The 68,577-nt window shown below is 47.6% G+C and overlaps 13 non-coding genes across 13 annotated transcripts; all 13 read right to left on the reverse strand.

The window, feature by feature from the left end:
• Positions 1–6,212: 6,212 nt before the first annotated feature.
• On the reverse strand, positions 6,213–6,284 carry Trnar-ucu (transfer RNA arginine (anticodon UCU)). Its single transcript has one exon. It is a non-coding gene; the product is annotated as a tRNA-Arg (tRNA).
• Positions 6,285–8,119: 1,835 nt separating this feature from the next.
• Positions 8,120–8,191, reverse strand: Trnar-ucg (transfer RNA arginine (anticodon UCG)). Its single transcript has one exon. It is a non-coding gene; the product is annotated as a tRNA-Arg (tRNA).
• A 3,730-nt stretch (positions 8,192–11,921) lies between these two features.
• On the reverse strand, positions 11,922–11,993 carry Trnar-ucg (transfer RNA arginine (anticodon UCG)). Its single transcript has one exon. It is a non-coding gene; the product is annotated as a tRNA-Arg (tRNA).
• A 7,071-nt stretch (positions 11,994–19,064) lies between these two features.
• On the reverse strand, positions 19,065–19,136 carry Trnar-ucu (transfer RNA arginine (anticodon UCU)). The gene has a single exon. It is a non-coding gene; the product is annotated as a tRNA-Arg (tRNA).
• A 10,390-nt stretch (positions 19,137–29,526) lies between these two features.
• On the reverse strand, positions 29,527–29,598 carry Trnar-ucu (transfer RNA arginine (anticodon UCU)). Its single transcript has one exon. It is a non-coding gene; the product is annotated as a tRNA-Arg (tRNA).
• A 6,576-nt stretch (positions 29,599–36,174) lies between these two features.
• Trnar-ucu (transfer RNA arginine (anticodon UCU)) lies at positions 36,175–36,246 on the reverse strand. Its single transcript has one exon. It is a non-coding gene; the product is annotated as a tRNA-Arg (tRNA).
• Positions 36,247–37,124: 878 nt separating this feature from the next.
• Positions 37,125–37,196, reverse strand: Trnar-ucu (transfer RNA arginine (anticodon UCU)). Its single transcript has one exon. It is a non-coding gene; the product is annotated as a tRNA-Arg (tRNA).
• A 5,151-nt stretch (positions 37,197–42,347) lies between these two features.
• Trnar-ucu (transfer RNA arginine (anticodon UCU)) lies at positions 42,348–42,419 on the reverse strand. The gene has a single exon. It is a non-coding gene; the product is annotated as a tRNA-Arg (tRNA).
• A 1,351-nt stretch (positions 42,420–43,770) lies between these two features.
• Positions 43,771–43,842, reverse strand: Trnar-ucu (transfer RNA arginine (anticodon UCU)). The gene has a single exon. It is a non-coding gene; the product is annotated as a tRNA-Arg (tRNA).
• A 7,069-nt stretch (positions 43,843–50,911) lies between these two features.
• Positions 50,912–50,983, reverse strand: Trnar-ucu (transfer RNA arginine (anticodon UCU)). The gene has a single exon. It is a non-coding gene; the product is annotated as a tRNA-Arg (tRNA).
• Positions 50,984–53,768: 2,785 nt separating this feature from the next.
• Positions 53,769–53,840, reverse strand: Trnar-ucu (transfer RNA arginine (anticodon UCU)). The gene has a single exon. It is a non-coding gene; the product is annotated as a tRNA-Arg (tRNA).
• A 6,592-nt stretch (positions 53,841–60,432) lies between these two features.
• Positions 60,433–60,504, reverse strand: Trnar-ucu (transfer RNA arginine (anticodon UCU)). Its single transcript has one exon. It is a non-coding gene; the product is annotated as a tRNA-Arg (tRNA).
• A 2,785-nt stretch (positions 60,505–63,289) lies between these two features.
• Trnar-ucu (transfer RNA arginine (anticodon UCU)) lies at positions 63,290–63,361 on the reverse strand. Its single transcript has one exon. It is a non-coding gene; the product is annotated as a tRNA-Arg (tRNA).
• Positions 63,362–68,577: the final 5,216 nt, after the last annotated feature.

A 68,577-nucleotide genomic window follows, 5' to 3' on the forward strand; every position in this document is an offset into this window, starting at 1 on the left:
CATTTAGATCATATCGGACAGGGTGCGATGGAAACGTTCGGTGATGCTATTTGTTTGTGGAAGGTAGCTGGAACAGGTTTTGTGGACAGTATTGGCAGCTCGAAGAACTTCAGCGAGTATGTGCGAAAGAAATGTTCTGCCACGGTCGCTCAACAGAACGCGAGGCGCTCCATGCCGGAGGATGATATTGAGCAACACGAAGTCAGCAACTTCTTCGGCACAACCATATCGGAGCGCACCGGTCGCCGCATATCTAGTCAAATGATTTACGGTGGTTATAATCCAACGGCAGCCATCTGGTGTTGACGGTAAAGTCCCGTACAAATCAATCCCGACTGCTTCAAATGGAGCAGAAGGGCATGGAGGTGGTTCAAGCATACCGGCCGGGTGGTGACATAGATTGTTTTCTGTGCTGACAAGAAGGGCAGGAGGCCACATACTTGGCGACGCTAGAGGACAGACCTGGCCAGAAAAAGCGACTGTGGACACGATCGCAAGTTTTTTCGAAGCCAAGATGACCAGTGGTGGCATCATCATGAAGTGCTTGAAGTATGGGAAGACGAAGTCGACGAGGAACGGCAGGCACCAAGTTATAGCCGGTAGGATGATGATTTCCACGGTATAGCACGCCGTCAATAAGTTTAAAGAGGCGAAGTCCGCGTAGCAACCGGCTGTTGGGCGGCTCAGCAGATCCATTCAGTCGGTCAAGCAAAGTCCGGCAGTAGGTATCTTCCCGCTGCAACGTTGGCAGTTCCGAGGATTGGCGCACTGAAGCGTAGCTGAGAGGGGCTAATGGCAAGCTTGTGTGCCGGGATTCCAAGGTGGCTGGGGGCGTTGACGAAGATAAGGGACAACGCGAAAGGGCATCCGCATCCAAATTCTTTTTGCCGGACCTGTACGTAATCGTAAAATCGTACTGCTGCAAACGCAAGACCAACCATTCTATGCGCCCAGGCAAATTTTTTAGCGTTTATAGCCAACAGAGGGCGTGATGATCGGTGACAATGGCGAAATGTCAACCGTACAGGTATGGGTGGAACTTCTGAATAGACCAGACAACAGCCAGACATTCCTGTTCTGTGATCGTGTAATTTTGCTCAGCGGGTGTCAGCGAACGACTAGCGTACGCGATTACTTTTTTACGAAGCTGAGCATCAGATTGTAGAAGAACCGAACCAATGCGGCTCCCGCTTGCATCGGTATGCAGTATGGTAGGTGCCGTTTCGTCGAAGTGCTGCAGGACCGGGTCAGATGTAAGAGCGTTTTTGAGTGCTTGAAATGCTTGTTGGCACTTATCCGTCCAGTTGAAAGGGACGCTAGCTCGTAAAAGCTGGTGCAGAGGAGGAGCTATGGTGGCAAAGTTGCGGATAAAACAGGGGAAATAGGATGCTAGGCCAAGGAAGCTTCTCAGATCTTTTTGAGTGAGTGTCTGAGGAAAGTTGACAACACCGGCTGTTTTGTCGGGGTCCGGACGAATCCCATCTTTGGCAACGACATGTGCCAGCACTTTGATACTTTTACTGGCGAAACGACATTTCTTGGTATTTAATTGAAGTCCTGCATCAAAAAGGCAGGTCAATATTTGATCTAGGCGCTCCAGATCTTGAGAAAACGGGGACGAAAAAATCACATCGTTTAAATAACACAAACACGTTTTCCATTTGAAGCCGCGGAGCACAGTGTTCATCATGCGTTCAAAAGTAGCTGGGGCGTTGCAAAGACCGAAGGGCATTACACTGAATTCATAAAGACCATCTGGAGTGGTAAATGCCGTTTTCTGTTTATCCGCTTCGGCCATCGGGATTTGCCAATACCCGGAACGAAGGGCCAGGCTCGAGAAATATTCTGCGCCTTGCAAGCAATGTAAAGCATCGTCTATTCGTGACATAGGATATACATCTTTACGAGTTATCCTATTTAGAGCCCGGTAATCAACAGAGAACCTCACGGAACTATCCTTTTTCCGAACCAGAACAATGGGCGAAGACCACGATCTCATTCGACCGTCGATCTCATCGACGGTCGAATAAATTTTTTCTTGAGCATATCAGCCTCATTTTCTTCTATTAGTTTCCGCTCGGACGAGGAGACGCGGTACGGTTGGCGGCGGATAACAGTGGGCCCTTCCGTTTCGATTCTATGCTCTGCCGCTGTGGTCTGTGTGAGGCCGGGCGCATGCACGTCAAACGAGTTGTAGTCCTTTGCGAGAAAGTCGAGTAATAGCTTCTTTTGATTAGACGTAAGCTGGGAACTGACGGTGGTAGCAAGAGCTGACAGATCGGGAGGCGAAGCAAACAAGGACTCTTTTGAGGCATTAGTGCCCCCAGAAACGACAAAATCAGTGTTACTGTCGACCGCTGAAGCGATAGTGGTTCTTCGGTGCAGTAGAATGGGCTCATTAGTAGTATTGACTGCGGCGAGTGCTGCTGATTCATTTGCCAATCGAATTAAACAAGTTGCCATGGCGATCCCATGCGGAAGAATTCGAGCAGCCGGGACGGCCACCACATCGCCTTCTGTTTTTCTTCTGAAACGACGGAGAGAATTTCTTCGCTACCAGCTGCCAAGACACGGTAAGCATTCAACTTGAGGAAGGGCTGTGGTGATTCCTGACATAAATATTCCGTATCGGCAATTCTGATTGCCGGGTGACGCAGGATATAACGGCTGAAGCAGAGGATAGGAAGTCCCACCCTAGGTTTAGTTCATGAGCACACGGCGAACGCACTGCACATTGAATATGATGCCGGATTCCTCCAATCAAAACACGCACAGTACAATAGGCAGCTGGTTTTATGTCGTGCTCACTGGCGACACGTAAACAAGGACCAACATACGGAGCCTTGACTTTCCCCAGATGCGAACACAGGTCAGCATGAATGACAGAAATACTTGCTCCAGTATCTACGAGCGCTTCCACTTGAACCCTATCGACAGAAACAGAAAACATGTTAGACGGAAATTCAGGAGGAATTGTCGTCGATCCAAACAATGCAGTTTTGCCTCCAAAAACTGCAGTGTCTAGTGTTACGATTGCTGGGTGGGAGCATGCACGACGGGCCGTAGTGGTGACAGAGAGCGACGGTAGGGCGAGGGAGAACGACGTCGGGCGAGACGGGTACCGCGGGGAAGGTCTGGGGCGTCAGGAGGGGACGATCAGCGGCCCGGAGGGGGTTACAGCATCGCTGACGAATGGCGTAGCTGAAGCTGTTATCCCGTTCGTAGGGAGCGTAGCCGCGTCGCTCGTCCAGTTGGCGTCGTCGGCAAAAGCGGGAAATGTGCCCTCGAATGCCACAGTAGTAGCATACGGGCCGGTCGCTAGTAGGGAGCGGTGCTCGCCATGTTGAGCGGAAAGGCGGTGCGGCCGAGGGTGTCGAAAGCGTGGCCATGCGGTGGCGGTGGAGCCCTCGGCTCCACGGGCACAGGTAAGAGGTAACAGGTAAGCTCCACGGGCACGGTGCGTGAAGAGGGGCGGAACGACATGTCTGGGGAAGGAATGTCATAGACACAAGCTCGTCTCTGACCATGTCACGGAGCCCAGATGAGCGGCCGTAGTTGTTCTGAAGGTAGAGCGTATCGCGCTGTTGTAGAAGCGCAGGTATGGAAGGTGCCCTGTTGAATGCGCATAGACGGCAGATGGTTGAGCCGCTGACATCGTTCGCAAATCAGCAATGCTATTGGGATTGTGTATAGTCATTGCAATAAAGGCAAAGGAAGCAATTCCCTTTATGATGTGCCGCACCTTCTCCGTTTCAGGCATATCCTTGTCGGCCCGGCATCAGAGCACGATGACATCTTATATATATGATGCGTAGGTCTCCTGTGGGAATTGCACTTGGGCATTCAGTTTCTTTTTGGCTGCAGCCGAGCTAGCAGAGGACGTCCCGAAGATCTTCCTTGAAGCTCGCCCAATCATTCATTGAACCTTCTTGGGTGAAAAACCACGTATCCGCAACTTGTTCCAGGGAGAAGGAAACGTTCCGCAGTTCGAACGCGTCGTCCCATCCGTTGAACGCGCTGACTCGCTAGTACTGGCCGAGCCATTCCTCCGCGTCTTCGCCCCGGAGGCCAGCGAAAAAGGGAGGCTCACGTTGGCGGCCGGTGATCGTAATGGTTAGCTGGACCGAAACCGCAGTGTTGCTGCCCGAATGGCTGCTCTCGCGCTGCATGGGGTTCGTTGGGACCAGTAAGCGCCGACCCGATCGAAGCTCCAGTGGTGTCACCGGGAGAGGTAGACAGCACGATCGAATGCACCCTTCACCACTTGATAGACGGCGTTTCGCAAGAAGGCCTTTATTCGGTCGCCGAGCCCAGACGTTCGTCCGCAGTCCAAGCGAGGGGATGATGATGATCATTTACAGATGATAATGGCGATGCGTCCACAGACATGACTAAACGGGAAACACACCCCTTAGTGTCCACAATGCAAGTGATGACGGTTATGCTGCGTTTGGGCAAAATTTCCGGCAGTAACGTCCCTATGCATATATATTAATGCGTGTGAGGAGGCGCTGCTCACTGGACACGGGTCAGCAGGTAGAAGCGAGGAAGACGAGGTGTGTGCGGAGGTGGAAGAGGGGCGCGAGAGGACAAGACGAGGAGGAAGAAGAGGTGGCGAGCGCTGGAGGCAGGAAGGTGGTGGTTCCAGAAGCTCTCCGCTGGGCGTCGACGCTCAGGAGATCTTCACACTGAGGAACACCTGGTCTCTTCCATTCGAGACTATCCACAGAACACCCGGGCCGAATACAACGTGTTGTTCATCAGCCCGGACCCGACACCGGCACCGGCACAGCACCGGCATCGACAAGGGCACCGAGCCCAGCACACCGAGTCAACTCACCGACTGGGACCTACACGTGAGCGAACAATTGGGAGTGGGACTTCTTGCAGGGGACTTTGTTATCATAGGACTTAGTCATTCGATTAGCTGGATGTTCAGTTGTGCACATTATTTTGTAATTTGTCCGGTGAATATAATTTTGTCCTTGTCCGTATCCAAATCGTCTCTACTCTTGTCTGCCCGGTAAACATTAACTTCCTCATTTACAAAAACTACCTGCATCACAATATATATATTTATATAAATTTATATATATATATATATATAGCGAATCAGAAAATGGGAATGAGGGTCTCCGTGAAATAAGTCAAAAAATTAGGGTTGGCAGTCAAGAAAACCTCAAAAAGCAAAGGGGAGGTTGTGGTGGGTCATAAAGAGAGATGAAGAATTTTTTTATTGGAAAAGAAAGACCTGAAAAAATGCCCGCCGGGTGGGATTCGATCCGAACCGAATCGCACCAGAGCGGTATTCTGGAGGTCGTGGCTTCGGATCCACCGCAACGGGCATTGTTTCACCACTTTCTTTTCGACTCAAAAAATCCTTCATCTCTTTCTATGACCCACTACAACCTCCCCTTTGCTTTCCGAGGTTTTCTTGACTGCCAACCCTTATTTTCTCTCTCTCTCTCTCTCTCTCTCTCTCTCTCTATATATATATATATATATATATATATATATATATATATATATATATATATATATATATATATATATATATATATATATATATATATATAGGTTTCAGAAATGAGGGGCTCGTTAGGAAATACAGAAATAAATGCCGGCAGTCTACAACGCCAAAGAAGGCATAGAAGAATGATTAGACAATTTTTTATCGTTAGTGACGTTACATTTTTTTGTTATTATCTACACGAGAAAGAAAGAAAGAAAAACACGCGCCCAGAGTGGGCACCGAACCCACGCCTTTCGATTAGATCTCGAATGCCTTACCAATTCGGCTATCTGGGCGACTGTGTTCTCCGTCACTTTCTGGGGTATTTATATTTACTACAACTGTATCTGACGCTTGAGGGTGGTAGCCAGCGCCACTTAGACTACACGGGGAGAAGGGGACCTTCTTTTTCAACCCCCGGGGTGTGACGCGAACGTCTACAGCCTGTCATAAGCGGCTAACTGGCGGGAAACCTTCTTATGCTACCTTGGCATCAAGGCTGCCAGAACCGAGGCCCTCGCTAAGCTTTCGCACGATAATCGGGTTCAGAAATGAGGGGCTCGTTAGGAAATACAGAAATAAATGCCGGCAGTCTACAACGCCAAAGAAGGCATAGGGGAATGATTAGACTATTTTTTATTGTTAGTGACGTTACATTTTTTTGTTATAATTTACATGAGAAAGAAAGAAAGAAAACACGCGCCCAGAGTGGGGACCGAACCCACGCCTTTCGATTAGATATCGAATGCCTTACCAATTCGGCTATCTGGGCGACTGTGTTCTCCGTCACTTTCTGGCGTATTTATATTTACTACAACTGTATCTGACGCTTGAGGGTGGTAGCCATCGCCACTTAGACTACACGGGGAGAAGGGGACCTTCTTTTTCAACCCCCGGGGCGTGACGCGAACGTCTACAGCCTGTCATAAGCGGCTAACTGGCGGGAAACCCTCTTATTGCTACCTTGGCATCAAGGCTGCCAGAACCGAGGCCCTCGCTAAGCTTTCGCACGATAATAGGGTTCAGAAATGAGGGGCTCGTTAGGAAATACAGAAATAAATGCCGGCGGTCCACAACGCCAAAAAGGCATAGGGGAATGATAAGACTATTTTTTATCGTTAGTGACGTTACATTTTTTTTGTTATTTTTTACATGAGAAAGAAAGAAAGAAAAACACGCACCGAGAGTGGGGACCGAACCCACGCCTTTCGATTCGATCTCGAATGCCTTACCAATTCGGCTATCTGGGCGACTGTGTTCTCCGTCACTTTCTGGGGTATTTATATTTACTACAACTATCTCTGACGCTTGAGTGTGGTAGCCAGCGCCACTTAGACTACACGGGGAGAAGGGGACCTTCTTTTTCAACCCCCGGGGCGTGACGCGAACGTCTACAGCCTGTCATAAGCGGCTAACTGGCGGGAAACCCTCTTATTGCTACCTTGGCATCAAGGCTGCCAGAACCGAGGCCCTCGCTAAGCTTTCGCACGATAATAGGGTTCAGAAATGAGGGGCTCGTTAGGAAATACAGAAATAAATGCCGGCAGTCTACAACGCCAAAAAGGCATAGGGGAATGATAAGACTATTTTTTATCGTTAGTGACGTTACATTTTTTTTTGTTATTATTTACATGAGAAAGAAAGAAAAACACGCGCCCAGAGTGGGGACCGAACCCACGCCTTTCGATTAGATCTCGAATGCCTTACCAATTCGGCTATCTGGGCGACTGTGTTCTCCGTCACTTTCTGGGGTATTTATATTTACTCCAACTGTATCTGACGCTTCAGGGTGGTAGCCAGCGCCACTTAGACTACACGGGGAGAAGGGGACCTTCTTTTTCAACCCCCGGGGCGTGACACGAACGTCTACAGCCTGTCATAAGCGGCTAACTGGCGGGAAACCCTCTTATTGCTACCTTGGCATCAAGGCTGCCAGAACCGAGGCCCTCGCTAAGCTTTCGCACGATAATAGGGTTCAGAAAAGAGGGGCTCGTTAGGAAATACAGAAATAAATGCCGGCAGTCTGCAACGCCAAAAAGGCATAGGGGAATGATTAGACTATTTTTTATCGTTAGTGACGTTACATTTTTTTTGTTATTATTTACATGAGAAAGAAAGAAAGAAAAACACGCGCCCAGAGTGGGGACCGAACCCAGGCCTTTCGATTAGATCTCGAATGCCTTACCAATTCGGCTATCTGGGCGACTGTGTTCTCCGTCACTTTCTGGGGTATTTATATTTACTACAACTGTATCTGACGCTTGAGGGTGGTAGCCAGCGCCACTTAGACTACACGGGGAGAAGGGGACCTTCTTTTTCAACCCAAGGGGCGTGACGCCAACGTCTACAGCCTCTCATAAGCGGCTAACTGGCGGGAAACCCTCTTATGCTACCTTGGCATCAAGGCTGCCAGAACCGAGGCCCTCGCTAAGCTTTCGCACGATAATAGGGTGCAGAAATGAGGGGCTCGTTAGGAAATACAGAAATAAATGCCGGCGGTCCACAACGCCAAAAAGGCATAGGGGAATGATAAGACTATTTTTATCGTTAGTGACGTTACATTTTTTTTGTTATTTTTTACATGAGAAAGAAAGAAAGAAAAACACGCACCCAGAGTGGGGACCGAACCCACGCCTTTCGATTCGATCTCGAATGCCTTACCAATTCGGCTATCTGGGCGACTGTGTTCTCCGTCACTTTCTGGGGTATTTATATTTACTACAACTATCTCTGACGCTTGAGTGTGGTAGCCAGCGCCACTTAGACTACACGGGGAGAAGGGGACCTTCTTTTTCAACCCCCGGGGCGTGACGCGAACGTCTACAGCCTGTCATAAGCGGCTAACTGGCGGGAAACCCTCTTATTGCTACCTTGGCATCAAGGCTGCCAGAACCGAGGCCCTCGCTAAGCTTTCGCACGATAATAGGGTTCAGAAATGAGGGGCTCGTTAGGAAATACAGAAATAAATGCCGGCAGTCTACAACGCCAAAAAGGCATAGGGGAATGATTAGACTATTTTTTATCGTTAGTGACGTTACATTTTTTTTGTTATTATTTACATGAGAAAGAAAAAAAAACACGCGCCCAGAGTGGGGACCGAACCCACGCCTTTCGATTAGATCTCGAATGCCTTACCAATTCGGCTATCTGGGCGACTGTGTTCTCCGTCACTTTCTGGGGTATTTATATTTACTCCAACTGAATCTGACGCTTCAGGGTGGTAGCCAGCGCCACTTAGACTACACGGGGAGAAGGGGACCTTCTTTTTCAACCCCCGGGGCGTGACACGAACGTCTACAGCCTGTCATAAGCGGCTAACTGGCGGGAAACCCTCCTATTGCTACCTTGGCATCAAGGCTGCCAGAACCGAGGCCCTCGCTAAGCTTTCGCACGATAATAGGGTTCAGAAAAGAGGGGCTCGTTAGGAAATACAGAAATAAATGCCGGCAGTCTGCAACGCCAAAAAGGCATAGGGGAATGATTAGACTATTTTTTATCGTTAGTGACGTTACATTTTTTTTGTTATTATTTACATGAGAAAGAAAGAAAGAAAAACACGCGCCCAGAGTGGGGACCGAACCCAGGCCTTTCGATTAGATCTCGAATGCCTTACCAATTCGGCTATCTGGGCGACTGTGTTCTCCGTCACTTTCTGGGGTATTTATATTTACTACAACTGTATCTGACGCTTGAGGGTGGTAGCCAGCGCCACTTAGACTACACGGGGAGAAGGGGACCTTCTTTTTCAACCCAAGGGGCGTGACGCGAACGTCTACAGCCTCTCATAAGCGGCTAACTGGCGGGAAACCCTCTTATGCTACCTTGGCATCAAGGCTGCCAGAACCGAGGCCCTCGCTAAGCTTTCGCACGATAATAGGGTGCAGAAATGAGAGGCTCGTTAGGAAATACAGAAATAAATGCCAGCCGTCTACAACGCCAAAGAAGGCATAGGGGATGGACTATTTTTTATCGTTAGTGACGTTACATTTTTTTGTTATTATTTACATGAGAAAGAAAGAAAAACACGCGCCCAGAGTGGGGACCGAACCCACGCCTTTCTATTAGATCTCGAATGCCTTACCAATTTGGCTATCTGGGCGACTGTGTTCTCCGTCACTTTCTGGGGTATTTATATATACTACAACTGTATCGGACGCTTGAGGGTGGTAGCCAGCGCCACACTTAGACTACACGGGGAGAAGGGGACCTTCTTTTTCAACCCCCGTGGCGTGACGCGAACGTCTACAGCCTGTCATAAGCGGCTAACTGGCGGGAAACCCTCTCATGCTACCTTGGCATCAAGGCTGCAAGAACCGAGGCCCTCGGTAAGCTTTCGCACGATAATAGGGTTCAGAAATGAGGGGCTCGTTAGGAAATACAGAAATAAATGCCGGCAGTCTACAACGCCAAAGAAGGCATAGGGGAATGATTAGACTATTTTTTATCGTTAGTGACGTTACATTTTTTTTTGTATTATTTACATCAGAAAGAAAGAAAAACACGCGCCCAGAGTGGGGACCGAACCCACGCCTTTCGATTAGATCTCGAATGCCTTACCAATTCGGCTATCTGGACGACTGTGTTCTCTGTGACTTTCTCGGGTATTTATATTTACTACAACTGTATCTGACGCTTGAGGGTGGTAGCCAGCGCCACTTAGACTACACGGGGAGAAGGGGACCTTCTTTTTCAACCCAAGGGGCGTGACGCGAACGTCTACAGCCTGTCATAAGCGGCTATTTGGTGGAAAACCCTCTTATGCTACCTTGGCATCAAGGCTGCCAGAACCGAGGCCCTCGGTAAGCTTTCGCACGATAATAGGGTTCAGAAATGAAGGCCTCGTTAGGAAATACAGAAATAAATGCCGGCCGTCTACAACGCCAAAGATGGCATAGGGGATAGACTATTTTTTATCGTTAGTGACGTTACATTTTTTTTGTTAATATTTACATGTGAAAGAAAGAAAGAAAAACACGCGCCCAGAGTGGGGACCGAACCCACGCCTTTCTATTAGATCTCGAATGCCTTACCAATTCGGCTATCTGGGCGACTGTGTTCTCCGTCACTTTCTGGGGTATTTATATTTAATACAACTGTATCTGACGCTTGAGGGTGGTAGCCAGCGCCACTTAGACTACACGGGGAGAAGGGGACCTTCTTTTTCAACCCCCGGGGCGTGACGCGAACGTCTACAGCCTGTCATAAGCGGTTAACTGGCGGGCAACCCTCTTATGCTACCTTGGCATCAAGGCTGCCAGAACCGAGGCCCTCGCTAAGCTTTCGCACGATAATAGGGTTCAGAAATGAGGGGCTCGTTAGGAAATACAGAAATAAATGCCGGCAGTCTACAATGCCAAAGAAGGCATAGGGGAATGATTAGACTATTTTTTATCGTTAGTGACGTTACAATTTTTTTATTATTATTTACATGAGAAAGAAAGAAAGAAAAACACGCGCCCAGAGTGGGGACCGAACCCACGCCTTTCGATTAGATCTCGAATGCCTTACCAATTCGGCTATCTGGGCGACTGTGTTCTCCGTCACTTTCTGGGGTATTTATATTTACTACAACTGTATCTGACGCTTGAGGGTGGTAGCCAGCGCCACTTAGACTACACGGGGAGAAGGGGACCTTCTTTTTCAACCCCCGGGGCGTGACGTTAACGTCTACAGCCTGTCATAAGCGGCTAACTGGCAGGAAACCCTCTTATGCTACCTTGGCATCAAGGCTGCCAGAATCGAGGCCCTCGCTAAGCTTTCGCACGAATATAGGGTTCAGAAATGAGGGGCTCGTTCGGAAATACAGAAATAAATGCCGGCAGTCTACAACGCCAAAGAAGGCATAGGGGAATGATTAGACTATTTTTTATCGTTAGTGACGTTACAATTTTTTTATTATTATTTACATGAGAAAGAAAGAAAGAAAAACACGCGCCCAGAGTGGGGACCGAACCCACGCCTTTCGATTAGATCTCGAATGCCTTACCAATTCGGCTATCTGGGCGACTGTGTTCTCCGTCACTTTCTGGGGTATTTATATATACTACAACTGTATCTGACGCTTGAGGGTGGTAGCCAGCGCCACTTAGACTACACGGGGAGAAGGGGACCTTCTTTTTCAACCCAAGGGGCGTGACGCGAACGTGTACAGCCTCTCATAAGCGGCTAACTGGCGGGAAACCCTCTTATGCTACCTTGGCATCAAGGCTGCCAGAACCGAGGCCCTCGCTAAGCTTTCGCACGATAATAGGGTGCAGAAATGAGGGGCTCGTTAGGAAATACAGAAATAAATGCCGGCGGTCCACAACGCCAAAAAGGCTTAGGGGAATGATAAGACTATTTTTTATCGTTAGTGACGTTACATTTTTTTTGTTATTTTTTACATGAGAAAGAAAGAAAGAAAAACACGCACCCAGAGTGGGGACCGAACCCACGCCTTTCGATTCGATCTCGAATGCCTTACCAATTCGGCTATCTGGGCGACTGTGTTCTCCGTCACTTTCTGGGGTATTTATATTTACTACAACTATCTCTGACGCTTGAGTGTGGTAGCCAGCGCCACTTAGACTACACGGGGAGAAGGGGACCTTCTTTTTCAACCCCCGGGGCGTGACGCGAACGTCTACAGCCTGTCATAAGCGGCTAACTGGCGGGAAACCCTCTTATTGCTACCTTGGCATCAAGGCTGCCAGAACCGAGGCCCTCGCTAAGCTTTCGCACGATAATAGGGTTCAGAAATGAGGGGCTCGTTAGGAAATACAGAAATAAATGCCGGCAGTCTATAACGCCAAAAAGGCATAGGGGAATGATTAGACTATTTTTTATCGTTAGTGACGTTACATTTTTTTTTGTTATTATTTACATGAGAAAGAAAGAAAAACACGCGCCCAGAGTGGGGACCGAACCCACGCCTTTCGATTAGATCTCGAATGCCTTACCAATTCGGCTATCTGGGCGACTGTGTTCTCCGTCACTTTCTGTGGTATTTATATTTACTCCAACTGAATCTGACGCTTCAGGGTGGTAGCCAGCGCCACTTAGACTACACGGGGAGAAGGGGACCTTCTTTTTCAACCCCCGGGGCGTGACACGAACGTCTACAGCCTGTCATAAGCGGCTAACTGGCGGGAAACCCTCTTATTGCTACCTTGGCATCAAGGCTGCCAGAACCGAGGCCCTCGCTAAGCTTTCGCACGATAATAGGGTTCAGAAAAGAGGGGCTCGTTAGGAAATACAGAAATAAATGCCGGCAGTCTGCAACGCCAAAAAGGCATAGGGGAATGATTAGACTATTTTTTATCGTTAGTGACGTTACATTTTTTTTTGTTATTATTTACATGAGAAAGAAAGAAAGAAAAACACGCGCCCAGAGTGGGGACCGAACCCAGGCCTTTCGATTAGATCTCGAATGCCTTGCCAATTCGGCTATCTGGGCGACTGTGTTCTCCGTCACTTTCTGGGGTATTTATATATACTACAACTGTATCTGACGCTTGAGGGTGGTAGCCAGCGCCACTTAGACTACACGGGGAGAAGGGGACCTTCTTTTTCAACCCAAGGGGCGTGACGCGAACGTCTACAGCCTCTCATAAGCGGCTAACTGGCGGGAAACCCTCTTATGCTACCTTGGCATCAAGGCTGCCAGAACCGAGGCCCTCGCTGAGCTTTCGCACGATAATAGGGTGCAGAAATGAGGGGCTCGTTAGGAAATACAGAAATAAATGCCAGCCGTCTACAACGCCAAAGAAGGCATAGGGGATGGACTATTTTTTATCGTTAGTGACGTTACATTTTTTTGTTATTATTTACATGAGAAAGAAAGAAAGAAAAACACGCGCCCAGAGTGGGGACCGAACCCACGCCTTTCTATTACATCTCGAATGCCTTACCAATTCGGCTATCTGGGCGACTGTGTTCTCCGTCACTTTCTGGGGTATTTAAATATACTACAACTGTATCGGACGCTTGAGGGTGGTAGCCAGCGCCACACTTAGACTACACGGGGAGAAGGGGACCTTCTTTTTCAACCCCCGTGGCGTGACGCGAACGTCTACAGCCTGTCATAACCGGCTAACTGGCGGGAAACCCTCTCATGCTACCTTGGCATCAAGGCTGCCAGAACCGAGGCCCTCGGTAAGCTTTCGCACGATAATAGGGTTCAGAAATGAGGGGCTCGTTAGGAAATACAGAAATAAATGCCGGCAGTCTACAACGCCAAAGAAGGCATAGGGGAATGATTAGACTATTTTTTATCGTTAGTGACGTTACATTTTTTTTGTATTATTTACATCAGAAAGAAAGAAAAACACGCGCCCAGAGTGGGGACCGAACCCACGCCTTTCGATTAGATCTCGAATGCCTTACCAATTCGGCTATCTGGACGACTGTGTTCTCTGTGACTTTCTCGGGTATTTATATTTACTACAACTGTATCTGACGCTTGAGGGTGGTAGCCAGCGCCACTTAGACTACACGGGGAGAAGGGGACCTTCTTTTTCAACCCAAGGGGCGTGACGCGAACGTCTACAGCCTGTCATAAGCGGCTATTTGGTGGAAAACCCTCTTATGCTACCTTGGCATCAAGGCTGCCAGAACCGAGGCCCTCGGTAAGCTTTCGCACGATAATAGGGTTCAGAAATGAGGGCCTCGTTAGGAAATACAGAAATAAATGCCGGCCGTCTACAACGCCAAAGATGGCATAGGGGATAGACTATTTTTTTATCGTTAGTGACGTTACATTTTTTTTGTTAATATTTACATGTGAAAGAAAGAAAGAAAAACACGCGCCCAGAGTGGGGACCGAACCCACGCCTTTCGATTAGATCTCGAATGCCTTACCAATTCGGCTATCTGGGCGACTGTGTTCTCCGTCACTTTCTGGGGTATTTATATTTAATACAACTGTATCTGACGCTTGAGGGTGGTAGCCAGCGCCACTTAGACTACACGGGGAGAAGGGGACCTTCTTTTTCAACCCCCGGGGCGTGACGCGAACGTCTACAGCCTGTCATAAGCGGCTAACTGGCGGAAAACCCTCTTATGCTACCTTGGCATCAAGGCTGCCAGAACCGAGGCCCTCGCTAAGCTTTCGCACGATAATAGGGTTCAGAAATGAGGGGCTCGTTAGGAAATACAGAAATAAATGCCGGCAGTCTACAATGCCAAAGAAGGCATAGGGGAATGATTAGACTATTTTTTATCGTTAGTGACGTTACAATTTTTTTATTATTATTTACATGAGAAAGAAAGAAAGAAAAACACGCGCCCAGAGTGGGGACCGAACCCACGCCTTTCGATTAGATCTCGAATGCCTTACCAATTCGGCTATCTGGGCGACTGTGTTCTCCGTCACTTTCTGGGGTATTTATATTTACTACAACTGTATCTGACGCTTGAGGGTGGTAGCCAGCGCCACTTAGACTACACGGGGAGAAGGGGACCTTCTTTTTCAACCCCCGGGGCGTGACGTTAACGTCTACAGCCTGTCATAAGCGGCTAACTGGCAGGAAACCCTCTTATGCTACCTTGGCATCAAGGCTGCCAGAATCGAGGCCCTCGCTAAGCTTTCGCACGAATATAGGGTTCAGAAATGAGGGGATGGTTAGGAAATACAGAAATAAATGCCGGCAGTCTACAACGCCAAAGAAGGCATAGGGGAATGATTAGACAATTTTTTATCGTTAGTGACGTTACATTTTTTTGTTATTATTTACATGAGAAAGAAAGAAAGAAAAACACGCGCCCAGAGTGGGGATCGAACCCACGCCTTTCGATTAGATCTCGAATGCCTTACAATTCGGCTATCTGGGCGACTGTGTTCTCCGTCACTTTCTGGGGTATTTATATTTACTACAACTGTATCTGACGCTTGAGGGTGGTAGCCAGCGCCACTTAGACTACACGGGCAGAAGGGGACCTTCTTTTTCAACCCCCGGGGCGTGACGCGAACGTCTACAGCCTGTCATAAGCGGCTATTTGGTGGAAAACCCTCTTATGCTACATTGGCATCAAGGCTGCCAGAACCGAGGCCCTCGCTAAGCTTTCGCACGATAATAGGGTTCAGAAATGAGGGGCTCGTTCGGAAATACAGAAATAAATGCCAGCAGTCTACAACGCCAAAGAAGGCATAGGGGAAAGATAAGACTATTTTTAATTGATAGTGACGTTACATTTTTTTTTGGTATTATTTACATGAGAAAGAAAGAAAAACACGCGCCCAGAGTGGGGACCGAACCCACGCCTTTCGATTAGATCTCGAATGCCTTACCAATTCGGCTTTCTGGGCGACTGTGTTCTCCGTCACTTTCTGGGGTATTTATATTCACTCCAACTGTATCTGACGCTTGAGGGTGGTAGCCAGCGCCACTTAGACTACACGGGGAGAAGGGGACCTTCTTTTTCAACCCCCGGGGCGTGACGCGAACGTCTACAGCCTGTCATAAGCGGCTAACTGGCGGGAAACCCTCCTATGCAACCTTGGCATCAAGGCTGCCAGAACCGAGGCCCTCGTTAAGCTTTCGCACCTTAATAGGGTTCAGAAATGAGGGGCTCGTAAGGAAATACAGAAATAAATGCCAGCAGTCTACAACGCCAAAGAAAGCATAGGGGAATGATTAGACTATTTTGTATCGTTAGTGACGTTACATTTTTTTGGTATTATTTACATGAGAAAGAAAGAAAGAAAAACACGTGCCCAGAGTGGGGACCGAACCCACGCCTTTCGATTAGATCTCGAATGCCTTACCAATTCGGCTATAAGGGCGACTGTGTTCTCCGTCACTTTCTGGGGTATTTATATATTAACTATAACTGTATCTGACACTTGAGGGTGGTAGCCAGCGCCACTTAGACTACACGGGGATAAGGGGACCTTCTTTTTCAACCCCCGGGGCGTGACGCGAACGTCTACAGCCTGTCATAAGCGGCTAACTGGCGGAAAACCCTCTTATGCTACCTTGGCATCAAGGCTGCCAGAACCGAGGCCCTCGGTAAGTTTTCGCACGATAATAGGGTTCAGAAATGAGGGGCTCGTTCGGAAATACAGAAATAAATGCCGGCAGTCTACAACGCCAAACAAGGCATAGGGGAATGATTAGACTATTTTTTATCGTTAGTGACGTTACATTTTTTTGTTATTATTTACATGAGAAAGAAAGAAAGAAAAACACGAGCCCAGAGTGGGGACTGAACCCACGCCCTTCGATTAAATCTCGAATGCCTTACCAATTCGGCTATCTGGGAGACTGTGTTCTCCGTCACTTTCTGGGGTATTTATATTTATTACAACTGTATCTGACGCTTGAGGGTGGTAGCCAGCGCCACTTAGACTACACGGGGAGAAGGGGACCTTCTTTTTCAACCCCCGGGGCGTGACGCGAACGTCTACAGCCTGTCATAAGCGACTAACTGGCGGGAAACCCTCTTATGCTACCTTGAGATCAAGGCTGCCAGAACCGAGGCCCTCGCTAAGCTTTCGCACGATAATAGGGTTCAGAAATGAGGGGCTCGTTAGGAAATACAGAAATAAATGCCGGCAGTCTACAACGCCAAAGAAGGCATAGGGGAATAATTAGACTATTTTTTATCGTTAGTGACGTTACATTTTTTTGTTATTTTTACATGAGGAAGAAAGATAGAAAAACACGCGCCCAGAGTGGGGACCGAACCCACGCCTTTCGATTAGATCTCGAATGCCTTACCAATTCGTCTATCTGGGCGACTGTGTTCTCCGTCACTTTCTGGCGTATTTATATTTAATTCAACTGTATCTGACGCTTGAGGGTGGTAGCCATCGCCACTTAGACTACACGGGGAGAAGGGGACCTTCTTTTTCAACCCCCGGGGCGTGACGCGAACGTCTACAGCCTGTCATAAGCGGCTAACTGGCGGGAAACCCTCTTATTGCTACCTTGGCATCAAGGCTGCCAGAACCGAGGCCCTCGCTAAGCTTTCGCACGATAATAGGGTTCAGAAATGAGGGGCTCGTTAGGAAATACCGAAATAAATGCCGGCGGTCCACAACGCCAAAAAGGCATAGGGGAATGATTAGACTATTTTTTATCGTTAGTGACGTTACATTTTTTTGTTATTATTTACATGAAAAAGAAAGAAAGAAAAACACGCGCCCAGAGTGGGGACCGAACCCACGCCTTTCGATTAGATCTCGAATGCCTTACCAATTCGGCTATCTGGGCGACTGTGTTCTCCGTCACTTTCTGGCGTATTTATATTTAATACAACTGTATCTGACGCTTGAGGGTGGTAGCCATCGCCACTTAGACTACACGGGGAGAAGGGGACCTTCTTTTTCAACCCCCGGGGCGTGACGCGAACGTCTACAGCCTGTCATAAGCGGCTAACTGGCGGGAAACCCTCTTATTGCTACCTTGGCATCAAGGCTGCCAGAACCGAGGCCCTCGCTAAGCTTTCGCACGATAATAGGGTGCAGAAATGAGGGGCTCGTTAGGAAATACAGAAATAAATGCCGGCCGTCTACAACGCCAAAGAAGGCATAGGGGATGGACTATTTTTTATCGTTAGTGACGTTACATTTTTTTGTTATTATTTACATGAGAAAGAAAGAAAGAAAAACACGTGCCCAGAGTGGGGACCGAACCCACGCCTTTCTATTAGATCTCGAATGCCTTACCAATTCGGCTATCTGGGCGACTGTGTTCTCCGTCACTTTCTGGGGTATTTATATTTACTACAACTGTATCTGATGCTTGAGGGTGGTAGCCAGCGCCACTCAGACTACACGGGGAGAAGGGGACCTTTTTTTTCAACCCCCGGGGCGTGACGCGAACGTCTACAGCCTGTCATAAGCGGCTAACTGGCGGGAAACCCTCTTATGCTACCTTGGCATCAAGGCTGCCAGAACCGAGGCCCTCGCTAAGCTTTCGCACGATAATAGGGTTCAGAAATGAGGGGCTCGTTAGGAAATACAGAAATAAATGCCGGCAGTCTACAATGCCAAAGAAGGCATAGGGGAATGATTAGACTATTTTTTATCGTTAGTGACGTTACAATTTTTTTATTTTATATTTACATGAGAAAGAAAGAAAGAAAAACACGCGCCCAGAGTGGGGACCGAACCCACGCCTTTCGATTAGATCTCGAATGCCTTACCAATTCGGCTATCTGGGCGACTGTGTTCTCCGTGACTTTCTGGGGTATTTATATTTACTACAACTGTATCTGACGCTTGAGGGTGGTAGCCAGCGCCACTTAGACTACACGGGGAGAAGGGGACCTTCTTTTTCAACCCCCGGGGCGTGACGCGAACGTCTACAGCCTGTCATAAGCGGCTAACTGGCGGAAAACCCTCTTATGCTACCTTGGCATCAAGGCTGCCAGAACCGAGGCCCTCGCTAAGCTTTCGCACGATAATAGGGTTCAGAAATGAGGGGCTCGTTAGGAAATACAGAAATAAATGCCGGCAGTCTACAACGCCAAAGAAGGCATAGGGGAATGATTAGACTATTTTGTATCGTTAATGACGTTACATTTTTTTTGGTATTATTTACATGAGAAAGAAAGAAAGAAAAACACGTGCCCAGAGTGGGGACCGAACCCACGCCTTTCGATTAGATCTCGAATGCCTTACCAATTCGGCTATCTGGGCGACTGTGTTCTCCGTCACTTTCTCGGGTATTTATATTTACAACTGTATCTGACGCTTGAGGGTGGTAGCCTGCGCCACTTAGACTACACTGGCAGAAGGGGACCTTCTTTTTCAACCCCCGGGGCGTGACGCGAACGTCTACAGCCTGTCATAAGCGGGTAACTGGCGGGAAACCCTCTTATGCTACCTTGGCATCAAGGCTGCCAGAACCGAGGCCCTCGCTAAGCTTTCGCACGATAATAGGGTTCAGAAATGAGGGGCTCGTTAGGAAATACAGAAATAAATGCCGGCAGTCTACAACGCCAAAGAAGGCATAGGGGAATGATTAGAATATTTTTAATTGTTAGTGACGTTACATTTTTTTTGGTATTATTTACATGAGAAAGAAAGAAAAACACGCGCCCAGAGTGGGGACCGAACCCAGGCCTTTCGATTAGATCTCGAATGCCTTACCAATTCGGCTTTCTGGGCGACTGTGATCTCCGTCACTTTCTGGGGTATTTATATTTACTACAACTGTATCTGACGCTTGAGGGTGGTAGCCAGCGCCACTTAGACTACACGTGGAGAAGGGGACCTTCTTTTTCAACCCCCGGGGCGTGACGTTAACGTCTACAGCCTGTCATAAGCGGCTAACTGGCAGGAAACCCTCTTATGCTACCTTGGCATCAAGGCTGCCAGAACCGAGGCCCTCGCTAAGCTTTCGCACGAATATAGGGTTCAGAAATGAGGGGCTCGTTAGGAAATACAGAAATAAATGCCGGCAGCCTACAACGCCAAAGAAGGCATAGGGGAATGATTAGACAATTTTTTATCGTTAGTGACGTTACATTTTTTTTGTTATTATTTACATGAGAAAGAAAGAAAGAAAAACACGCGCCCAGAGTGGGGACCGAACCCACGCCTTTCGATTAGATCTCGAATGCCTTACCAATTCGGCTATCTGGGCGACTGTGTTTTCCGTCACTTTCTGGGGTATTTATATTTACTAAAACTGCATCTGACGCTTGAGGGTGGTAGCCAGCACCACTTAAACTACACGGGGAGAAGGGGACCTTATTTTTCAACCCCCGGGACGTGACGCGAACGTCTACAGCCTATCATAAGCCGCTAACTTGCGGGAAACCCTCTCATGCTACCTTGGCATCAAGGCTGCCAGAACCGAGGCCCTCGCTAAGCTTTCGCACGATAATAGGGTTCAGAAATGAGGGGCTCGTTAGGAAATACAGAAATTAATTCCGGCAGCCTACAACGCCAAAGAAGGCATAGGGGAATGATTAGACAATTTTTTATCGTTAGTGACGTTACATTTTTTTTGTTATTATTTACATGAGAAAGAAAGAAAGAAAAACGCGCGCCCAGAGTGGGGACCGAACCCACGCCTTTCGATTAGATCTCGAATGCCTTAACAATTCGGCTATCTGGGCGACTGTGTTCTCCGTCACTTTCTGGGGTATTTATATTTACTAAAACTGTATCTGACGCTTGAGGGTGGTAGCCAGCGCCACTTAGACTACACGGGGAGAAGGGGACCTTTTTTTTCAACCCCCGGGGCGTGACGCGAACGTCTACAGCCTGTCATAAGCGGCTAACTGGCGGGAAACCCTCTTATGCTACCTTGGCATCAAGGCTGCCAGAACCGAGGCCCTCGCTAAGCTTTCGCACGATAATAGGGTTCAGAAATGAGGGGCTCGTTAGGAAATACAGAAATAAATGCCGGCAGTCTACAATGCCAAAGAAGGCATAGGGGAATGATTAGAATATTTTTAATTGTTAGTGACGTTACATTTTTTTTGGTATTATTTACATGAGAAAGAAAGAAAAACACGCGCCCAGAGTGGGGACCGAACCCAGGCCTTTCGATTAGATCTCGAATGCCTTACCAATTCGGCTATCTGGGCGACTGTGTTCTCCGTCACTTTCTGGGGTATTTATATTTACTTCAACTGTATCTGACGCTTGAGGGTGGTAGCCAGCGCCACTTAGACTACACGGGGAGAAGGGGACCTTCTTTTTCAACCCAAGGGGCGTGACGCGAACGTCTACAGCCTCTCATAAGCGGCTAACTGGCGGGAAACCCTCTTATGCTACCTTGGCATCAAGGCTGCCAGAACCGAGGCCCTCGCTAAGCTTTCGCACGATAATAGGGTGCAGAAATGAGGGGCTCGTTAGGAAATACAGAAATAAATGCCAGCCGTCTACAACGCCAAAGAAGGCATAGGGGATGGACTATTTTTTATCGTTAGTGACGTTACATTTTTTTGTTATTATTTACATGAGAAAGAAAGAAAGAAAAACACGCGCACAGAGTGGGGACAGAACCCACGCCTTTCTATTAGATCTCGAATGCCTTACCAATTCGGCTATCTGGGCGACTGTGTTCTCCGTCACTTTCTGGGGTATTTATATATACTACAACTGTATCGGACGCTTGAGGGTGGTAGCCAGCGCCACACTTAGACTACACGGGGAGAAGGGGACCTTCTTTTTCAACCCCCGTGGCGTGACGCGAACGTCTACAGCCTGTCATAAGCGGCTAACTGGCGGGAAACCCTCTCATGCTACCTTGGCATCAAGGCTGCCAGAACCGAGGCCCTCGGTAAGCTTTCGCACGATAATAGGGTTCAGAAATGAGGGGCTCGTTAGGAAATACAGAAATAAATGCCGGCAGTCTACAACGCCAAAGAAGGCATAGGGGAATGATTAGACTATTTTTTATCGTTAGTGACGTTACATTTTTTTGTATTATTTACATCAGAAAGAAAGAAAAACACGCGCCCAGAGTGGGGACCGAACCCACGCCTTTCGATTAGATCTCGAATGCCTTACCAATTCGGCTATCTGGACGACTGTGTTCTCTGTGACTTTCTCGGGTATTTATATTTACTACAACTGTATCTGACGCTTGAGGGTGGTAGCCAGCGCCACTTAGACTACACGGGGAGAAGGGGACCTTCTTTTTCAACCCAAGGGGCGTGACGCGAACGTCTACAGCCTGTCATAAGCGGCTATTTGGTGGAAAACCCTCTTATGCTACCTTGGCATCAAGGCTGCCAGAACCGAGGCCCTCGGTAAGCTTTCGCACGATAATAGGGTTCAGAAATGAAGGCCTCGTTAGGAAATACAGAAATAAATGCCGGCCGTCTACAACGCCAAAGATGGCATAGGGGATAGACTATTTTTTATCGTTAGTGACGTTACATTTTTTTTGTTAATATTTACATGTGAAAGAAAGAAAGAAAAACACGCGCCCAGAGTGGGGACCGAACCCACGCCTTTCTATTAGATCTCGAATGCCTTACCAATTCGGCTATCTGGGCGACTGTGTTCTCCGTCACTTTCTGGGGTATTTATATTTAATACAACTGTATCTGACGCTTGAGGGTGGTAGCCAGCGCCACTTAGACTACACGGGGAGAAGGGGACCTTCTTTTTCAACCCCCGGGGCGTGACGCGAACGTCTACAGCCTGTCATAAGCGGTTAACTGGCGGGCAACCCTCTTATGCTACCTTGGCATCAAGGCTGCCAGAACCGAGGCCCTCGCTAAGCTTTCGCACGATAATAGGGTTCAGAAATGAGGGGCTCGTTAGGAAATACAGAAATAAATGCCGGCAGTCTACAATGCCAAAGAAGGCATAGGGGAATGATTAGACTATTTTTTATCGTTAGTGACGTTACAATTTTTTTATTATTATTTACATGAGAAAGAAAGAAAGAAAAACACGCGCCCAGAGTGGGGACCGAACCCACGCCTTTCGATTAGATCTCGAATGCCTTACCAATTCGGCTATCTGGGCGACTGTGTTCTCCGTCACTTTCTGGGGTATTTATATTTACTACAACTGTATCTGACGCTTGAGGGTGGTAGCCAGCGCCACTTAGACTACACGGGGAGAAGGGGACCTTCTTTTTCAACCCCCGGGGCGTGACGTTAACGTCTACAGCCTGTCATAAGCGGCTAACTGGCAGGAAACCCTCTTATGCTACCTTGGCATCAAGGCTGCCAGAATCGAGGCCCTCGCTAAGCTTTCGCACGAATATAGGGTTCAGAAATGAGGGGCTCGTTCGGAAATACAGAAATAAATGCCGGCAGTCTACAACGCCAAAGAAGGCATAGGGGAATGATTAGACTATTTTTTATCGTTAGTGACGTTACAATTTTTTTATTATTATTTACATGAGAAAGAAAGAAAGAAAAACACGCGCCCAGAGTAGGGACCGAACCCACGCCTTTCGATTAGATCTCGAATGCCTTACCAATTCGGCTATCTGGGCGACTGTGTTCTCCGTCACTTTCTGGGGTATTTATATTTACTCCAACTGAATCTGACGCTTCAGGGTGGTAGCCAGCGCCACTTAGACTACACGGGGAGAAGGGGACCTTCTTTTTCAACCCCCGGGGCGTGACACGAACGTCTACAGCCTGTCATAAGCGGCTAACTGGCGGGAAACCCTCTTATTGCTACCTTGGCATCAAGGCTGCCAGAACCGAGGCCCTCGCTAAGCTTTCGCACGATAATAGGGTTCAGAAAAGAGGGGCTCGTTAGGAAATACAGAAATAAATGCCGGCAGTCTGCAACGCCAAAAAGGCATAGGGGAATTATTAGACTATTTTTTATCGTTAGTGACGTTACATTTTTTTTGTTATTATTTACATGAGAAAGAAAGAAAGAAAAACACGCGCCCAGAGTGGGGACCGAACCCAGGCCTTTCGATTAGATCTCGAATGCCTTACCAATTCGGCTATCTGGGCGACTGTGTTCTCCGTCACTTTCTGGGGTATTTATATATACTACAACTGTATCTGATGCTTGAGGGTGGTAGCCAGCGCCACTTAGACTACACGGGGAGAAGGGGACCTTCTTTTTCAACCCAAGGGGCGTGACGCGAACGTCTACAGCCTCTCATTAGCGGCTAACTGGCGGGAAACCCTCTTATGCTACCTTGGCATCAAGGCTGCCAGAACCGAGGCCCTCGCTGAGCTTTCGCACGATAATAGGGTGCAGAAATGAGGGGCTCGTTAGGAAATACAGAAATAAATGCCAGCCGTCTACAACGCCAAAGAAGGCATAGGGGATGGACTATTTTTTATCGTTAGTGACGTTACATTTTTTTGTTATTATTTACATGAGAAAGAAAGAAAGAAAAACACGCGCCCAGAGTGGGGACCGAACCCACGCCTTTCTATTAGATCTCGAATGCCTTACCAATTCGGCTATCTGGGCGACTGTGTTCTCCGTCACTTTCTGGGGTATTTATATATACTACAACTGTATCGGACGCTTGAGGGTGGTAGCCAGCGCCACACTTAGACTACACGGGGAGAAGGGGACCTTCTTTTTCAACATCGTGGCGTGACGCGAACGTCTACAGCCTGTCATAACCGGCTAACTGGCGGGAAACCCTCTCATGCTACCTTGGCATCAAGGCTGCCAGAACCGAGGCCCTCGGTAAGCTTTCGCACGATAATAGGGTTCAGAAATGAGGGGCTCGTTAGGAAATACAGAAATAAATGCCGGCAGTCTACAACGCCAAAGAAGGCATAGGGGAATGATTAGACTATTTTTTATCGTTAGTGACGTTACATTTTTTTTGTATTATTTACATCAGAAAGAAAGAAAAACACGCGCCCAGAGTGGGGACCGAACCCACGCCTTTCGATTAGATCTCGAATGCCTACCAATTCGGCTATCTGGACGACTGTGTTCTCTGTGACTTTCTCGGGTATTTATATTTACTACAACTGTATCTGACGCTTGAGGGTGGTAGCCAGCGCCACTTAGACTACACGGGGAGAAGGGGACCTTCTTTTTCAACCCAAGGGGCGTGACGCGAACGTCTACAGCCTGTCATAAGCGGCTATTTGGTGGAAAACCCTCTTATGCTACCTTGGCATCAAGGCTGCCAGAACCGAGGCCCTCGATAAGCTTTCGCACGATAATAGGGTTCAGAAATGAGGGCCTCGTTAGGAAATACAGAAATAAATGCCGGCCGTCTACAACGCCAAAGATGGCATAGGGGATAGACTATTTTTTTATCGTTAGTGACGTTACATTTTTTTTGTTAATATTTACATGTGAAAGAAAGAAAGAAAAACACGCGCCCAGAGTGGGGACCGAACCCACGCCTTTCGATTAGATCTCGAATGCCTTACCAATTCGGCTATCTGGGCGACTGTGTTCTCCGTCACTTTCTGGGGTATTTATATTTAATACAACTGTATCTGACGCTTGAGGGTGGTAGCCAGCGCCACTTAGACTACACGGGGAGAAGGGGACCTTCTTTTTCAACCCCCGGGGCGTGACGCGAACGTCTACAGCCTGTCATAAGCGGCTAACTGGCGGAAAACCCTCTTATGCTACCTTGGCATCAAGGCTGCCAGAACCGAGGCCCTCGCTAAGCTTTCGCACGATAATAGGGTTCAGAAATGAGGGGCTCGTTAGGAAATACAGAAATAAATGCCGGCAGTCTACAATGCCAAAGAAGGCATAGGGGAATGATTAGACTATTTTTTATCGTTAGTGACGTTACAATTTTTTTATTATTATTTACATGAGAAAGAAAGAAAAACACGCGCCCAGAGTGGGGACCGAACCCACGCCTTTCGATTAGATCTCGAATGCCTTACCAATTCGGCTATCTGGGCGACTGTGTTCTCCGTCACTTTCTGGGGTATTTATATTTACTACAACTGTATCTGACGCTTGAGGGTGGTAGCCAGCGCCACTTAGACTACACGGGGAGAAGGGGACCTTCTTTTTCAACCCCCGGGGCGTGACGTTAACGTCTACAGCCTGTCATAAGCGGCTAACTGGCAGGAAACCCTCTTATGCTACCTTGGCATCAAGGCTGCCAGAATCGAGGCCCTCGCTAAGCTTTCGCACGAATATAGGGTTCAGAAATGAGGGGATGGTTAGGAAATACAGAAATAAATGCCGGCAGTCTACAACGCCAAAGAAGGCATAGGGGAATGATTAGACTATTTTTTATCGTTAGTGATGTTACATTTTTTTTATTATTATTTACATGAGAAAGAAAGAAAGAAAAACACACGCCCAGAGTGGGGACCGAACCCATGCCTTTCGATTAGATCTCGAATGCCTTACCAATTCGGCTTTCTGGGCGACTGTGTTCTCCGTCACTTTCTGGGGTATTTATATTCACTCCAACTGTATCTGACGCTTGAGGGTGGTAGCCAGCGCCACTTAGACTACACGGGGAGAAGGGGACCTTCTTTTTCAACCCCCGGGGCGTGACGCGAACGTCTACAGCCTGTCATAAGCGGCTAACTGGCGGGAAACCCTCCTATGCAACCTTGGCATCAAGGCTGCCAGAACCGAGGCCCTCGTTAAGCTTTCGCACGATAATAGGGTTCAGAAATGAGGGGCTCGTAAGGAAATACAGAAATAAATGCCAGCAGTCTACAACGCCAAAGAAAGCATAGGGGAATGATTAGACTATTTTGTATCGTTAGTGACGTTACATTTTTTTTTGGTATTATTTACATGAGAAAGAAAGAAAGAAAAACACGTGCCCAGAGTGGGGACCGAACCCACGCCTTTCGATTAGATCTCGAATGCCTTAATAATTCGGCTATAAGGGCGACTGTGTTCTCCGTCACTTTCTGGGGTATTTATATATTAACTATAACTGTATCTGACACTTGAGGGTGGTAGCCAGCGCCACTTAGACTACGCGGGGATAAGGGGACCTTCTTTTTTAACCCCCGGGGCGTGACGCGAACGTCTACAGCCTGTCATAAGCGGCTAACTGGCGGAAAACCCTCTTATGCTACCTTGGCATCAAGGCTGCCAGAACCGAGGCCCTCGGTAAGTTTTCGCACGATAATAGGGTTCAGAAATGAGGGGCTCGTTCGGAAATACAGAAATAAATGCCGGCAGTCTACAACGCCAAAGAAGGCATAGGGGAATGATTAGACTATTTTTTATCGTTAGTGACGTTACATTTTTTGTTATTATTTACATGAGAAAGAAAGAAAGAAAAACACGAGCCCAGAGTGGGGACTGAACCCACGCCCTTCGATTAAATCTCGAATGCCTTACCAATTCGGCTATCTGGGAGACTGTGTTCTCCGTCACTTTCTGGGGTATTTATATTTATTACAACTGTATCTGACGCTTGAGGGTGGTAGCCAGCGCCACTTAGACTACACGGGGAGAAGGGGACCTTCTTTTTCAACCCCCGGGGCGTGACGCGAACGTCTACAGCCTGTCATAAGCGACTAACTGGCGGGAAACCCTCTTATGCTACCTTGAGATCAAGGCTGCCAGAACCGAGGCCCTCGCTAAGCTTTCGCACGATAATAGGGTTCAGAAATGAGGGGCTCGTTAGGAAATACAGAAATAAATGCCGGCAGTCTACAACGCCAAAGAAGGCATAGGGGAATGATTAGACTATTTTTTATCGTTAGTGACGTTACATTTTTTTGTTATTTTTACATGAGGAAGAAAGATAGAAAAACACGCGCCCAGAGTGGGGACCGAACCCACGCCTTTCGATTAGATCTCGAATGCCTTACCAATTCGTCTATCTGGGCGACTGTGTTCTCCGTCACTTTCTGGCGTATTTATATTTAATACAACTGTATCTGACGCTTGAGGGTGGTAGCCATCGCCACTTAGACTACACGGGGAGAAGGGGACCTTCTTTTTCAACCCCCGGGGCGTGACGCGAACGTCTACAGCCTGTCATAAGCGGCTAACTGGCGGGAAACCCTCTTATTGCTACCTTGGCATCAAGGCTGCCAGAACCGAGGCCCTCGCTAAGCTTTCGCACGATAATAGGGTTCAGAAATGAGGGGCTCGTTAGGAAATACCGAAATAAATGCCGGCGGTCCACAACGCCAAAAAGGCATAGGGGAATGATTAGACTATTTTTATCGTTAGTGACGTTACATTTTTTTGTTATTATTTACATGAAAAAGAAAGAAAGAAAAACACGCGCCCAGAGTGGGGACCGAACCCACGCCTTTCGATTAGATCTCGAATGCCTTACCAATTCGGCTATCTGGGCGACTGTGTTCTCCGTCACTTTCTCGGGTATTTATATTTACTATAACTGTATCTGACACTTGAGGGTGGTAGCCAGCGCCACTTAGACTACACGGGGAGAAGGGGAGCTTCTCTTTCAACCCCCGGGGCGTGACGCGAACGTCTACAGCCTGTCATAAGCGGCTAACTGGTGGGAAACCCTTTTATGCTACCTTGGCATCAAGGCAGCCAGAACCGAGGCCCTCGCTAAGCTTTCGCACGATAATAGGGTTCAGAAATGAGGGGCTCGTTAGCAAATACAGAAATAAATTCCGGCAGTCTACAATGCCAAAGAAGGCATAGGGGAATGATTAGACTATTTTTTATCGTTATTGACGTTACATTTTTTTTGTTATTATGTACATGAGAAACAAAGAAAGAAAAACACGTGCCCAGAGTGGGGACCGAACCCACGCCTTTCGATTAGATCTCGAATGCCTTACCAATTCGTCTATCTGGGCGACTGTGTTCTCCGTCACTTTCTGGCGTATTTATATTTAATACAACTGTATCTGACGCTTGAGGGTGGTAGCCATCGCCACTTAGACTACACGGGGAGAAGGGGACCTTCTTTTTCAACCCCCGGGGCGTGACGCGAACGTCTACAGCCTGTCATAAGCGGCTAACTGGCGGGAAACCCTCTTATTGCTACCTTGGCATCAAGGCTGCCAGAACCGAGGCCCTCGCTAAGCTTTCGCACGATAATAGGGGGCAGAAATGAGGGGCTCGTTAGGAAATACAGAAATAAATGCCGGCCGTCTACAACGCCAAAGAAGGCATAGGGGATGGACTATTTTTTATCGTTAGTGACGTTACATTTTTTTGTTATTATTTACATGAGAAAGAAAGAAAGAAAAACACGCGCCCAGAGTGGGGACCGAACCCACGCCTTTCGATTAGATCTCGAATGCCTTACCAATTCGGCTATCTGGGCGACTGTGTTCTCCGTGACTTTCTGGGGTATTTATATTTACTACAACTGTATCTGACGCTTGAGGGTGGTAGCCAGCGCCACTTAGACTACACGGGGAGAAGGGGACCTTCTTTTTCAACCCCCGGGGCGTGACGCGAACGTCTACAGCCTGTCATAAGCGGCTAACTGGCAGAAAACCCTCTTATGCTACCTTGGCATCAAGGCTGCCAGAACCGAGGCCCTCGCTAAGCTTTCGCACGATAATAGGGTTCAGAAATGAGGGGCTCGTTAGGAAATACAGAAATAAATGCCGGCAGTCTACAACGCCAAAGAAGGCATAGGGGAATGATTAGACTATTTTGTATCGTTAATGACGTTACATTTTTTTTGTATTATTTACATGAGAAAGAAAGAAAGAAAAACACGTGCCCAGAGTGGGGACCGAACCCACGCCTTTCGATTAGATCTCGAATGCCTTACCAATTCGGCTATCTGGGCGACTGTGTTCTCCGTCACTTTCTCGGGTATTTATATTTACAACTGTATCTGACGCTTGAGGGTGGTAGCCTGCGCCACTTAGACTACACTGGCAGAAGGGGACCTTCTTTTTCAACCCCCGGGGCGTGACGCGAACGTCTACAGCCTGTCATAAGTGGCTATTTGGTGGAAAACCCTCTTATGCTACCTTGGCATCAAGGCTGCTAGAACCGAGGCCCTCGCTAAGCTTTCGCACGATAATAGGGTTCAGAAATGAGGGGCTCGTTCGGAAATACAGAAATAAATGCCGGCAGTCTACAACGCCAAAGAAGGCATAGGGGAATGATTAGAATATTTTTAATTGTTAGTGACGTTACATTTTTTTTGGTATTATTTACATGAGAAAGAAAGAAAAACACACGCCCAGAGTGGGGACCGAACCCACGCCTTTCGATTAGATCTCGAATGCCTTACCAATTCGGCTTTCTGGGCGACTGTGATCTCCGTCACTTTCTGGGGTATTTATATTTACTACAACTGTATCTGACGCTTGAGGGTGGTAGCCAGCGCCACTTAGACTACACGTGGAGAAGGGGACCTTCTTTTTCAACCCCCGGGGCGTGACGTTAACGTCTACAGCCTGTCATAAGCGGCTAACTGGCAGGAAACCCTCTTATGCTACCTTGGCATCAAGGCTGCCAGAACCGAGGCCCTCGCTAAGCTTTCGCACGAATATAGGGTTCAGAAATGAGGGGCTCGTTAGGAAATACAGAAATAAATGCCGGCAGCCTACAACGCCAAAGAAGGCATAGGGGAATGATTAGACAATTTTTTATCGTTAGTGACGTTACATTTTTTTTGTTATTATTTACATGAGAAAGAAAGAAAGAAAAACACGCGCCCAGAGTGGGGACCGAACCCACGCCTTTCGATTAGATCTCGAATGCCTTACTAATTCGGCTATCTGGGCGACTGTGTTTTCCGTCACTTTCTGGGGTATGTATATTTACTAAAACTGTATCTGACGCTTGAGGGTGGTAGCCAGCACCACTTAAACTACACGGGGAGAAGGGGACCTTATTTTTCAACCCCCGGGACGTGACGCGAACGTCTACAGCCTATCATAAGCCGCTAACTTGCGGGAAACCCTCTCATGCTACCTTGGCATCAAGGCTGCCAGAACCGAGGCCCTCGCTAAGCTTTCGCACGATAATAGGGTTCAGAAATGAGGGGCTCGTTAGGAAATACAGAAATAAATGCCGGCAGCCTACAACGCCAAAGAAGGCATAGGGGAATGATTAGACAATTTTTTATCGTTAGTGACGTTACATTTTTTTTGTTATTATTTACATGAGAAAGAAAGAAAGAAAAACGCGCGCCCAGAGTGGCGACCGAACCTACGCCTTTCGATTAGATCTCGAATGCCTTAACAATTCGGCTATCTGGGCGACTGTGTTCTCCGTCACTTTCTGGGGTATTTATATTTACTACAACTGTATCTGACGCTTGAGGGTGGTAGCCAGCGCCACTTAAACTACACGGGGAGAAGGGGACCTTATTTTTCAACCCCCGGGACGTGACGCGAACGTCTACAGCCTATCATAAGCCGCTAACTTGCGGGAAACCCTCTCATGCTACCTTGGCATCAAGGCTGCCAGAACCGAGGCCCTCGCTAAGCTTTCGCACGATAATAGGGTTCAGAAATGAGGGGCTCGTTAGGAAATACAGAAATAAATGCCGGCAGTCTACAACGCCAAAGAACCCATAGGGGAATGATTAGACTATTTTTTATCGTTAGTGACGTTACATTTTTTTTTTGTATTATTTACATCAGAAAGAAAGAAAAACACGCGGCCAGAGTGGGGACCGAACCCACGCCTTTCGATTAGATCTCGAATGCCTTACCCATTCGGCTATCTGGGCGACTGTGTTGTCCGTGACTTTCTGGGGTATTTATATTTACTACAACTGTATCTGACGCTTGAGGGTGGTAGCCAGCGCCACTTAGACTACACGGGGAGAAGGGGACCTTCTTTTTCAACCCCCGGGGCGTGACGCGAACGTCTACAGCCTGTCATAAGCGGCTAACTGGCGGGAAACCCTCTTATGCTACCTTGGCATCAAGGCTGCCAGAACCGAGGCCCTCGCTAAGCTTTCGCACGATAATAGGGTTCAGAAATGAGGGGCTCGTTAGGAAATACAGAAATAAATGCCGGCAGTCTACAACGCCAAAGAAGGCATAGGGGAATGATTAGACTATTTTTTATCGTTAGTGACGTTACATTTTTTTGTTATTTTTACATGAGGAAGAAAGAAAGAAAAACACGCGCCCAGAGTGGGGACCGAACCCACGCCTTTCGATTAGATCTCGAATGCCTTACCAATTCGGCTATCTGGGCGACTGTGTTCTCCGTCACTTTCTGGGGTATTTATATTTACTACAACTGTATCTGATGCTTGAGGGTGGTAGCCATCGCCACTTAGACTACACGGGGAGAAGGGGACCTTCTTTTTCAACCCCCGGGGCGTGACGCGAACGTCTACAGCCTGTCATAAGCGGCTAACTGGCGGGAAACCCTTTTATGCTACCTTGGCATCAAGGCAGCCAGAACCGAGGCCCTCGCTAAGCTTTCGCACGATAATAGGGTTCAGAAATGAGGGGCTCGTTAGGAAATACAGAAATAAATGCCGGCCATCTACAACGCCAAACAAGGCATAGGGGATGGACTATTTTTTATCGTTAGTGACGTTACATTTTTTTGTTATTATTTACATGAGAAAGAAAGAAAGAAAAACACGCCCCCAGAGTGGTGCCGAACCCACGCCTTTCTATTACATCTCGAATGCCTTACCAATTCGGCTATCTGGGCGACTGTGTTCTCCGTCACTTTCTGGGGTATTTATATTTACTACAACTGTATCTGACGCTTGAGGGTGGTAGCCAGCGCCACTTAGACTACACGGGGAGAAGGGGACCTTTTTTTTCAACCCCCGGGGCGTGACGCGAACGTCTACAGCCTGTCATAAACGGCTATTTGGTGGAAAACCCTCTTATGCTACCTTGGCATCAAGGCTGCCAGAACCGAGGCCCTCGCTAAGCTTTCGCACGATAATAGGGTTCAGAAATGAGGGGCTCGTTCGGAAATACAGAAATAAATGCCGGCAGTCTACAACGCCAAAGAAGGCATAGGGGAATGATTAGAATATTTTTAATTGTTAGTGACGTTACATTTTTTTTGGTATTATTTACATGAGAAAGAAAGAAAAACACGCGCCCAGAGTGGGGACCGAACCCACGCCTTTCGATTAGATCTCGAATGCCTTACCAATTCGGCTTTCTGGGCGACTGGGTTCTCCGTCACTTTCTGGGGTATTTATATTCACTCCAACTGTATCTGACGCTTGAGGGTGGTAGCCAGCGCCACTTAGACTACACGGGGAGAAGGGGACCTTCTTTTTCAACCCCCGGGGCGTGACGCGAACGTCTTCAGCCTGTCATAAGCGGCTAACTGGCGGGAAACCCTCCTATGCAACCTTGGCATCAAGGCTGCCAGAACCGAGGCCCTCGTTAAGCTTTCGCACGATAATAGGGTTCAGAAATGAGGGGCTCGTTAGGAAATACAGAAATAAATGCCGGCAGTCCACAACGCCAAAGAAAGCATAGGGGAATGATTAGACTATTTTGTATCGTTAGTGACGTTACATTTTTTTGGTATTATTTACATGAGAAAGAAAGAAAGAAAAACACGTGCCCAGAGTGGGGACCGAACCCACGCCTTTCGATTAGATCTCGAATGCCTTACCAATTCGGCTATCTGGGTGAGTGTGTTCTCCGTCACTTTCTGGGGTATTTATATTAACTACAACTGTATCTGACACTTGAGGGTGGTAGCCACCGCCACTTAGACTACACGGGGATAAGGGGACCTTCTTTTTCAACCCCCGGGGCGTGACGCGAACGTCTACAGCCTGTCATAAGCGGCTAACTGGCGGAAAACCCTCTTATGCTACCTTGGCATCAAGGCTGCCAGAACCGAGGCCCTCGGTAAGTTATCGCACGATAATAGGGTTCAGAAATGAGGGGCTCGTTAGGAAATACAGAAATAAATGCCGGCAGTCTACAACGCCAAAGAAGACATAGGGGAATGATTAGACTATTTTTTATCGTTAGTGACGTTACATTTTTTTTGTATTATTTACATCAGAAAGAAAGAAAAACACGCGCCCAGAGTGGGGACCGAACCCACGCCTTTCGATTAGATCTCGAATGCCTTACCCATTCCGCTATCTGGGCGACTGTGTTCTCCGTGACTTTCTGGGGTATTTATATTTACTAAAACTGTATCTGACGCTTGAGGGTGGTAGCCAGCGCCACTTAGACTACACGGGGAGAAGGGGACCTTCTTTTTCAACCCCCGGGGCGGGACGCGAACGTCTACAGCCTGTCATAAGCGGCTAACTGGCGGGAAACCCTCTTATGCTACCTTGGCATCAAGGCTGCCAGAACCGAGGCCCTCGCTAAGCTTTCGCACGATAATAGGGTTCAGAAATGAGGGGCTCATTAGGAAATACAGAAATAAATGCCGGCAGTCTACAACGCCAAAGAAGGCATAGGGGAATGATTAGAATATTTTTAATTGTTAGTGACGTTACATTTTTTTGGTATTATTTACATGAGAAAGAAAGAAAAACACGCGCCCAGAGTGGGGACCGAACCCACGCCTTTCGATTAGATCTCGAATGCCTTACCAATTCGGCTATCTGGGCGACTGTGTTCTCCGTCACTTTCTCGGGTATTTATATTTACAACTGTATCTGACGCTTGAGGGTGGTAGCCTGCGCCACTTAGACTACACGGGCAGAAGGGGACCTTCTTTTTCAACCCCCGGGGCGTGACGCGAACGTCTACAGCCTGTCATAAGTGGCTATTTGGTGGAAAACCCTCTTATGCTACCTTTGCATCAAGGCTGCCAGAACTGAGGCCCTCGCTAAGCTTTCGCACGATAATAGGGTTCAGAAATGAGGGGCTCGTTCGGAAATACAGAAATAAATGCCGGCAGTCTACAACGCCAAAGAAGGCATAGGGGAATGATTAGAATATTTTTAATTGTTAGTGACGTTACATTTTTTTTGGTATTATTTACATGAGAAAGAAAGAAAAACACACGCCCAGAGTGGGGACCGAACCCACGCCTTTCGATTAGATCTCGAATGCCTTACCAATTCGGCTTTCTGGGCGACTGTGATCTCCGTCACTTTCTGGGGTATTTATATAATTACTACAACTGTATCTGACGCTTGAGGGTGGTAGCCAGCGCCACTTAGACTACACGTGGAGAAGGGGACCTTCTTTTTCAACCCCCGGGGCGTGACGTTAACGTCTACAGCCTGTCATAGGTGGCTAACTGGCAGGAAACCCTCTTATGCTACCTTGGCATCAAGGCTGCCAGAACCGAGGCCCTCGCTAAGCTTTCGCACGAATATAGGGTTCAGAAATGAGGGGCTCGTTAGGAAATACAGAAATAAATGCCGGCAGCCTACAACGCCAAACAAGGCATAGGGGAATGATTAGACAATTTTTTATCGTTAGTGACGTTACATTGTTTTTTGTTATTATTTACATGAGAAAGAAAGAAAGAAAAACACGCGCCCAGAGTGGGGACCGAACCCACGCCTTTCGATTAGATCTCGAATGCCTTAACAATTCGGCTATCTGGGCGACTGTGTTCTCCGTCACTTTCTGGGGTATTTATATTCACTACAACTGTATCTGACGCTTGAGGGTGGTAGCCAGCGCCACTTAAACTACACGGGGAGAAGGGGACCTTATTTTTCAACCCCCGGGGCGTGACGCGAACGTCTACAGCCTGTCATAAGCGGCTATTTGGTGGAAAACCCTCTTATGCTACCTTGGCAACAAGGCTGCCAGAACCGAGGCCCTCGCTAAGCTTTCGCACGATAATAGGGTTCAGAAATGAGGGGCTCGTTAGGAAATACAGAAATAAATGCCGGCAGCCTACAACGCCAAAGAAGGCATAGGGGAATGATTAGAATATTTTTAATTGTTAGTGACGTTACATTTTTTTGGTATTATTTACATGAGAAAGAAAGAAAAACACGCGCCCAGAGTGGGGACCGAACCCACGCCTTTCGATTAGATCTCGAATGACTTACCAATTCGGCTTTCTGGGCGACTGTGTTCTCCGTCACTTTCTGGGGTATTTATATTCACTCCAACTGTATCTGACTCTTGAGGGTGGTAGCCAGCGCCACTTAGACTACACAGGGAGAAGGGGACCTTCTTTTTCAACCCCCGGGGCGTGTCGCGAACGTCTACAGCCTGTCATAAGCGGCTAACTGGCGGGAAACCCTCCTATGCAAAATTGGCATCAAGGCTGCCAGAACCGAGGCCCTCGTTAAGCTTTCGCACGATAATAGGGTTCAGAAATGAGGGGCTCGTTAGGAAATACAGAAATAAATGCCGGCAGTCCACAACGCCAAAGAAAGCATAGGGGAATGATTAGACTATTTTGTATCGTTAGTGACGTTACATTTTTTTGGTATTATTTACATGAGCAAGAAAGAAAGAAAAACACGTGCCCAGAGTGGGGACCGAACCCACGCCTTTCGATTAGATCTCGAATGCCTTACCAATTCGGCTATCTGGGCGACTCTGTTCTCCGTCACTTTCTGGGGTATTTATATTAACTACAACTGTATCTGACACTTGAGGGTGGTAGCCAGCGCCACTTAGACTACACGGGGATAAGGGGACCTTCTTTTTCAACCCCCGGGGCGTGACGCGAACGTCTACAGCCTGTCATCAGCGGCTAACTGGCGGAAAACCCTCTTATGCTACCTTGGCATTAAGGCTGCCAGAACCGAGGCCCTCGGTAAGTTTTCGCACGATAATAGGGTTCAGAAATGAGGGGCTCGTTAGGAAATACAGAAATAAATGCCGGCAGTCTACAACGCCAAAGAAGGCATAGGGGAATGATTAGACTATTTTTTATCGTTAGTGACGTTACATTTTTTTGGTATTATTTACATGAGAAAGAAAGAAAAACACGCGCCCAGAGTGGGGACCGAACCCACGCCTTTCGATTAGATCTCGAATGACTTACCAATTCGGCTTTCTGGGCGACTGTGTTCTCCGTCACTTTCTGGGGTATTTATATTCACTCCAACTGTATCTGACTCTTGAGGGTGGTAGCCAGCGCCACTTAGACTACACGGGGAGAAGGGGACCTTCTTTTTCAACCCCCGGGGCGTGTCGCGAACGTCTACAGCCTGTCATAAGCGGCTAACTGGCGGGAAACCCTCCTATGCAAAATTGGCATCAAGGCTGCCAGAACCGAGGCCCTCGTTAAGCTTTCGCACGATAATAGGGTTCAGAAATGAGGGGCTCGTTAGGAAATACAGAAATAAATGCCGGCAGTCCACAACGCCAAAGAAAGCATAGGGGAATGATTAGACTATTTTGTATCGTTAGTGACGTTACATTTTTTTGGTATTATTTACATGAGCAAGAAAGAAAGAAAAACACGTGCCCAGAGTGGGGACCGAACCCACGCCTTTCGATTAGATCTCGAATGCCTTACCAATTCGGCTATCTGGGCGACTCTGTTCTCCGTCACTTTCTGGGGTATTTATATTAACTACAACTGTATCTGACACTTGAGGGTGGTAGCCAGCGCCACTTAGACTACACGGGGATAAGGGGACCTTCTTTTTCAACCCCCGGGGCGTGACGCGAACGTCTACAGCCTGTCATCAGCGGCTAACTGGCGGAAAACCCTCTTATGCTACCTTGGCATCAAGGCTGCCAGAACCGAGGCCCTCGGTAAGTTTTCGCACGATAATAGGGTTCAGAAATGAGGGGCTCGTTAGGAAATACAGAAATAAATGCCGGCAGTCTACAACGCCAAAGAAGGCATAGGGGAATGATTAGACTATTTTTTATCGTTAGTGACGTTACATTTTTTTTGTATTATTTACATGAGAAAGAAAGAAAAACACGCGCCCAGAGTGGGGACCGAACCCACGCCTTTCGATTAGATCTCGCATGCCTTACCAATTCGCCTTTCTGGGCGACTGTGATCTCCGTCACTTTCTGGGGTATTTATATTTACTACAACTGTATCTGACGCTTGAGGGTGGTAGCCAGCGCCACTTAGACTACACGTGGAGAAGGGGACCTTCTTTTTCAACCCCCGGGGCGTGACGTTAACGTCTACAGCCTGTCATAAGCGGCTAACTGGCAGGAAACCCTCTTATGCTACCTTGGCATCAAGGCTGCCAGAACCGAGGCCCTCGCTAAGCTTTCGCACGAATATAGGGTTCAGAAATGAGGGGCTCGTTAGGAAATACAGAAATAAATGCCGGCAGCCTACAACGCCAAAGAAGGCATAGGGGAATGATTAGACAATTTTTTATCGTTAGTGACGTTACATTTTTTTTTGTTATTATTTACATGAGAAAGAAAGAAAGAAAAACGCGCCCAGAGTGGGGACCGAACCCACGCCTTTCGATTAGATCTCGAATGCCTTACTAATTCGGCTATCTGGGCGACTGTGTTTTCCGTCACTTTCTGGGGTATTTATATTTACTAAAACTGTATCTGACGCTTGAGGGTGGTAGCCAGCACCACTTAAACTACACGGGGAGAAGGGGACCTTATTTTTCAACCCCCGGGACGTGACGCGAACGTCTACAGCCTATCATAAGCCGCTAACTTGCGGGAAACCCTCTCATGCTACCTTGGCATCAAGGCTGCCAGAACCGAGGCCCTCGCTAAGCTTTCGCACGATAATAGGGTTCAGAAATGAGGGGCTCGTTAGGAAATACAGAAATAAATGCCGGCAGCCTACAACGCCAAAGAAGGCATAGGGGAATGATTAGACAATTTTTTATCGTTAGTGACGTTACATTTTTTTTGTTATTATTTACATGAGAAAGAAAGAAAGAAAAACGCGCGCCCAGAGTGGCGACCGAACCCACGCCTTTCGATTAGATCTCGAATGCCTTAACAATTCGGCTATCTGGGCGACTGTGTTCTCCGTCACTTTCTGGGGTATTTATATTTACTAAAACTGTATCTGACGCTTGAGGGTGGTAGCCAGCGCCACTTAAACTACACGGGGAGAAACGACCTTATTTTTCAACCCCCGGGACGTGACGCGAACGTCTACAGCCTATCATAAGCCGCTAACTTGCGGGAAACCCTCTCATGCTACCTTGGCATCAAGGCTGCCAGAACCGAGGCCCTCGCTAAGCTTTCGCACGATAATAGGGTTCAGAAATGAGGGGCTCGTTAGGAAATACAGAAATAAATGCCGGCAGTCTACAACGCAAAAGAACCCATAGGGGAATGATTAGACTATTTTTTATCGTTAGTGACGTTACATTTTTTTTTGTATTATTTACATCAGAAAGAAAGAAAAACACGCGGCCAGAGTGGGGACCGAACCCACGCCTTTCGATTAGATCTCGAATGCCTTACCCATTCGGCTATCTGGGCGACTGTGTTGTCCGTGACTCTCTGGGGTATTTATATTTACTACAACTGTATCTGACGCTTGAGGGTGGTAGCCAGCGCCACTTAGACTACACGGGGAGAAGGGGACCTTCTTTTTCAACCCCCGGGGCGTGACGCGAACGTCTACAGCCTGTCATAAGGGGCTAACTGGCGGGAAACCCTCTTATGCTACCTTGGCATCAAGGCTGCCAGAACCGAGGCCCTCGCTAAGCTTTCGCACGATAATAGGGTTCAGAAATGAGGGGCTCCTTAGGAAATACAGAAATAAATGCCGGCAGTCTACAACGCCAAAGAAGGCATAGGGGAATGATTAGACTATTTTTTATCGTTAGTGACGTTACATTTTTTTTGTTATTTTTACATGAGGAAGAAAGAAAGAAAAACACGCGCCCAGAGTGGGGACCGAACCCACGCCTTTCGATTAGATCTCGAATGCCTTACCAATTCGGCTATCTGGGCGACTGTGTTCTCCGTCACTTTCTGGGGTATTTATATTTACTACAACTGTATCTGATGCTTGAGGGTGGTAGCCATCGCCACTTAGACTACACGGGGAGAAGGGGACCTTCTTTTTCAACCCCCGGGGCGTGACGCGAACGTCTACAGCCTGTCATAAGCGGCTAACTGGCGGGAAACCCTTTTATGCTACCTTGGCATCAAGGCAGCCAGAACCGAGGCCCTCGCTAAGCTTTCGCACGATAATAGGGTTCAGAAATGAGGGGCTCGTTAGGAAATACAGAAATAAATGCCGGCCGTCTACAACGCCAAACAAGGCATAGGGGATGGACTATTTTTTATCGTTAGTGACGTTACATTTTTTTGTTATTATTTACATGAGAAAGAAAGAAAGAAAAACACGCCCCCAGAGTGGTGCCGAACCCACGCCTTTCTATTACATCTCGAATGCCTTACCAATTCGGCTATCTGGGCGACTGTGTTCTCCGTCACTTTCTGGGGTATTTATATTTACTACAACTGTATCTGACGCTTGAGGGTGGTAGCCAGCGCCACTTAGACTACACGGGGAGAAGGGGACCTTTTTTTTCAACCCCCGGGGCGTGACGCGAACGTCTACAGCCTGTCATAAACGGCTATTTGGTGAAAAACCCTCTTATGCTACCTTGGCATCAAGGCTGCCAGAACCGAGGCCCTCGCTAAGCTTTCGCACGATAATAGGGTTCAGAAATGAGGGGCTCGTTAGGAAATACAGAAATAAATGCCGGCAGCCTACAACGCCAAAGAAGGCATAGGGGAATGATTAGAATATTTTTAATTGTTAGTGACGTTACATTTTTTTGGTATTATTTACATGAGAAAGAAAGAAAAACACGCGCCCAGAGTGGGGACCGAACTCACGCCTTTCGATTAGATCTCGAATGACTTACCAATTCGGCTTTCTGGGCGACTGTGTTCTCCGTCACTTTCTGGGGTATTTATATTCACTCCAACTGTATCTGACGCTTGAGGGTGGTAGCCAGCGCCACTTAGACTACACGGGGAGAAGGGGACCTTCTTTTTCAACCCCCGGGGCGTGACGCGAACGTCTTCAGCCTGTCATAAGCGGCTAACTGGCGGGAAACCCTCCTATGCAACCTTGGCATCAAGGCTGCCAGAACCGAGGCCCTCGTTAAGCTTTCGCACGATAATAGGGTTCAGAAATGAGGGGCTCGTTAGGAAATACAGAAATAAATGCCGGCAGTCCACAACGCCAAAGAAAGCATAGGGGAATGATTAGACTATTTTGTATCGTTAGTGACGTTACATTTTTTTGGTATTATTTACATGAGAAAGAAAGAAAGAAAAACACGTGCCCAGAGTGGGGACCGAACCCACGCCTTTCGATTAGATCTCGAATGCCTTACAATTCGGCTATCTGGGCGACTGTGTTCTCCGTCACTTTCTGGGGTATTTATATATTACTACAACTGTATCTGACGCTTGAGGGTGGTAGCCAGCGCCACTTAGACTACACGGGCAGAAGGGGACCTTCTTTTTCAACCCCCGGGGCGTGACGCGAACGTCTACAGCCTGTCATAAGCGGCTAACTGGCGGAAAACCCTCTTATGCTACCTTGGCATCAAGGCTGCCAGAACCGAGGCCCTCGGTAAGTTATCGCACGATAATAGGGTTCAGAAATGAGGGGCTCGTTAGGAAATACAGAAATAAATGCCGGCAGTCTACAACGCCAAAGAAGACATAGGGGAATGATTAGACTATTTTTTATCGTTAGTGACGTTACATTTTTTTTTGTATTATTTACATCAGAAAGAAAGAAAAACACGCGCCCAGAGTGGGGACCGAACCCACGCCTTTCGATTAGATCTCGAATGCCTTACCAATTCGGCTATCTGGGCGACTGTGTTCTCCGTCACTTTCTCGGGTATTTATATTTACAACTGTATCTGACGCTTGAGGGTGGTAGCCTGCGCCACTTAGACTACACGGGCAGAAGGGGACCTTCTTTTTCAACCCCCGGGGCGTGACGCGAACGTCTACAGCCTGTCATAAGTGGCTATTTGGTGGAAAACCCTCTTATGCTACCTTGGCATCAAGGCTGCCAGAACCGAGGCCCTCGCTAAGCTTTCGCACGAATATAGGGTTCAGAAATGAGGGGCTCGTTAGGAAATACAGAAATAAATGCCGGCAGCCTACAACGCCAAAGAAGGCATAGGGGAATGATTAGACAATTTTTTATCGTTAGTGACGTTACATTGTTTTTTGTTATTATTTACATGAGAAAGAAAGAAAGAAAAACACGCGCCCAGAGTGGGGACCGAACCCACGCCTTTCGATTAGATCTCGAATGCCTTACCAATTCGGCTATCTGGGCGACTGTGTTCTCCGTCACTTTCTGGGGTATTTATATTTACTCTAACTGTATCTGACGCTTGAGGGTGGTAGCCAGCGCCACTTAAACTACACGGGGAGAAGGGGACCCTATTTTTCAACCCCCGGGACGTGACGCGAACGTCTACAGCCTATCATAAGCCGCTAACTTGCGGGAAACCCTCTCATGCTACCTTGGCATCAAGGCTGCCAGAACCGAGGCCCTCGCTAAGCTTTCGCACGATAATAGGGTTCAGAAATGAGGGGCTCGTTAGGAAATACAGAAATAAATGCCGGCAGTCTACAACGCCAAAGAAGGCATGGGGGAATGATTAGACTATTTTTTATCGTTAGTGACGTTACATTCTTTTTTGGATTATTTACATCAGAAAGAAAGAAAAACACGCGCCCAGAGTGGGGACCGAACCCACGCCTTTCGATTAGATATCGAATGCCTTACCCATTCGGCTATCTGGGCGACTGTGTTCTCCGTGACTTTCTGGGGTATTTATATTTACTCAAACTGTATCTGACGCTTGAGGGTGGTAGCCAGCGCCACTTAGACTACACGGGGAGAAGGGGACCTTCTTTTTCAACCCCCGGGGCGGGACGCGAACGTCTACAGCCTGTCATAAGCGGCTAACTGGCGGGAAACCCTCTTATGCTACCTTGGCATGAAGGCTGCCAGAACCGAGGCCCTCGCTAAGCTTTCGCACGATAATAGGGTTCAGAAATGAGGGGCTCGTTAGGAAATACAGAAATAAATGCCGGCAGTCTACAACGCCAAAGAAGGCATAGGGGAATGATTACAATATTTTTAATTGTTAGTGACGTTACATTTTTTTTTGTATTATTTACATGAGAAAGAAAGAAAAACACGCGCCCAGAGTGGGGACCGAACCCACGCCTTTCGATTAGATCTCGAATGCCTTACCAATTCGGCTATCTGGGCGACTGTGTTCTCCGTCACTTTCTCGGGTATTTATATTTACAACTGTATCTGACGCTTGAGGGTGGTAGCCTGCGCCACTTAGACTACACGGGCAGAAGGGGACCTTCTTTTTCAACCCCCGGGTCGTGACGCGAACGTCTACAGCCTGTCATAAACGGCTATTTGGTGGAAAACCCTCTTATGCTACCTTGGCATCAAGGCTGCCAGAACCGAGGCCCTCGCTAAGCTTTCGCACGATAATAGGGTTCAGAAATGAGGGGCTCGTTCGGAAATACAGAAATAAATGCCGGCAGTCTACAACGCCAAAGAAGGCATAGGGGAATGATTAGAATATTTTTAATTGTTAGTGACGTTACATTTTTTTTTGTATTATTTACATGAGAAAGAAAGAAAAACACGCGCCCAGAGTGGGGACCGAACCCACGCCTTTCGATTAGATCTCGAATGCCTTACCAATTCGGCTTTCTGGGCGACTGTGTTCTCCGTCACTTTCTGGGGTATTTATATTCACTCCAACTGTATCTGACGCTTGAGGGTGGTAGCCAGCGCCACTTAGACTACACGGGGAGAAGGGGACCTTCTTTTTCAACCCCCGGGGCGTGACGCGAACGTCTACAGCCTGTCATAAGCGGCTAACTGGCGGGAAACCCTCCTATGCAACCTTGGCATCAAGGCTGCCAGAACCGAGGCCCTCGTTAAGCTTTCGCACGATAATAGGGTTCAGAAATGAGGGGCTCGTTAGGAAATACAGAAATAAATGCCGGCAGTCCACAACGCCAAAGAAAGCATAGGGGAATGATTAGACTATTTTGTATCGTTAGTGACGTTACATTTTTTTTGGTATTATTTACATGAGAAAGAAAGAAAGAAAAACACGTGCCCAGAGTGGGGACCGAACCCACGCCTTTCGATTAGATCTCGAATGCCTTACCAATTCGGCTATCTGGGCGACTGTGTTCTCCGTCACTTTCTGGGGTATTTATATTAACTACAACTGTATCTGACACTTGAGGGTGGTAGCCAGCGCCACTTAGACTACACGGGGATAAGGGGACCTTCTTTTTCAACCCCCGGGGCGTGACGCGAACGTCTACAGCCTGTCATAAGCGGCTAACTGGCGGAAAACCCTCTTATGCTACCTTGGCATCAAGGCTGCCAGAACCGAGGCCCTCGGTAAGTTTTCGCACGATAATAGGGTTCAGAAATGAGGGGCTCGTTAGGAAATACAGAAATAAATGCCGGCAGTCTACAACGCCAAAGAAGGCATAGGGGAATGATTAGACTATTTTTTATCGTTAGTTACGTTAAATTTTTTTTGTATTATTTACATCAGAAAGAAAGAAAAACACGCGCCCAGAGTGGGGACCGAACCCACGCCTTTCGATTAGATCTCGAATGCCTTACCCATTCGGCTACCTGGGCGACTGTGTTCTCCGTGACTTTCTGGGGTATTTATATTCACTACAACTGTATCTGACGCTTGAGGGTGGTAGCCAGCGCCACTTAGACTACACGGGGAGAAGGGGACCTTCTTTTTCAACCCCCGGGGCGGGACGCTAACGTCTACAGCCTGTCATAAGCGGCTAACTGGCGGGAAACCCTCTTATGCTACCTTGGCATCAAGGCTGCCAGAACCGAGGCCCTCGCTAAGCTTTCGCACGATAATAGGGTTCAGAAATGAGGAGCTCGTTAGGAAATACAGAAATAAATGCCGGCAGCATACAACGCCAAAGAAGGCATAGGGGAATGATTAGACAATTTTTTATCGTTAGTGACGTTACATTGTTTTTTGTTATTATTTACATGAGAAAGAAAGAAAAACACGCCCCCAGAGTGGTGCCGAACCCACGCCTTTCTATTACATCTCGAATGCCTTACCAATTCGGCTATCTGGGCGACTGTGTTCTCCGTCACTTTCTGGGGTATTTATATTTACTACAACTGTATCTGACGCTTGAGGGTGGTAGCCAGCGCCACTTAGACTACACGGGGAGAAGGGGACCTTCTTTTTCAACCCAAGGGGCGTGACGCGAACGTGTACAGCCTCTCATAAGCGGCTAACTGGCGGGAAACCCTCTTATGCTACCTTGGCATCAAGGCTGCCAGAACCGAGGCCCTCGCTAAGCTTTCGCACGATAATAGGGTGCAGAAATGAGGGGCTCGTTAGGAAATACAGAAATAAATGCCGGCGGTCCACAACGCCAAAAAGGCATAGGGGAATGATAAGACTATTTTTTATCGTTAGTGACGTTACATTTTTTTTGTTATTTTTTACATGAGAAAGAAAGAAAGAAAAACACGCACCCAGAGTGAGGACCGAACCCACGCCTTTCGATTCGATCTCGAATGCCTTACCAATTCGGCTATCTGGGCGACTGTGTTCTCCGTCACTTTCTGGGGTATTTATATTTACTACAACTATCTCTGACGCTTGAGTGTGGTAGCCAGCGCCACTTGGACTACACGGGGAGAAGGGGACCTTCTTTTTCAACCCCCGGGGCGTGACGCGAACGTCTACAGCCTGTCATAAGCGGCTAACTGGCGGGAAACCCTCTTATTGCTACCTTGGCATCAAGGCTGCCAGAACCGAGGCCCTCGCTAAGCTTTCGCACGATAATAGGGTTCAGAAATGAGGGGCTCGTTAGGAAATACAGAAATAAATGCCGGCAGTCTACAACGCCAAAAAGGCATAGGGGAATGATTAGACTATTTTTTATCGTTAGTGACGTTACATTTTTTTTTGTTATTATTTACATGAGAAAGAAAGAAAAACACGCGCCCAGAGTGGGGACCGAACCCACGCCTTTCGATTAGATCTCGAATGCCTTACCAATTCGGCTATCTGGGCGACTGTGTTCTCCGTCACTTTCTGGGGTATTTATATTTACTCCAACTGAATCTGACGCTTCAGGGTGGTAGCCAGCGCCACTTAGACTACACGGGGAGAAGGGGACCTTCTTTTTCAACCCCCGGGGCGTGACACGAACGTCTACAGCCTGTCATAAGCGGCTAACTGGCGGGAAACCCTCTTATTGCTACCTTGGCATCAAGGCTGCCAGAACCGAGGCCCTCGCTAAGCTTTCGCACGATAATAGGGTTCAGAAAAGAGGGGCTCGTTAGGAAATACAGAAATAAATGCCGGCAGTCTGCAACGCCAAAAAGGCATAGGGGAATGATTAGACTATTTTTTATCGTTAGTGACGTTACATTTTTTTTTGTTATTATTTACATGAGAAAGAAAGAAAGAAAAACACGCGCCCAGAGTGGGGACCGAACCCAGGCCTTTCGATTAGATCTCGAATGCCTTACCAATTCGGCTATCTGGGCGACTGTGTTCTCCGTCACTTTCTGGGGTATTTATATATACTACAACTGTATCTGATGCTTGAGGGTGGTAGCCAGCGCCACTTAGACTACACGGGGAGAAGGGGACCTTCTTTTTCAACCCAAGGGGCGTGACGCGAACGTCTACAGCCTCTCATTAGCGGCTAACTGGCGGGAAACCCTCTTATGCTACCTTGGCATCAAGGCTGCCAGAACCGAGGCCCTCGCTGAGCTTTCGCACGATAATAGGGTGCAGAAATGAGGGGCTCGTTAGGAAATACAGAAATAAATGCCAGCCGTCTACAACGCCAAAGAAGGCATAGGGGATGGACTATTTTTTATCGTTAGTGACGTTACATTTTTTTGTTATTATTTACATGAGAAAGAAAGAAAGAAAAACACGCGCCCAGAGTGGGGACCGAACCCACGCCTTTCTATTAGATCTCGAATGCCTTACCAATTCGGCTATCTGGGCGACTGTGTTCTCCGTCACTTTCTGGGGTATTTATATATACTACAACTGTATCGGACGCTTGAGGGTGGTAGCCAGCGCCACACTTAGACTACACGGGGAGAAGGGGACCTTCTTTTTCAACCCCCGTGGCGTGACGCGAACGTCTACAGCCTGTCATAACCGGCTAACTGGCGGGAAACCCTCTCATGCTACCTTGGAATCAAGGCTGCCAGAACCGAGGCCCTCGGTAAGCTTTCGCACGATAATAGGGTTCAGAAATGAGGGGCTCGTTAGGAAATACAGAAATAAATGCCGGCAGTCTACAACGCCAAAGAAGGCATAGGGGAATGATTAGACTATTTTTTATCGTTAGTGACGTTACATTTTTTTTGTATTATTTACATCAGAAAGAAAGAAAAACGCGCCCAGAGTGGGGACCGAACCCACGCCTTTCGATTAGATCTCGAATGCCTTACCAATTCGGCTATCTGGGCGACTGTGTTCTCCGTCACTTTCTGGGGTATTTATATTTACTACAACTGTATCTGACGCTTGAGGGTGGTAGCCAGCGCCACTTAGACTACACGGGGAGAAGGGGACCTTCTTTTTCAACCCCCGGGGCGTGACGTTAACGTCTACAGCCTGTCATAAGCGGCTAACTGGCAGGAAACCCTCTTATGCTACCTTGGCATCAAGGCTGCCAGAATCGAGGCCCTCGCTAAGCTTTCGCACGAATATAGGGTTCAGAAATGAGGGGATGGTTAGGAAATACAGAAATAAATGCCGGCAGTCTACAACGCCAAAGAAGGCATAGGGGAATGATTAGACTATTTTTTATCGTTAGTGATGTTACATTTTTTTTATTATTATTTACATGAGAAAGAAAGAAAGAAAAACACACGCCCAGAGTGGGGACCGAACCCATGCCTTTCGATTAGATCTCGAATGCCTTACCAATTCGGCTTTCTGGGCGACTGTGTTCTCCGTCACTTTCTGGGGTATTTATATTCACTCCAACTGTATCTGACGCTTGAGGGTGGTAGCCAGCGCCACTTAGACTACACGGGGAGAAGGGGACCTTCTTTTTCAACCCCCGGGGCGTGACGCGAACGTCTACAGCCTGTCATAAGCGGCTAACTGGCGGGAAACCCTCCTATGCAACCTTGGCATCAAGGCTGCCAGAACCGAGGCCCTCGTTAAGCTTTCGCACGATAATAGGGTTCAGAAATGAGGGGCTCGTAAGGAAATACAGAAATAAATGCCAGCAGTCTACAACGCCAAAGAAAGCATAGGGGAATGATTAGACTATTTTGTATCGTTAGTGACGTTACATTTTTTTTTGGTATTATTTACATGAGAAAGAAAGAAAGAAAAACACGTGCCCAGAGTGGGGACCGAACCCACGCCTTTCGATTAGATCTCGAATGCCTTAATAATTCGGCTATAAGGGCGACTGTGTTCTCCGTCACTTTCTGGGGTATTTATATATTAACTATAACTGTATCTGACACTTGAGGGTGGTATCCAGCGCCACTTAGACTACACGGGGATAAGGGGACCTTCTTTTTTAACCCCCGGGGCGTGACGCGAACGTCTACAGCCTGTCATAAGCGGCTAACTGGCGGAAAACCCTCTTATGCTACCTTGGCATCAAGGCTGCCAGAACCGAGGCCCTCGGTAAGTTTTCGCACGATAATAGGGTTCAGAAATGAGGGGCTCGTTCGGAAATACAGAAATAAATGCCGGCAGTCTACAACGCCAAAGAAGGCATAGGGGAATGATTAGACTATTTTTTATCGTTAGTGACGTTACATTTTTTTGTTATTATTTACATCAGAAAGAAAGAAAGAAAAACACGAGCCCAGAGTGGGGACTGAACCCACGCCCTTCGATTAAATCTCGAATGCCTTACCAATTCGGCTATCTGGGAGACTGTGTTCTCCGTCACTTTCTGGGGTATTTATATTTATTACAACTGTATCTGACGCTTGAGGGTGGTAGCCAGCGCCACTTAGACTACACGGGGAGAAGGGGACCTTCTTTTTCAACCCCCGGGGCGTGACGCGAACGTCTACAGCCTGTCATAAGCGACTAACTGGCGGGAAACCCTCTTATGCTACCTTGAGATCAAGGCTGCCAGAACCGAGGCCCTCGCTAAGCTTTCGCACGATAATAGGGTTCAGAAATGAGGGGCTCGTTAGGAAATACAGAAATAAATGCCGGCAGTCTACAACGCCAAAGAAGGCATAGGGGAATGATTAGACTATTTTTTATCGTTAGTGACGTTACATTTTTTTGTTATTTTTACATGAGGAAGAAAGATAGAAAAACACGCGCCCAGAGTGGGGACCGAACCCACGCCTTTCGATTAGATCTCGAATGCCTTACCAATTCGTCTATCTGGGGGACTGTGTTCTCCGTCACTTTCTGGCGTATTTATATTTAATACAACTGTATCTGACGCTTGAGGGTGGTAGCCATCGCCACTTAGACTACACGGGGAGAAGGGGACCTTCTTTTTCAACCCCCGGGGCGTGACGCGAACGTCTACAGCCTGTCATAAGCGGCTAACTGGCGGGAAACCCTCTTATTGCTACCTTGGCATCAAGGCTGCCAGAACCGAGGCCCTCGCTAAGCTTTCGCACGATAATAGGGTTCAGAAATGAGGGGCTCGTTAGGAAATACCGAAATAAATGCCGGCGGTCCACAACGCCAAAAAGGCATAGGGGAATGATTAGACTATTTTTTATCGTTAGTGACGTTACATTTTTTTGTTATTATTTACATGAAAAAGAAAGAAAGAAAAACACGCGCCCAGAGTGGGGACCGAACCCACGCCTTTCGATTAGATCTCGAATGCCTTACCAATTCGGCTATCTGGGCGACTGTGTTCTCCGTCACTTTCTCGGGTATTTATATTTACTATAACTGTATCTGACGCTTGAGGGTGGTAGCCAGCGCCACTTAGACTACACGGGGAGAAGGGGAGCTTCTCTTTCAACCCCCGGGGCGTGACGCGAACGTCTACAGCCTGTCATAAGCGGCTAACTGGTGGGAAACCCTTTTATGCTACCTTGGCATCAAGGCAGCCAGAACCGAGGCCCTCGCTAAGCTTTCGCACGATAATAGGGTTCAGAAATGAGGGGCTCGTTAGCAAATACAGAAATAAATTCCGGCAGTCTACAATGCCAAAGAAGGCATAGGGGAATGATTAGACTATTTTTTATCGTTATTGACGTTACATTTTTTTTGTTATTATGTACATGAGAAACAAAGAAAGAAAAACACGTGCCCAGAGTGGGGACCGAACCCACGCCTTTCGATTAGATCTCGAATGACTTACCAATTCGTCTATCTGGGCGACTGTGTTCTCCGTCACTTTCTGGCGTATTTATATTTAATACAACTGTATCTGACGCTTGAGGGTGGTAGCCATCGCCACTTAGACTACACGGGGAGAAGGGGACCTTCTTTTTCAACCCCCGGGGCGTGACGCGAACGTCTACAGCCTGTCATAAGCGGCTAACTGGCGGGAAACCCTCTTATTGCTACCTTGGCATCAAGGCTGCCAGAACCGAGGCCCTCGCTAAGCTTTCGCACGATAATAGGGGGCAGAAATGAGGGGCTCGTTAGGAAATACAGAAATAAATGCCGGCCGTCTACAACGCCAAAGAAGGCATAGGGGATGGACTATTTTTTATCGTTAGTGACGTTACATTTTTTTGTTATTATTTACATGAGAAAGAAAGAAAGAAAAACACGCGCCCAGAGTGGGGACCGAACCCACGCCTTTCGATTAGATCTCGAATGCCTTACCAATTCGGCTATCTGGGCGACTGTGTTCTCCGTGACTTTCTGGGGTATTTATATTTACTACAACTGTATCTGACGCTTGAGGGTGGTAGCCAGCGCCACTTAGACTACACGGGGAGAAGGGGACCTTCTTTTTCAACCCCCGGGGCGTGACGCGAACGTCTACAGCCTGTCATAAGCGGCTAACTGGCGGAAAACCCTCTTATGCTACCTTGGCATCAAGGCTGCCAGAACCGAGGCCCTCGCTAAGCTTTCGCACGATAATAGGGTTCAGAAATGAGGGGCTCGTTAGGAAATACAGAAATAAATGCCGGCAGTCTACAACGCCAAAGAAGGCATAGGGGAATGATTAGACTATTTTGTATCGTTAATGACGTTACATTTTTTTTTGTATTATTTACATGAGAAAGAAAGAAAGAAAAACACGTGCCCAGAGTGGGGACCGAACCCACGCCTTTCGATTAGATCTCGAATGCCTTACCAATTCGGCTATCTGGGCGACTGTGTTCTCCGTCACTTTCTCGGGTATTTATATTTACAACTGTATCTGACGCTTGAGGGTGGTAGCCTGCGCCACTTAGACTACACTGGCAGAAGGGGACCTTCTTTTTCAACCCCCGGGGCGTGACGCGAACGTCTACAGCCTGTCATAAGTGGCTATTTGGTGGAAAACCCTCTTATGCTACCTTGGCATCAAGGCTGCTAGAACCGAGGCCCTCGCTAAGCTTTCGCACGATAATAGGGTTCAGAAATGAGGGGCTCGTTCGGAAATACAGAAATAAATGCCGGCAGTCTACAACGCCAAAGAAGGCATAGGGGAATGATTAAAATATTTTTAATTGTTAGTGACGTTACATTTTTTTTGGTATTATTTACATGAGAAAGAAAGAAAAACACGCGCCCAGAGTGGGGACCGAACCCACGCCTTTCGATTAGATCTCGAATGCCTTACCAATTCGGCTATCTGGGCGACTGTGTTCTCCGTGACTTTCTGGGGTATTTATATTTACTACAACTGTATCTGACGCTTGAGGGTGGTAGCCAGCGCCACTTAGACTACACGGGGAGAAGGTGACCTTCTTTTTCAACCCCCGGGGAGTGACGCGAACGTCTACAGCCTGTCATAAGCGGCTAACTGGCAGGAAACCCTCTTATGCTACCTTGGCATCAAGGCTGCCAGAACCGAGGCCCTCGCTAAGCTTTCGCACGAATATAGGGTTCAGAAATGAGGGGCTCGTTAGGAAATACAGAAATAAATGCCGGCAGCCTACAACGCCAAAGAAGGCATAGGGGAATGATTAGACAATTTTTTATCGTTAGTGACGTTACATTTTTTTTGTTATTATTTACATGAGAAAGAAAGAAAGAAAAACACGCGCCCAGAGTGGGGACCGAACCCACGCCTTTCGATTAGATCTCGAATGCCTTACCAATTCGGCTATCTGGGCGACTGTGTTTTCCGTCACTTTCTGGGGTATTTATATTTACTAAAACTGTATCTGACGCTTGAGGGTGGTAGCCAGCACCACTTAAACTACACGGGGAGAAGGGGACCTTATTTTTCAACCCCCGGGACGTGACGCGAACGTCTACAGCCTATCATAAGCCGCTAACTTGCGGGAAACCCTCTCATGCTACCTTGGCATCAAGGCTGCCAGAACCGAGGCCCTCGCTAAGCTTTCGCACGATAATAGGGTTCAGAAATGAGGGGCTCGTTAGGAAATACAGAAATAAATGCCGGCAGCCTACAACGCCAAAGAAGGCATAGGGGAATGATTAGACAATTTTTTATCGTTAGTGACGTTACATTTTTTTTGTTATTATTTACATGAGAAAGAAAGAAAGAAAAACGCGCGCCCAGAGTGGGGACCGAACCCACGCCTTTCGATTAGATCTCGAATGCCTTAACAATTCGGCTATCTGGGCGACTGTGTTCTCCGTCACTTTCTGGGGTATTTATATTTACTACAACTGTATCTGACGCTTGAGGGTGGTAGCCAGCGCCACTTAAACTACACGGGGAGAAGGGGACCTTATTTTTCAACCCCCGGGACGTGACGCGAACGTCTACAGCCTATCATAAGCCGCTAACTTGCGGGAAACCCCCTCATGCTACCTTGGCATCAAGGCTGCCAGAACCGAGGCCCTCGCTAAGCTTTCGCACGATAATAGGGTTCAGAAATGAGGGGCTCGTTAGGAAATACAGAAATAAATGCCAGCAGTCTACAACGCCAAAGAAGGCATAGGGGAATGATTAGACTATTTTTTATCGTTAGTGACGTTACATTTTTTTTTTGTATTATTTACATCAGAAAGAAAGAAAAACACGCGCCCAGAGTGGGGACCGAACCCACGCCTTTCTATTAGATCTCGAATGCCTTACCAATTCGGCTATCTGGGCGACTGTGTTCTCCGTCACTTTCTGGGGTATTTATATTTACTAAAACTGTATCTGACGCTTGAGGGTGGTAGCCAGCGCCACTTAGACTACACGGGGAGAAGGGGACCTTTTTTTTCAACCCCCGGGGCGTGACGCGAACGTCTACAGCCTGTCATAAGCGGCTAACTGGCGGGAAACCCTCTTATGCTACCTTGGCATCAAGGCTGCCAGAACCGAGGCCCTCGCTAAGCTTTCGCACGATAATAGGGTTCAGAAATGAGGGGCTCGTTAGGAAATACAGAAATAAATGCCGGCAGTCTACAATGCCAAAGAAGGCATAGGGAATGATTAGACTATTTTTTATCGTTAGTGACGTTACAATTTTTTTATTATTATTTACATGAGAAAGAAAGAAAGAAAAACACGCGCCCAGAGTGGGGACCGAACCCACGCCTTTCGATTAGATCTCGAATGCCTTACCCATTCGGCTATCTGGGCGACTGTGTTCTCCGTGACTTTCTGGGGTATTTATATTTACTACAACTGTATCTGACGCTTGAGGGTGGTAGCCAGCGCCACTTAGACTACACGGGGAGAAGGGGACCTTCTTTTTCAACCCCCGGGGTGGGACGCGAACGTCTACAGCCTGTCATAAGCGGCTAACTGGCGGGAAACCCTCTTATGCTACCTTGGCATCAAGGCTGCCAGAACCGAGGCCCTCGCTAAGCTTTCGCACGATAATAGGGTTCAGAAATGAGGGGCTCGTTAGGAAATACAGAAATAAATGCCGGCAGTCTACAACGCCAAAGAAGGCATAGGGGAATGATTAGACTATTTTGTATCGTTAATGACGTTACATTTTTTTTGGTATTATTTACATGAGAAAGAAAGAAAGAAAAACACGTGCCCAGAGTGGGGACCGAACCCACGCCTTTCGATTAGATCTCGAATGCCTTACCAATTCGGCTATCTGGGCGACTGTGTTCTCCGTCACTTTCTCGGGTATTTATATATACAACTGTATCTGACGCTTGAGGGTGGTAGCCTGCGGCACTTAGACTACACTGGCAGAAGGGGACCTTCTTTTTCAACCCCCGGGGCGTGACGCGAACGTCTACAGCCTGTCATAAGTGGCTATTTGGTGGAAAACCCTCTTATGCTACCTTGGCATCAAGGCTGCCAGAACCGAGGCCTTCGCTAAGCTTTCGCACGATAATAGGGTTCAGAAATGAGGGGCTCGTTCGGAAATACAGAAATAAATGCCGGCAGTCTACAACGCCAAAGAAGGCATAGGGGAATGATTAGAATATTTTTAATTGTTAGTGACGTTACATTTTTTTTGGTATTATTTACATGAGAAAGAAAGAAAAACACACGCCCAGAGTGGGGACCGAACCCACGCCTTTCGATTAGATCTCGAATGCCTTACCAATTCGGCTTTCTGGGCGACTGTGATCTCCGTCACTTTCTGGGGTATTTATATTTACTACAACTGTATCTGACGCTTGAGGGTGGTAGCCAGCGCCACTTAGACTACACGAGGAGAAGGGGACCTTCTTTTTCAACCCCCGGGGCGTGACGTTAACGTCTACAGCCTGTCATAAGCGGCACTCTGGCAGGAAACCCTCTTATGCTACCTTGGCATCAAGGCTGCCAGAACCGAGGCCCTCGCTAAGCTTTCGCACGAATATAGGGTTCAGAAATGAGGGGCTCGTTAGGAAATACAGAAATAAATGCCGGCAGCCTACAACGCCAAAGAAGGCATAGGGGAATGATTAGACAATTTTTTATCGTTAGTGACGTTACATTTTTTTTGTTATTATTTACATGAGAAAGAAAGAAAGAAAAACACGCGCCCAGAGTGGGGACCGAACCCACGCCTTTCGATTAGATCTCGAATGCCTTACTAATTCGGCTATCTGGGCGACTGTGTTTTCCGTCACTTTCTGGGGTATTTATATTTACTAAAACTGTATCTGACGCTTGAGGGTGGTAGCCAGCACCACTTAAACTACACGGGGAGAAGGGGACCTTATTTTTCAACCCCCGGGACGTGACGCGAACGTCTACAGCCTATCATAAGCCGCTAACTTGCGGGAAACCCTCTCATGCTACCTTGGCATCAAGGCTGCCAGAACCGAGGCCCTCGCTAAGCTTTCGCACGATAATAGGGTTCAGAAATGAGGGGCTCGTTAGGAAATACAGAAATAAATGCCGGCAGCCTACAACGCCAAAGAAGGCATAGGGGAATGATTAGACAATTTTTTATCGTTAGTGACGTTACATTTTTTTTGTTATTATTTACATGAGAAAGAAAGAAAGAAAAACGCGCGCCCAGAGTGGCGACCGAACCCACGCCTTTCGATTAGATCTCGAATGCCTTAACAATTCGGCTATCTGGGCGACTGTGTTCTCCGTCACTTTCTGGGGTATTTATATTTACTACAACTGTATCTGACGCTTGAGGGTGGTAGCCAGCGCCACTTAAACTACACGGGGAGAAGGGGACCTTATTTTTCAACCCCCGGGACGTGACGCGAACGTCTACAGCCTATCATAAGCCGCTAACTTGCGGGAAACCCTCTCATGCTACCTTGGCATCAAGGCTGCCAGAACCGAGGCCCTCGCTAAGCTTTCGCACGATAATAGGGTTCAGAAATGAGGGGCTCGTTAGGAAATACAGAAATAAATGCCGGCAGTCTACAACGCCAAAGAACCCATAGGGGAATGAGTAGACTATTTTTTATCGTTAGTGACGTTACATTTTTTTTTTGTATTATTTACATCAGAAAGAAAGAAAAACACGCGGCCAGAGTGGGGACCGAACCCACGCCTTTCGATTAGATCTCGAATGCCTTACCCATTCGGCTATCTGGGCGACTGTGTTGTCCGTGACTTTCTGGGGTATTTATATTTACTACAACTGTATCTGACGCTTGAGGGTGGTAGCCAGCGCCACTTAGACTACACGGGGAGAAGGGGACCTTCTTTTTCAACCCCCGGGGCGTGACGCGAACGTCTACAGCCTGTCATAAGCGGCTAACTGGCGGGAAACCCTCTTATGCTACCTTGGCATCAAGGCTGCCAGAACCGAGGCCCTCGCTAAGCTTTCGCACGATAATAGGGTTCAGAAATGAGGGGCTCGTTAGGAAATACAGAAATAAATGCCGGCAGTCTACAACGCCAAAGAAGGCATAGGGGAATGATTAGACTATTTTTTATCGTTAGTGACGTTACATTTTTTTTGTTATTTTTACATGAGGAAGAAAGAAAGAAAAACACGCGCCCAGAGTGGGGACCGAACCCACGCCTTTCGATTAGATCTCGAATGCCTTACCAATTCGGCTATCTGGGCGACTGTGTTCTCCGTCACTTTCTGGGGTATTTATATTTACTACAACTGTATCTGATGCTTGAGGGTGGTAGCCATCGCCACTTAGACTACACGGGGAGAAGGGGACCTTCTTTTTCAACCCCCGGGGCGTGACGCGAACGTCTACAGCCTGTCATAAGCGGCTAACTGGCGGGAAACCCTTTTATGCTACCTTGGCATCAAGGCAGCCAGAACCGAGGCCCTCGCTAAGCTTTCGCACGATAATAGGGTTCAGAAATGAGGGGCTCGTTAGGAAATACAGAAATAAATGCCGGCCGTCTACAACGCCAAACAAGGCATAGGGGATGGACTATTTTTTATCGTTAGTGACGTTACATTTTTTTGTTATTATTTACATGAGAAAGAAAGAAAGAAAAACACGCCCCCAGAGTGGTGCCGAACCCACGCCTTTCTATTACATCTCGAATGCCTTACCAATTCGGCTATCTGGGCGACTGTGTTCTCCGTCACTTTCTGGGGTATTTATATTTACTACAACTGTATCTGACGCTTGAGGGTGGTAGCCAGCGCCACTTAGACTACACGGGGAGAAGGGGACCTTTTTTTTCAACCCCCGGGGCGTGACGCGAACGTCTACAGCCTGTCATAAACGGCTATTTGGTGGAAAACCCTCTTATGCTACCTTGGCATCAAGGCTGCCAGAACCGAGGCCCTCGCTAAGCTTTCGCACGATAATAGGGTTCAGAAATGAGGGGCTCGTTCGGAAATACAGAAATAAATGCCGGCAGTCTACAACGCCAAAGAAGGCATAGGGGAATGATTAGAATATTTTTAATTGTTAGTGACGTTACATTTTTTTTGGTATTATTTACATGAGAAAGAAAGAAAAACACGCGCCCAGAGTGGGGACCGAACCCACGCCTTTCGATTAGATCTCGAATGCCTTACCAATTCGGCTTTCTGGGCGACTGTGTTCTCCGTCACTTTCTGGGGTATTTATATTCACTCCAACTGTATCTGACGCTTGAGGGTGGTAGCCAGCGCCACTTAGACTACACGGGGAGAAGGGGACCTTCTTTTTCAACCCCCGGGGCGTGACGCGAACGTCTACAGCCTGTCATAAGCGGCTAACTGGCGGGAAACCCTCCTATGCAACCTTGGCATCAAGGCTGCCAGAACCGAGGCCCTCGTTAAGCTTTCGCACGATAATAGGGTTCAGAAATGAGGGGCTCGTAAGGAAATACAGAAATAAATGCCAGCAGTCTACAACGCCAAAGAAAGCATAGGGGAATGATTAGACTATTTTGTATCGTTAGTGACGTTACATTTTTTTTTGGTATTATTTACATGAGAAAGAAAGAAAGAAAAACACGTGCCCAGAGTGGGGACCGAACCCACGCCTTTCGATTAGATCTCGAATGCCTTAATAATTCGGCTATAAGGGCGACTGTGTTCTCCGTCACTTTCTGGGGTATTTATATATTAACTATAACTGTATCTGACACTTGAGGGTGGTATCCAGCGCCACTTAGACTACACGGGGATAAGGGGACCTTCTTTTTTAACCCCCGGGGCGTGACGCGAACGTCTACAGCCTGTCATAAGCGGCTAACTGGCGGAAAACCCTCTTATGCTACCTTGGCATCAAGGCTGCCAGAACCGAGGCCCTCGGTAAGTTTTCGCACGATAATAGGGTTCAGAAATGAGGGGCTCGTTCGGAAATACAGAAATAAATGCCGGCAGTCTACAACGCCAAAGAAGGCATAGGGGAATGATTAGACTATTTTTTATCGTTAGTGACGTTACATTTTTTTGTTATTATTTACATCAGAAAGAAAGAAAGAAAAACACGAGCCCAGAGTGGGGACTGAACCCACGCCCTTCGATTAAATCTCGAATGCCTTACCAATTCGGCTATCTGGGAGACTGTGTTCTCCGTCACTTTCTGGGGTATTTATATTTATTACAACTGTATCTGACGCTTGAGGGTGGTAGCCAGCGCCACTTAGACTACACGGGGAGAAGGGGACCTTCTTTTTCAACCCCCGGGGCGTGACGCGAACGTCTACAGCCTGTCATAAGCGACTAACTGGCGGGAAACCCTCTTATGCTACCTTGAGATCAAGGCTGCCAGAACCGAGGCCCTCGCTAAGCTTTCGCACGATAATAGGGTTCAGAAATGAGGGGCTCGTTAGGAAATACAGAAATAAATGCCGGCAGTCTACAACGCCAAAGAAGGCATAGGGGAATGATTAGACTATTTTTTATCGTTAGTGACGTTACATTTTTTTGTTATTTTTACATGAGGAAGAAAGATAGAAAAACACGCGCCCAGAGTGGGGACCGAACCCACGCCTTTCGATTAGATCTCGAATGCCTTACCAATTCGTCTATCTGGGGGACTGTGTTCTCCGTCACTTTCTGGCGTATTTATATTTAATACAACTGTATCTGACGCTTGAGGGTGGTAGCCATCGCCACTTAGACTACACGGGGAGAAGGGGACCTTCTTTTTCAACCCCCGGGGCGTGACGCGAACGTCTACAGCCTGTCATAAGCGGCTAACTGGCGGGAAACCCTCTTATTGCTACCTTGGCATCAAGGCTGCCAGAACCGAGGCCCTCGCTAAGCTTTCGCACGATAATAGGGTTCAGAAATGAGGGGCTCGTTAGGAAATACCGAAATAAATGCCGGCGGTCCACAACGCCAAAAAGGCATAGGGGAATGATTAGACTATTTTTTATCGTTAGTGACGTTACATTTTTTTGTTATTATTTACATGAAAAAGAAAGAAAGAAAAACACGCGCCCAGAGTGGGGACCGAACCCACGCCTTTCGATTAGATCTCGAATGCCTTACCAATTCGGCTATCTGGGCGACTGTGTTCTCCGTCACTTTCTCGGGTATTTATATTTACTATAACTGTATCTGACGCTTGAGGGTGGTAGCCAGCGCCACTTAGACTACACGGGGAGAAGGGGAGCTTCTCTTTCAACCCCCGGGGCGTGACGCGAACGTCTACAGCCTGTCATAAGCGGCTAACTGGTGGGAAACCCTTTTATGCTACCTTGGCATCAAGGCAGCCAGAACCGAGGCCCTCGCTAAGCTTTCGCACGATAATAGGGTTCAGAAATGAGGGGCTCGTTAGCAAATACAGAAATAAATTCCGGCAGTCTACAATGCCAAAGAAGGCATAGGGGAATGATTAGACTATTTTTTATCGTTATTGACGTTACATTTTTTTTGTTATTATGTACATGAGAAACAAAGAAAGAAAAACACGTGCCCAGAGTGGGGACCGAACCCACGCCTTTCGATTAGATCTCGAATGACTTACCAATTCGTCTATCTGGGCGACTGTGTTCTCCGTCACTTTCTGGCGTATTTATATTTAATACAACTGTATCTGACGCTTGAGGGTGGTAGCCATCGCCACTTAGACTACACGGGGAGAAGGGGACCTTCTTTTTCAACCCCCGGGGCGTGACGCGAACGTCTACAGCCTGTCATAAGCGGCTAACTGGCGGGAAACCCTCTTATTGCTACCTTGGCATCAAGGCTGCCAGAACCGAGGCCCTCGCTAAGCTTTCGCACGATAATAGGGGGCAGAAATGAGGGGCTCGTTAGGAAATACAGAAATAAATGCCGGCCGTCTACAACGCCAAAGAAGGCATAGGGGATGGACTATTTTTTATCGTTAGTGACGTTACATTTTTTTGTTATTATTTACATGAGAAAGAAAGAAAGAAAAACACGCGCCCAGAGTGGGGACCGAACCCACGCCTTTCGATTAGATCTCGAATGCCTTACCAATTCGGCTATCTGGGCGACTGTGTTCTCCGTGACTTTCTGGGGTATTTATATTTACTACAACTGTATCTGACGCTTGAGGGTGGTAGCCAGCGCCACTTAGACTACACGGGGAGAAGGGGACCTTCTTTTTCAACCCCCGGGGCGTGACGCGAACGTCTACAGCCTGTCATAAGCGGCTAACTGGCGGAAAACCCTCTTATGCTACCTTGGCATCAAGGCTGCCAGAACCGAGGCCCTCGCTAAGCTTTCGCACGATAATAGGGTTCAGAAATGAGGGGCTCGTTAGGAAATACAGAAATAAATGCCGGCAGTCTACAACGCCAAAGAAGGCATAGGGGAATGATTAGACTATTTTGTATCGTTAATGACGTTACATTTTTTTTTGTATTATTTACATGAGAAAGAAAGAAAGAAAAACACGTGCCCAGAGTGGGGACCGAACCCACGCCTTTCGATTAGATCTCGAATGCCTTACCAATTCGGCTATCTGGGCGACTGTGTTCTCCGTCACTTTCTCGGGTATTTATATTTACAACTGTATCTGACGCTTGAGGGTGGTAGCCTGCGCCACTTAGACTACACTGGCAGAAGGGGACCTTCTTTTTCAACCCCCGGGGCGTGACGCGAACGTCTACAGCCTGTCATAAGTGGCTATTTGGTGGAAAACCCTCTTATGCTACCTTGGCATCAAGGCTGCTAGAACCGAGGCCCTCGCTAAGCTTTCGCACGATAATAGGGTTCAGAAATGAGGGGCTCGTTCGGAAATACAGAAATAAATGCCGGCAGTCTACAACGCCAAAGAAGGCATAGGGGAATGATTAAAATATTTTTAATTGTTAGTGACGTTACATTTTTTTTGGTATTATTTACATGAGAAAGAAAGAAAAACACGCGCCCAGAGTGGGGACCGAACCCACGCCTTTCGATTAGATCTCGAATGCCTTACCAATTCGGCTATCTGGGCGACTGTGTTCTCCGTGACTTTCTGGGGTATTTATATTTACTACAACTGTATCTGACGCTTGAGGGTGGTAGCCAGCGCCACTTAGACTACACGGGGAGAAGGTGACCTTCTTTTTCAACCCCCGGGGAGTGACGCGAACGTCTACAGCCTGTCATAAGCGGCTAACTGGCAGGAAACCCTCTTATGCTACCTTGGCATCAAGGCTGCCAGAACCGAGGCCCTCGCTAAGCTTTCGCACGAATATAGGGTTCAGAAATGAGGGGCTCGTTAGGAAATACAGAAATAAATGCCGGCAGCCTACAACGCCAAAGAAGGCATAGGGGAATGATTAGACAATTTTTTATCGTTAGTGACGTTACATTTTTTTTGTTATTATTTACATGAGAAAGAAAGAAAGAAAAACACGCGCCCAGAGTGGGGACCGAACCCACGCCTTTCGATTAGATCTCGAATGCCTTACCAATTCGGCTATCTGGGCGACTGTGTTTTCCGTCACTTTCTGGGGTATTTATATTTACTAAAACTGTATCTGACGCTTGAGGGTGGTAGCCAGCACCACTTAAACTACACGGGGAGAAGGGGACCTTATTTTTCAACCCCCGGGACGTGACGCGAACGTCTACAGCCTATCATAAGCCGCTAACTTGCGGGAAACCCTCTCATGCTACCTTGGCATCAAGGCTGCCAGAACCGAGGCCCTCGCTAAGCTTTCGCACGATAATAGGGTTCAGAAATGAGGGGCTCGTTAGGAAATACAGAAATAAATGCCGGCAGCCTACAACGCCAAAGAAGGCATAGGGGAATGATTAGACAATTTTTTATCGTTAGTGACGTTACATTTTTTTTGTTATTATTTACATGAGAAAGAAAGAAAGAAAAACGCGCGCCCAGAGTGGGGACCGAACCCACGCCTTTCGATTAGATCTCGAATGCCTTAACAATTCGGCTATCTGGGCGACTGTGTTCTCCGTCACTTTCTGGGGTATTTATATTTACTACAACTGTATCTGACGCTTGAGGGTGGTAGCCAGCGCCACTTAAACTACACGGGGAGAAGGGGACCTTATTTTTCAACCCCCGGGACGTGACGCGAACGTCTACAGCCTATCATAAGCCGCTAACTTGCGGGAAACCCCCTCATGCTACCTTGGCATCAAGGCTGCCAGAACCGAGGCCCTCGCTAAGCTTTCGCACGATAATAGGGTTCAGAAATGAGGGGCTCGTTAGGAAATACAGAAATAAATGCCAGCAGTCTACAACGCCAAAGAAGGCATAGGGGAATGATTAGACTATTTTTTATCGTTAGTGACGTTACATTTTTTTTTTGTATTATTTACATCAGAAAGAAAGAAAAACACGCGCCCAGAGTGGGGACCGAACCCACGCCTTTCTATTAGATCTCGAATGCCTTACCAATTCGGCTATCTGGGCGACTGTGTTCTCCGTCACTTTCTGGGGTATTTATATTTACTAAAACTGTATCTGACGCTTGAGGGTGGTAGCCAGCGCCACTTAGACTACACGGGGAGAAGGGGACCTTTTTTTTCAACCCCCGGGGCGTGACGCGAACGTCTACAGCCTGTCATAAGCGGCTAACTGGCGGGAAACCCTCTTATGCTACCTTGGCATCAAGGCTGCCAGAACCGAGGCCCTCGCTAAGCTTTCGCACGATAATAGGGTTCAGAAATGAGGGGCTCGTTAGGAAATACAGAAATAAATGCCGGCAGTCTACAATGCCAAAGAAGGCATAGGGAATGATTAGACTATTTTTTATCGTTAGTGACGTTACAATTTTTTTATTATTATTTACATGAGAAAGAAAGAAAGAAAAACACGCGCCCAGAGTGGGGACCGAACCCACGCCTTTCGATTAGATCTCGAATGCCTTACCCATTCGGCTATCTGGGCGACTGTGTTCTCCGTGACTTTCTGGGGTATTTATATTTACTACAACTGTATCTGACGCTTGAGGGTGGTAGCCAGCGCCACTTAGACTACACGGGGAGAAGGGGACCTTCTTTTTCAACCCCCGGGGTGGGACGCGAACGTCTACAGCCTGTCATAAGCGGCTAACTGGCGGGAAACCCTCTTATGCTACCTTGGCATCAAGGCTGCCAGAACCGAGGCCCTCGCTAAGCTTTCGCACGATAATAGGGTTCAGAAATGAGGGGCTCGTTAGGAAATACAGAAATAAATGCCGGCAGTCTACAACGCCAAAGAAGGCATAGGGGAATGATTAGACTATTTTGTATCGTTAATGACGTTACATTTTTTTTGGTATTATTTACATGAGAAAGAAAGAAAGAAAAACACGTGCCCAGAGTGGGGACCGAACCCACGCCTTTCGATTAGATCTCGAATGCCTTACCAATTCGGCTATCTGGGCGACTGTGTTCTCCGTCACTTTCTCGGGTATTTATATATACAACTGTATCTGACGCTTGAGGGTGGTAGCCTGCGGCACTTAGACTACACTGGCAGAAGGGGACCTTCTTTTTCAACCCCCGGGGCGTGACGCGAACGTCTACAGCCTGTCATAAGTGGCTATTTGGTGGAAAACCCTCTTATGCTACCTTGGCATCAAGGCTGCCAGAACCGAGGCCTTCGCTAAGCTTTCGCACGATAATAGGGTTCAGAAATGAGGGGCTCGTTCGGAAATACAGAAATAAATGCCGGCAGTCTACAACGCCAAAGAAGGCATAGGGGAATGATTAGAATATTTTTAATTGTTAGTGACGTTACATTTTTTTTGGTATTATTTACATGAGAAAGAAAGAAAAACACACGCCCAGAGTGGGGACCGAACCCACGCCTTTCGATTAGATCTCGAATGCCTTACCAATTCGGCTTTCTGGGCGACTGTGATCTCCGTCACTTTCTGGGGTATTTATATTTACTACAACTGTATCTGACGCTTGAGGGTGGTAGCCAGCGCCACTTAGACTACACGAGGAGAAGGGGACCTTCTTTTTCAACCCCCGGGGCGTGACGTTAACGTCTACAGCCTGTCATAAGCGGCACTCTGGCAGGAAACCCTCTTATGCTACCTTGGCATCAAGGCTGCCAGAACCGAGGCCCTCGCTAAGCTTTCGCACGAATATAGGGTTCAGAAATGAGGGGCTCGTTAGGAAATACAGAAATAAATGCCGGCAGCCTACAACGCCAAAGAAGGCATAGGGGAATGATTAGACAATTTTTTATCGTTAGTGACGTTACATTTTTTTTGTTATTATTTACATGAGAAAGAAAGAAAGAAAAACACGCGCCCAGAGTGGGGACCGAACCCACGCCTTTCGATTAGATCTCGAATGCCTTACTAATTCGGCTATCTGGGCGACTGTGTTTTCCGTCACTTTCTGGGGTATTTATATTTACTAAAACTGTATCTGACGCTTGAGGGTGGTAGCCAGCACCACTTAAACTACACGGGGAGAAGGGGACCTTATTTTTCAACCCCCGGGACGTGACGCGAACGTCTACAGCCTATCATAAGCCGCTAACTTGCGGGAAACCCTCTCATGCTACCTTGGCATCAAGGCTGCCAGAACCGAGGCCCTCGCTAAGCTTTCGCACGATAATAGGGTTCAGAAATGAGGGGCTCGTTAGGAAATACAGAAATAAATGCCGGCAGCCTACAACGCCAAAGAAGGCATAGGGGAATGATTAGACAATTTTTTATCGTTAGTGACGTTACATTTTTTTTGTTATTATTTACATGAGAAAGAAAGAAAGAAAAACGCGCGCCCAGAGTGGCGACCGAACCCACGCCTTTCGATTAGATCTCGAATGCCTTAACAATTCGGCTATCTGGGCGACTGTGTTCTCCGTCACTTTCTGGGGTATTTATATTTACTACAACTGTATCTGACGCTTGAGGGTGGTAGCCAGCGCCACTTAAACTACACGGGGAGAAGGGGACCTTATTTTTCAACCCCCGGGACGTGACGCGAACGTCTACAGCCTATCATAAGCCGCTAACTTGCGGGAAACCCTCTCATGCTACCTTGGCATCAAGGCTGCCAGAACCGAGGCCCTCGCTAAGCTTTCGCACGATAATAGGGTTCAGAAATGAGGGGCTCGTTAGGAAATACAGAAATAAATGCCGGCAGTCTACAACGCCAAAGAACCCATAGGGGAATGAGTAGACTATTTTTTATCGTTAGTGACGTTACATTTTTTTTTTGTATTATTTACATCAGAAAGAAAGAAAAACACGCGGCCAGAGTGGGGACCGAACCCACGCCTTTCGATTAGATCTCGAATGCCTTACCCATTCGGCTATCTGGGCGACTGTGTTGTCCGTGACTTTCTGGGGTATTTATATTTACTACAACTGTATCTGACGCTTGAGGGTGGTAGCCAGCGCCACTTAGACTACACGGGGAGAAGGGGACCTTCTTTTTCAACCCCCGGGGCGTGACGCGAACGTCTACAGCCTGTCATAAGCGGCTAACTGGCGGGAAACCCTCTTATGCTACCTTGGCATCAAGGCTGCCAGAACCGAGGCCCTCGCTAAGCTTTCGCACGATAATAGGGTTCAGAAATGAGGGGCTCGTTAGGAAATACAGAAATAAATGCCGGCAGTCTACAACGCCAAAGAAGGCATAGGGGAATGATTAGACTATTTTTTATCGTTAGTGACGTTACATTTTTTTTGTTATTTTTACATGAGGAAGAAAGAAAGAAAAACACGCGCCCAGAGTGGGGACCGAACCCACGCCTTTCGATTAGATCTCGAATGCCTTACCAATTCGGCTATCTGGGCGACTGTGTTCTCCGTCACTTTCTGGGGTATTTATATTTACTACAACTGTATCTGATGCTTGAGGGTGGTAGCCATCGCCACTTAGACTACACGGGGAGAAGGGGACCTTCTTTTTCAACCCCCGGGGCGTGACGCGAACGTCTACAGCCTGTCATAAGCGGCTAACTGGCGGGAAACCCTTTTATGCTACCTTGGCATCAAGGCAGCCAGAACCGAGGCCCTCGCTAAGCTTTCGCACGATAATAGGGTTCAGAAATGAGGGGCTCGTTAGGAAATACAGAAATAAATGCCGGCCGTCTACAACGCCAAACAAGGCATAGGGGATGGACTATTTTTTATCGTTAGTGACGTTACATTTTTTTGTTATTATTTACATGAGAAAGAAAGAAAGAAAAACACGCCCCCAGAGTGGTGCCGAACCCACGCCTTTCTATTACATCTCGAATGCCTTACCAATTCGGCTATCTGGGCGACTGTGTTCTCCGTCACTTTCTGGGGTATTTATATTTACTAAAACTGTATCTGACGCTTGAGGGTGGTAGCCAGCGCCACTTAGACTACACGGGGAGAAGGGGACCTTTTTTTTCAACCCCCGGGGCGTGACGCGAACGTCTACAGCCTGTCATAAACGGCTATTTGGTGGAAAACCCTCTTATGCTACCTTGGCATCAAGGCTGCCAGAACCGAGGCCCTCGCTAAGCTTTCGCACGATAATAGGGTTCAGAAATGAGGGGCTCGTTCGGAAATACAGAAATAAATGCCGGCAGTCTACAACGCCAAAGAAGGCATAGGGGAATGATTAGAATATTTTTAATTGTTAGTGACGTTACATTTTTTTTGGTATTATTTACATGAGAAAGAAAGAAAAACACGCGCCCAGAGTGGGGACCGAACCCACGCCTTTCGATTAGATCTCGAATGCCTTACCAATTCGGCTTTCTGGGCGACTGTGTTCTCCGTCACTTTCTGGGGTATTTATATTCACTCCAACTGTATCTGACGCTTGAGGGTGGTAGCCAGCGCCACTTAGACTACACGGGGAGAAGGGGACCTTCTTTTTCAACCCCCGGGGCGTGACGCGAACGTCTTCAGCCTGTCATAAGCGGCTAACTGGCGGGAAACCCTCCTATGCAACCTTGGCATCAAGGCTGCCAGAACCGAGGCCCTCGTTAAGCTTTCGCACGATAATAGGGTTCAGAAATGAGGGGCTCGTTAGGAAATACAGAAATAAATGCCGGCAGTCCACAACGCCAAAGAAAGCATAGGGGAATGATTAGACTATTTTGTATCGTTAGTGACGTTACATTTTTTTGGTATTATTTACATGAGAAAGAAAGAAAGAAAAACACGTGCCCAGAGTGGGGACCGAACCCACGCCTTTCGATTAGATCTCGAATGCCTTACCAATTCGGCTATCTGGGTGAGTGTGTTCTCCGTCACTTTCTGGGGTATTTATATTAACTACAACTGTATCTGACACTTGAGGGTGGTAGCCAGCGCCACTTAGACTACACGGGGATAAGGGGACCTTCTTTTTCAACCCCCGGGGCGTGACGCGAACGTCTACAGCCTGTCATAAGCGGCTAACTGGCGGAAAACCCTCTTATGCTACCTTGGCATCAAGGCTGCCAGAACCGAGGCCCTCGGTAAGTTATCGCACGATAATAGGGTTCAGAAATGAGGGGCTCGTTAGGAAATACAGAAATAAATGCCGGCAGTCTACAACGCCAAAGAAGACATAGGGGAATGATTAGACTATTTTTTATCGTTAGTGACGTTACATTTTTTTTGTATTATTTACATCAGAAAGAAAGAAAAACACGCGCCCAGAGTGGGGACCGAACCCACGCCTTTCGATTAGATCTCGAATGCCTTACCCATTCCGCTATCTGGGCGACTGTGTTCTCCGTGACTTTCTGGGGTATTTATATTTACTACAACTGTATCTGACGCTTGAGGGTGGTAGCCAGCGCCACTTAGACTACACGGGGAGAAGGGGACCTTCTTTTTCAACCCCCGGGGCGGGACGCGAACGTCTACAGCCTGTCATAAGCGGCTAACTGGCGGGAAACCCTCTTATGCTACCTTGGCATCAAGGCTGCCAGAACCGAGGCCCTCGCTAAGCTTTCGCACGATAATAGGGTTCAGAAATGAGGGGCTCATTAGGAAATACAGAAATAAATGCCGGCAGTCTACAACGCCAAAGAAGGCATAGGGGAATGATTAGAATATTTTTAATTGTTAGTGACGTTACATTTTTTTGGTATTATTTACATGAGAAAGAAAGAAAAACACGCGCCCAGAGTGGGGACCGAACCCACGCCTTTCGATTAGATCTCGAATGCCTTACCAATTCGGCTATCTGGGCGACTGTGTTCTCCGTCACTTTCTCGGGTATTTATATTTACAACTGTATCTGACGCTTGAGGGTGGTAGCCTGCGCCACTTAGACTACACGGGCAGAAGGGGACCTTCTTTTTCAACCCCCGGGGCGTGACGCGAACGTCTACAGCCTGTCATAAGTGGCTATTTGGTGGAAAACCCTCTTATGCTACCTTGGCATCAAGGCTGCCAGAACTGAGGCCCTCGCTAAGCTTTCGCACGATAATAGGGTTCAGAAATGAGGGGCTCGTTCGGAAATACAGAAATAAATGCCGGCAGTCTACAACGCCAAAGAAGGCATAGGGGAATGATTAGAATATTTTTAATTGTTAGTGACGTTACATTTTTTTTGGTATTATTTACATGAGAAAGAAAGAAAAACACGCGCCCAGAGTGGGGACCGAACCCACGCCTTTCGATTAGATCTCGAATGCCTTACCAATTCGGCTTTCTGG

Source organism: Haemaphysalis longicornis, unplaced genomic scaffold, assembly GCF_048455015.1.
Source record: "Haemaphysalis longicornis isolate Haplotype H1 unplaced genomic scaffold, Haemaphysalis longicornis Haplotype H1 scaffold_11, whole genome shotgun sequence".
In the NCBI taxonomy this organism is placed as follows: Eukaryota; Metazoa; Arthropoda; class Arachnida; order Ixodida; family Ixodidae; genus Haemaphysalis; species Haemaphysalis longicornis.